This window comes from Onychostoma macrolepis, chromosome 05 (assembly GCF_012432095.1).
Source record: "Onychostoma macrolepis isolate SWU-2019 chromosome 05, ASM1243209v1, whole genome shotgun sequence".
NCBI classification, from domain to species: domain Eukaryota; kingdom Metazoa; phylum Chordata; class Actinopteri; order Cypriniformes; family Cyprinidae; genus Onychostoma; species Onychostoma macrolepis.
This window is the reverse complement of record NC_081159.1, coordinates 43168075-43240163: the sequence shown is the minus strand read 5'-3', so window position 1 is coordinate 43240163 and position 72089 is coordinate 43168075. Positions and strand designations below refer to the sequence as shown.

Below are 72089 nucleotides of genomic sequence, written 5' to 3'. Positions count from 1 at the left end.
TCAATTATTCTTTCATTAGGGACCAGGTATCGCACAGGAATTACATTTCGGCCGATTATGAATCCACGGACACAAACTCGTCAGTTCTGAGCTTACTCAGAGGGTGCAGAGTGGCTATAATACTTTTAAGTGAGCTGCGCCTGCATACTCATAACCAAAAGTGTATTTTCTCCTATAACCATGAGAGCTACACCGTGTTAAGTCAGTGACAGTCAGAAATCCAAAGTCTCCTTCATGGAGCTCCCCATGGTTCATCCATTAGTGCTTTGGTATGATCTGTCCTGAACACAGATTTGCGGAAATACCCCTACACATTAATCTACTTGAAGAAATGATTCCTAGAAAGTCCAGAATAAATCAAAATTAGTATTTTATTTTTGCCAGGCATAATCAAGTAATATAAAACAATAAAGAATAAATTCAATTAGTCCAAAAGAGAATACATCAATTACAGGAAATACATTAAAATTTAGTTACACAACTGACCAATATGAAACACAAAACCTCGAATATTAAAATAAAATAAATTCAAAGAGTCAGCATACCTGGCAGATAGAGAGACACACAGCAATCGTGTGGGAAGTTCTGATTACAGATGCTTCCCTGAATGTTTCGCCAATCCTCTTTAAATACTCAAATCAGAATAAAACAATAACATAATAAAAGTTTCATAGGACCTTTTGCTGGGACATGTAATGACCTGAGGACACCTGGGGTGTAAGAATAACAAAAGACCTTATCAGGGGCACAACCCATATCAGAGGAACAGAATTTCTCTCAGGTTTGAGATCTTTATTTTTGGTCTGTTCTATTGATATGGGACTGGGATCACATTTCCAATCGCACAGAGACTGTAAGATTGATACCAAACATGAAAAGTTTATGCTCATGAATTCTGAAATATTTTATGTAAGAGTAGCAACTTGAGTTCTTGGCATTTCTTTGTCACCTTTCAGTGACCAAGACCATGTGCCCAGGGGGAAGGATGGGTGAATGGACCGATGATCAAATGGTCTTTCTCTCAGATCTTCTTGTCTGATTAGAGAGTTTTATTGTCTTGTGGCATGACATCTGTATTGTGAGAGTTCCTGAGTGACTGGCTTCACGAGGAGATCAAAGCCTGATTGAAGAGTTTATTATCTTGTGACATGACATTTGCATTATTAGAGTTCCTGAGTGACTGGCTTCCTGAGGAGATCAAAGCTCCCTTACAGCGCCCCTCTTGGCCCTTTGGGGCAAACTTGGTATAGTCCCTAAAGGGTCATCATGAGATGATTTCTGCAAGGTGTCCCTTATCAGAGTCTTTGTAGGGCTGGCACCTGTAATGGACTAAGTGTGATGGCAGCGTAAGCTGAAGCACGCAGAGTGTGAAGCAGATACCTGAAGTAGCAACACTGAAACAGAGTAAACACGAAGATGAGAACACTGCCAATGACACATCCTCGGAACACCCAGTCCCACCATGTGTAGGCATATTGGGCTGAGCGGGTGGATGAGCTGGACAGGATGTTTGCAGTCTTCTTAGCCAGGTTGGCTTCTACCTGCGCTTGGACGAGGTGGTATTCAGTCTGTAAGATGGCGTTCTGCACCAAGTTCATTGTGTCAACCAGGGCTTGTGTGCCTTGTTCGTAGAAAGTGTCTTCCCACCATGGAGAGACACTTGTATCCAGTGGAACTCTCCCCAGGATGTTTATCTGACCCATTGAAAAGTCTTCCATCACCTCCAAGCAGAAGGTGTGATTCGCTGGGCAGGTCAGATCTCCATAGGTGAAGGAATTCATCTCGCTGACGATGCACCACTGCGTGTGAGACACTTGAACAGCATCAGAATGGCCATGCAATGATTGAATATTAATGAGCTTAGAGTTATTGTGAGAAAAAGGTTGTAATGTATTGCATGTACAGATAATGTAATTAGATGTTTCATGGCAACAGGTGCGAGTGGAAAATAAGGTCTCAGTGCCCTTCAAGGTCATATACCCAATAAGATTATCCCATTTTATGATCTGATCCTTCACTACTATACCAATGGAGCGTATTGTAGTGGAATTTAGGTAAACTTGATCTGGGTGAATTAAAGGAAAAGTGGCGAAAAATCCAATACAGCCAGTACATTCATTTCCTGTATACATCATTAATGTTGATAATAGTTAATGTCTTTCATTTTTTCTGACATAAGCCGTCTATGCAAATCTAAAATTTCAATAAGATCTTTTAAGACATGTCTAGGGGTCTTGTGGAGACGAAGATCTAAGATCTCTTGTCTTGCTGCTGTAAACAAATCTTGTGCATATGTTCTACAGGCTAAATCACGCTCGATGGTACGGGTCTGATTGAAAATTGTATGGCTGATCGTGAGAAGCGCCTGCGCTTCAGATCTGACCGCTTTGATAATATTTTCATTGCTATTAGTGATATGCTGGAAACCAGTGGCCATCTGATTTGCCAACCATGTTGAGAATTGAGATTGTCCAGTAATTTTATAAGTATTTGCTATGGAATTGGCTGAGCCAAAAAGACCTGCTATATTTCCAAATAAATCTCGTTTGGTGCGGGCAGACTGTACTTGGACTGCAAGTCTGGTCTTATAATCAGAAATTAAATCATCAATGCGTGACTGTAGCCATGTATAGGTGTTGTCATTAGAATTACAATGTTGTACATAAGCAGACACAATATTAGAGATATTATATGTCACATGTGTTATTACAAGATTAACATCATGAAGTAAGGTCTTGTTAATGTTTCCTTTGATTAAGCCACCAGGAGGATGCAATTTTGGACACACTGTGGGTTTACTGTATCCACAAGTAGTTAGGTTAAAACAATGATGTATAGTCCATGTACAGTTAAGAGGGCTTGTGAACTCGTTCATACTTGTTTCACATTTTCCCACACAATATGTACCTTCCTTTCGACTTGTCCAAACAAATGTTTTTAATTTATTCTCAATTAATGGTTGTGTTAAATTGAAAATGGTTTCTGTAAATTTTAGGTGTGTGTGGTTATGTGTTATTGAATGTCTGCACCAATATGTTGCTGGTTCTAGATCTTTTGTGGAGTAACATATTTTAGGATCTATACCATTGTTATTATTTTCATGCATGGTGTATATTTCTAGATCTGGATATTCCTTTTTTTGGAACCAACCAGTAATGTTATGGAGAAAATGTGGTGCACCTGTGTGTCCTGTAATGCTGCTGTCTGGGAGATGGGTAGACCCTGTTTTACAGCAAATTTTTGTTGCACAATTTGGTTCCGGTACTAATCCGGGAGGCCATGTGACTACGTCTTTGTATGTAATCGCTGTGTATGTTGTGGATGGCCCCTTAATGTACTTCCATACCCATCCCCGCATCCTAGGGTGTGTGTAAGGGTGATTCGTTGTCCCAGTTCGATGCAGGCGGGTCCAGACACTGTCCTGGCATCCGGCCTCCATGGAATTTCAGTGACTGTCCTGAAAAGGAAAAGATCATAGTTTAATTCAATGAACCTTTAAATAGTTTGCATTGGGACATGTGGTACCATCTTAATTTTCCTTTAATGGTCACAGCCACGCAACTGTTGCAAACAGCTTTGATTTCATAGGGTCCATGCCATCTAGGTGAAAACGCATTTTGTTTCACAAAACACGCACCATCACATTGTCTCCTTCTGAAAATTTTGTTTCAGAGATTGGGTTGAACTGTGCATCATTCATTGCATCAGACTGCTGTTGCTTTAGCGTAGCCTGTCTGTATAACACCTTCAATCTTTCTTGCAGCTGCATCAACACAGTCTGCTGAGTTGCGAGCATGAGAGGCCCCAAATCTGCAGGAGAGATTTCTGGATCAATGGGTAACTTCATCACCCTTCCAGTCATAAGTTCGTATGGGCTAATACCCGTGGCTTTTGATGGGGTTGCTCGTAATACAGTTAGGACTGTGGGCAGAGCATCAATCCACTTTTTCTGGTGTTGCGTTATTTGCTTGGTGATATTTTCTTTGATGGTGCGGTTAACACGTTCAACAATTCCTGAGCTCTGTGGCCTATATGAAATATGAAACCTTTGCTTGATGTTCAATATTTTGCACATGTTTTGCATGACTTGTCCGGTAAAATGAGTTCCTTGATCGGATTCGATCTGAATTGGTGCCCCCCAGAGAGGAATGATTTGATTCGCTAATATTCGTGCCACTGTGTTGGCCGTATTGTTACGAGTGGGAATTGCCTCGACCCATTTTGAGAATTTATCAATTATAACGAGGCAATAGCGATACCCGCCTTTTGCACTGGGTAGTGGGCCAATGAAATCCAACTGTAAGGACTCCCAGGGTCCTTTAGGTGGTTCTGGCCTGCGCAAATTTGTTCGGCCTAATTTTCCCTGGTTAACAGTGGCATACACTAGATAGGTACTGCACCATCTCTCTGTGTCTGCTGTCATTCCTGGCCACCAAAATAATCTCTGTATTAGTTGCAAAGTTTTTGCTGCAGACATGTGAGAGTAATCATGATATAATTTGATTATTGGTTTTTGGAGGGCCTCTGGTACAACAAATTTGTCATCTCTGAGTACTATGCCTTCAGCGACTTTGATCGTTTGATCCTGTTTTAAGTGCGGTGCAAGCTCCCCCTCAGAGATCCACAACTCTTTCTGGTATTGTTTTAGGTCAATGGGTGCAGCCTGGATCGCACTCACTGTAGCAGTCAGTGATTTATTGTCCTGCCAGTTATCGCCTTTCACCGCTGCTAATTTGGCTAACTGATCGACGAGATTGTTGTTTTGTTCATGCACATCAGGATTCTTGTGGATGTGTGCACGTATTTTGATAACGGAAATGGGGGTGTCTCGTGCTTGAATTGTTTTCCAAATTGCAATTATAGTGTTGTAATGTTTTACAGGTGTTCCAGCGGAGGTGAGAAACTTTCGCATTTGCCATTGAGCCATAAAGTCAGTCACTACCCCAAATGCATAGCTGCTATCTGTGTATACACAGAGCGGTTCAGGGTGTGCTTTAATGGCTTCTAATAATGCAACAAGTTCAGCTTCTTGCGGACATGTTTGGTGGTAATTTAAATAATAATTGTTGTCTGGCGTCTGAATCGGAAAGATGAGGGGCCCACACTGCACAACCAGTGAAGAAATTGCCATTTTGACAGAATCGGGAACCATCAATGTAAACAGGCACTTGGCCTGGCAATGGCTGATCACATACGAGGCTTTGTGCCTCCGGTTCAGGCTGGCAAGTGTGGGTGCCCTCAATATCCCCGAGCAGATGCGGCAAGATTCGAGTGTTTTTATTGTGATCTCGCGCTTGAATGTCTGTTAACCATCTCGCTAGTCTTTGGGAAGAAACTCCTTTTATTCGGCCCTGCAACAGCATTCGTACTGGCGTGTGCATTGTGTGGACAACAATAGATTGGAATCCAACAATGGGTTCTGTCACTGTTATCATCCAATGCACCGCCAGCATATGTTGTGTACAGGGTCGAAACCTTGTTCAACCAGAGATTTTTACGACTGTAATATGCAATTGGTGCAACTTCCCCATATTCCTGAGCTAAGACTCCACTTAGTGTAATTTCGTGAGGGTCAACCTGAATATGGAAAGGTTTTGACGGGTTGGGCAAGCCGAGGGCAGGCGCGGAGCAGAGGCATTGTTTCAAATTAGAAAAGGCCTTTTCGTGTTCATCGGCCCATTTAAGGATATCATTTGGCTTTGTTTTTCCTTTTAGAAGCGAGTACAAAGGTGCTGCTGTATTTGCAAAATCAGGGATAAAATCGCGCAGATAATTTGCTGTACCCAGTACTTTTTGCAACGCATTTAACGTGTGAGGTCGGGGCAGCTCGGAAATGCATTTTCTCCTATCATCTGTCAATGCTCGGTAACTTTGAGTGAGTGTATACCCTAAGTAGTGTACTTCGTTTTGCGCAATCTTGGCTTTTTCTTTGTTCATTTTAAAGCCTGCTTTACCTAGCGTCTGTAGCACTTTGTCAACCAGCTGCAAGTGGTTCTCAGGTAATCCTTCTGTGGCTACCAAAATATCATCTACGTAGTGAACTACTTCGCCGGTCCCTAATAAGGGACCGAGAACATCTGCCACGGCCCTATGAAAAATGGCTGGGCTATTATGAAGGCCCTGTGGCATTCGTTCCCACGTATACTGTAATTGATTAACAGTGAAGGCTAATTTCCATTGGTCCTCTCGTTTAACCTTAAGGGACCAAAATCCATTCTTAATGTCAAGAACTGTGAACCACGAAGCATTGGTTGAAACTTGTGACAGAATAGTTGCTGGGTTTGCCACTATAGGTGTTGCTTTAGGCAAAACTTTGTTTAGACGCTGGTAATCAATACATAAACGCCATTTACCATTCGGTTTTGGTACTGGTAAACACAGAGAATTGGTGGTTGAACAACATCGCCGAACTACGCCTCTTCTCAAGCTGTTGGACTATCTCATGAACAGCAGCCTCGGCCTCTGGCTTGATGCGGTACTGCCTTTGCGGGGAGGTGGCTCCCCATCAATGCAAACTTCAAAGTCAACAAGGCCACAGTCGTGTTCATGATCAGCCCAAACATCGCTATGTTTATTGATGAGAAGTTGAATCGGGTCTGTATTGGATATGGACATGATACTGGCAGTATTTTGTAATGTGCCTTTCTTTATTGTTTTGCTTGATTGTAATTCAATTTGTTTTTCAAAACAGTGAATTATGAAGCCATGCTTTTGCATGATGTCCATTCCCAATACAGTACCCTCACTGTTATCTGGTAAATACCAGAATGGCTCTTTTAGCACTACCACGCCTAAATCAAGCTGAACTGGTTTTGTTTGGGTTGCTGTCATTATTGAGTCGCCTATACCTTTGATCCTAATTGTTTTTGTGCTCAAGGGTAATGGAATGTTTGTACATGAGCATGCGGCACCAGTATCAATAAGGATGTTAACTAACCGGCCTCCAAGGTTAGCTCTTATTTTGATTCGATTGCCGCTTGTGATAATGCTTCCTATAGCAATGGAGGCCACGCACCCCTATTGAGGGTTACTGTATTTTGCTAATAGGTTAGCAAGGTCTGCTTGCAGGTTTTTGTATGGGCTATCTGGATTCTGAGTCTGTTCCTCAATTTGTTTAGCATTGTCTCCTGAATCATTACTCTTTATGACTAATTCTCCCAAACGTTTAAGGATCTCAGTGTCATTTGTAGAGTTAGATTTTGGGCTTTTAGTCTGAAACAATTTTGAATAATATGGCCAGCTTTTTGCAATAAAAGCATCGAAGTTGAGACTGTGGTTTTGGTTCAGGGTTTTTAACACCTTTCCCTTCTGCTAACCATTGTGTTGTTGCAACGGAGCGAGTTTTGGTTTGTTTAAGTCTTGCTTCTATTTTGGAAGCCCAATCCACCAGTGACCTGTAGGTATTTTCAGATGGATCGGCTCCATGTATTAGCGCCTGCTGTATATGGGGACCAGCATTATTTTTCAGGAGTTGCAGTAAAACTTCCTGATCGCGCTGTGCGTCTTCTAACCCTGAATGTTCCTTGTATGTCACCCATAATCGCTCTGCATAGACTTCAAATGGCTCTTTGTTAGCCTGTTTTATTTCTAGAATTCTGTTCCACTCAGCATGTGTTGGTCCCTTAATTCTAATAGAGTTTCTTTCAGTCTTTCATAGACATCAGTATCTCTTTCACCTTCCTACTTAGTTACAATTTCTCCAGATCTTAACTCGTTAGGCATTTTTGGTTTGAACTCATCTGGAATAGTGAGGAGAGCTATTTGCCAGACATCCCTAGCCTCTAAGTTGTATACTGATGCCTGTAACATTAAGTTATCCCAGTAGGGTTGGAAAGGGCCTTTCCTTGGCATCATGCCCACTACTTCTTTGTGTTTACTGCATTCTTCGCATAGTCCCTAAAGGGTCATCATGAGATGATTTCTGCAAGGTGTCCCTTATCAGAGTCTTTGTAGGGCTGGCACCTGTAATGGACTAAGTGTGATGGCAGCGTAAGCTGAAGCACGCAGAGTGTGAAGCAGATACCTGAAGTAGCAACACTGAAACAGAGTAAACACGAAGATGAGAACACTGCCAATGACACATCCTCGGAACACCCAGTCCCACCATGTGTAGGCATATTGGGCTGAGCGGGTGGATGAGCTGGACAGGATGTTTGCAGTCTTCTTAGCCAGGTTGGCTTCTACCTGCGCTTGGACGAGATGGTATTCAGTCTGTAAGATGGCGTTCTGCACCAAGTTCATCGTGTCAACCAGGGTTTGTGTGCCTTGTTCGTAGAAAGTGTCTTCCCACCATGGAGAGACACTTGTATCCAGTGGAACTCTCCCCAGGATGTTTATCTGACCCATTGAAAAGTCTTCCATCACCTCCAAGCAGAAGGTGTGATTCGCTGGGCAGGTCAGATCTCCATAGGTGAAGGAATTCATCTCGCTGACGATGCACCACTGCCTGTGAGACACTTGAACAGCATCAGAATGGCCATGCAATGATTGAATATTAATGAGCTTAGAGTTATTGTGAGAAAAAGGTTGTAATGTATTGCATGTACAGATAATGTAATTAGATGTTTCATGGCAACAGGTGCGAGTGGAAAATAAGGTCTCAGTGCCCTTCAAGGTCATATACCCAATAAGATTATCCCATTTTATGATCTGATCCTTCACTACTATACCAATGGAGCGTATTGTAGTGGAATTTAGGTAAACTTGATCTGGGTGAATTAAAGGAAAAGTGGCGAAAAATCCAATACAGCCAGTACATTCATTTCCTGTATACATCATTAATGTTGATAATAGTTCAGAATAGTTAATGTCTTTCATTTTTTCTGACATAAGCCATCTATGCAAATCTAAAATTTCAATAAGATCTTTTAAGACATGTCTAGGGGTCTTGTGGAGACGAAGATCTAAGATCTCTTGTCTTGCTGCTGTAAACAAATCTTGTGCATATGTTCTACAGGCTAAATCACGCTCGATGGTACGGGTCTGATTGAAAATTGTATGGCTGATCGTGAGAAGCGCCTGCGCTTCAGATCTGACCGCTTTGATAATATTTTCATTGCTATTAGTGATATGCTGGAAACCAGTGGCCATCTGATTTGCCAACCATGTTGAGAATTGAGATTGTCCAGTAATTTTATAAGTATTTGCTATGGAATTGGCTGAGCCAAAAAGACCTGCTATATTACCAAATAAATCTCGTTTGGTGCGGGCAGACTGTACTTGGACTGCAAGTCTGGTCTTATAATCAGAAATTAAATCATCGATGCGTGACTGTAGCCATGTATAGGTGTTGTCATTAGAATTACAATGTTGTACATAAGCAGACACTATATTAGAGATATTATATGTCACATGTGTTATTACAAGATTAACATCATGAAGTAAGGTCTTGTTAATGTTTCCTTTGATTAAGCCACCAGGAGGATGCAATTTTGACACACTGTGGGTTTACTGTATCCACAAGTAGTTAGGTTAAAACAATGATGTATAGTCCATGTACAGTTAAGAGGGCTTGTGAACTCGTTCATACTTGTTTCACATTTTCCCACACAATATGTACCTTCCTTTCGACTTGTCCAAACAAATGTTTTTAATTTATTCTCAATTAATGGTTGTGTTAAATTGAAAATGGTTTCTGTAAATTTTAGGTGTGTGTGGTTATGTGTTATTGAATGTCTGCACCAATATGTTGCTGGTTCTAGATCTTTTGTGGAGTAACATATTTTAGGATCTATACCATTGTTATTATTTTCATGCATGGTGTATATTTCTAGATCTGGATATTCCTTTTTTTGGAACCAACCAGTAATGTTATGGAGAAAATGTGGTGCACCTGTGTGTCCTGTAATGCTGCTGTCTGGGAGATGGGTAGACCCTGTTTTACAGCAAATTTTTGTTGCACAATTTGGTTCCGGTACTAATCCGGGAGGCCATGTGACTACGTCTTTGTATGTAATCGCTGTGTATGTTGTGGATGGCCCCTTAATGTACTTCCATACCCATCCCCCGCATCCTAGGGTGTGTGTAAGGGTGATTCGTTGTCCCAGTTCGATGCAGGCGGGTCCAGACACTGTCCTGGCATCCGGCCTCCATGGAATTTCAGTGACTGTCCTGAAAAGGAAAAGATCATAGTTTAATTCAATGAACCTTTAAATAGTTTGCATTGGGACATGTGGTACCATCTTAATTTTCCTTTAATGGTCACAGCCACGCAACTGTTGCAAACAGCTTTGATTTCATAGGGTCCATGCCATCTAGGTGAAAACGCATTTTGTTTCACAAAAACACGCACCATCACATTGTCTCCTTCTGAAAATTTTGTTTCAGAGATTGGGTTGAACTGTGCATCATTCATTGCATCAGACTGCTGTTGCTTTAGCGTAGCCTGTCTGTATAACACCTTCAATCTTTCTTGCAGCTGCATCAACACAGTCTGCTGAGTTGCGAGCATGAGAGGCCCCAAATCTGCAGGAGAGATTTCTGGATCAATGGGTAACTTCATCACCCTTCCAGTCATAAGTTCGTATGGGCTAATACCCGTGGCTTTTGATGGGGTTGCTCGTAATACAGTTAGGACTGTGGGCAGAGCATCAATCCACTTTTTCTGGTGTTGCGTTATTTGCTTGGTGATATTTTCTTTGATGGTGCGGTTAACACGTTCAACAATTCCTGAGCTCTGTGGCCTATATGAAATATGAAACCTTTGCTTGATGTTCAATATTTTGCACATGTTTTGCATGACTTGTCCGGTAAAATGAGTTCCTTGATCGGATTCGATCTGAATTGGTGCCCCAGAGAGGAATGATTTGATTCGCTAATATTCGTGCCACTGTGTTGGCCGTGTTATTCTGATGGGAATTGCCTCGACCCATTTTGAGAATTTATCAATTATAACGAGGCAATAGCGATACCCGCCTTTTGCACTGGGTAGTGGGCCAATGAAATCCAACTGTAAGGACTCCCAGGGTCCTTTAGGTGGTTCTGGCCTGCAAATTTGTTCGGCCTAATTTTCCCTGGTTAACAGTGGCATACACTAGATAGGTACTGCACCATCTCTCTGTGTCTGCTGTCATTCCTGGCCACCAAAATAATCTCTGTATTAGTTGCAAAGTTTTGCTGCAGACATGTGAGAGTAATCATGATATAATTTGATTATTGGTTTTGGAGGGCCTCTGGTACAACAAATTTGTCATCTCTGAGTACTATGCCTTCAGCGACTTTGATCGTTTGATCCTGTTTTAAGTGCGGTGCAAGCTCCCCTCAGAGATCCACAACTCTTTCTGGTATTGTTTTAGGTCAATGGGTGCAGCCTGGATCGCACTCACTGTAGCAGTCAGTGATTTATTGTCCTGCCAGTTATCGCCTTTCACCGCTGCTAATTTGGCTAACTGATCGACGAGATTGTTGTTTTGTTCATGCACATCAGGATTCTTGTGGATGTGTGCACGTATTTTGATAACGGAAATGGGGTGTCTCGTGCTTGAATTGCTTTCCAAATTGCAATTATAGTGTTGTAATGTTTTACAGGTGTTCCAGTGGAGGTGAGAAACTTTCGCATTTGCCATTGAGCCATAAAGTCAGTCACTACCCCAAATGCATAACGGCTATCTGTGTATACACAGAGCGGTTCAGGGTGTGCTTTAATGGCTTCTAATAATGCAACAAGTTCAGCTTCTTGCGCGGACATGTTTGGTGGTAATTTAAATAATAATTGTTGTCTGGCGTCTGAATCGGAAAGATGAGGGGCCCACACTGCACAACCAGTGAAGAAATTGCCATTTTGACAGAATCGGGAACCATCAATGTAAACAGGCACTTGGCCTGGCAATGGCTGATCACATACAAGGCTTTGTGCCTCCGGTTCAGGCTGGCAAGTGTGTGGGTGCCCCTCAATATCCCCGAGCAGATGCGGCAAGATTCGAGTGTTTTTTATTGTGATCTCGCGCACTTGAATGTCTGTTAACCATCTCGCTAGTCTTTGGGAAGAAACTCCTTTTATTCGGCCCTGCAACAGCATTCGTACTGGCGTGTGCATTGTGTGGACAACAATAGATTGGAATCCAACAATGGGTTCTGTCACTGTTATCATCCAATGCACCGCCAGCATATGCTGTGTACAGGGTCGAAACCTTGTTCAACCAGAGATTTTTACGACTGTAATATGCAATTGGTGCAACTTCCCCATATTCCTGAGCTAAGACTCCACTTAGTGTAATTTCGTGAGGGTCAACCTGAATATGGAAAGGTTTTGACGGGTTGGGCAAGCCGAGGGCAGGCGCGGAGCAGAGGCGTTGTTTCAAATTAGAAAAGGCCTTTTCGTGTTCATCTGCCCATTTAAGGATATCATTTGGCTTTGTTTTTCCTTTTAGAAGCGAGTACAAAGGTGCTGCTGTATTTGCAAAATCAGGGATAAAATCGCGCAGATAATTTGCTGTGCCCAGTACTTTTGCAACGCATTTAACGTGTGAGGTCGGGCAGCTCGAAATGCATTTTCTCCTATCATCTGTCAATGCTCGGTAACTTTGAGTGAGTGTATACCCTAAGTAGTGTACTTCGTTTTGTGCAATCTGGGCTTTTTCTTTGTTCATTTTAAAGTCTGCTTTACCTAGCGTCTGTAGCACTTTGTCAACCAGCTGCAAGTGGTTCTCAGGTAATCCTTCTGTGGCTACCAAAATATCATCTACGTAGTGAACTACTTAGCGGTCCCTAATAAGGGACTGAGAACATCTGCCACGGCCCTATGAAAAATGGCTGGGCTATTATGAAGGCCCTGTGGCATTCGTTCCCACGTATACTGTAATTGATTAACAGTGAAGGCTAATTTCCATTGGTCCTCTCGTTTAACCTTAAGGGACCAAAATCCATTCTTAATGTCAAGAACTGTGAACCACGAAGCATTGGTTGAAACTTGTGACAGAATAGTTGCTGGGTTTGCCACTATAGGTGTTGCTTTAGGCAAAACTTTGTTTAGACGCTGGTAATCAATACATAAACGCCATTTACCATTCGGTTTTGGTACTGGTAAACACGGAGAATTGGTGGTTGAACAACATCGCCGAACTACGCCCCTCTTCTCAAGCTGTTGGACTATCTCATGAACAGCAGCCTCGGCCTCTGGCTTGATGTGGTACTGCCTTTGCGGGGGAGGTGGCTCCCCATCAATGCAAACTTCAAAGTCAACAAGGCCACAGTCATGTTCATGATCAGCCCAAACATCGCTATGTTTATTGATGAGAAGTTGAATCGGGTCTGTATTGGATATGGACATGATACTGGCAGTATTTTGTAACGTGCCTTTCTTTATTGTTTTGCTTGATTGTAATTCAATTTGTTTTTCAAAACAGTGAATTATGAAGCCATGCTTTTGCATGATGTCCATTCCCAATACAGTACCCTCACTGTTATCTGGTAAATACCAGAATGGCTCTTTTAGCACTACCACGCCTAAATCAAGCTGAACTGGTTTTGTTTGGGTTGCTGTCATTATTGAGTCGCCTATACCTTTGATCCTAATTGTTTTTGTGCTCAAGGGTAATGGAATGTTTGTACATGAGCATGCGGCACCAGTATCAATAAGGATGTTAACTAACCGGCCTCCAAGGTTAGCTCTTATTTTGATTCGATTGCCGCTTGTGATAATGCTTCCTATAGCAATGGAGGCCACGCACCCCTATTGAGGGTTACTGTATTTTGCTAATAGGTTAGCAAGGTCTGCTTGCAGGTTTTTGTATGGGCTATCTGGATTCTGAGTCTGTTCCTCAATTTGTTTAGCATTGTCTCCTGAATCATTACTCTTTATGACTAATTCTCCCAAACGTTTAAGGATCTCAGTGTCATTTGTAGAGTTAGATTTTTGGGCTTTTAGTCTGAAACAATTTTGAATAATATGGCCAGCTTTTTTGCAATAAAAGCATCGAAGTTGAGACTGTGGTTTTGGTTCAGGGTTTTTAACACCTTTCCCTTCTGCTAACCATTGTGTTGTTGCAACGGAGCGAGTTTTGGTTTGTTTAAGTCTTGCTTCTATTTTGGAAGCCCAATCCACCAGTGACCTGTAGGTATTTTCAGATGGATCGGCTCCATGTATTAGCGCCTGCTGTATATGGGGACCAGCATTATTTTTCAGGAGTTGCAGTAAAACTTCCTGATCGCGCTGTGCGTCTTCTAACCCTGAATGTTCCTTGTATGTCACCCATAATCGCTCTGCATAGACTTCAAATGGCTCTTTGTTAGCCTGTTTTATTTCTAGAATTCTGTTCCACTCAGCATGTGTTGGTCCCCTTAATTCTAATAGAGTTTCTTTCAGTCTTTCATAGACATCAGTATCTCTTTCACCTTCCTGCTTAGTTACAATTTCTCCAGATCTTAACTCATTAGGCATTTTTGGTTTTAACTCATCTGGAATAGTGAGGAGAGCTATTTGCCAGACATCCCTAGCCTCTAAGTTGTATACTGATGCCTGTAACATTAAGTTATCCCAGTAGGGTTGGAAAGGGCCTTTCCTTGGCATCATGCCCACTACTTCTTTGTGTTTACTGCATTCTTCGCAAGTTAAAGGGCGGCTAATGGTAGTCACTTCATCATCCGCGCTAGTCATTGTTTTAAGTACAGCAATTCTTACAGGTTTATTGAGAACGACACCAGATTTAGTTCGAGTTCTTATTGGGCTACGTTGTCTCGACTCGTCGGGTCTATTAGGGCGATAATACATGTCGCTCACGGGTTCCGGAGAAGGCTCGCGCCTTACCGGACCCGGTCTTGCCTTTGGAGTTCGGTTACGAACTTCGCTCAAGGACATCCGATCATGAACATTACCAGTTAGGCCCGCAACCTCATCTTCGTCGCTATCACTAGTTATATTACTTCCAATTGTTGCATTTATTGCTGCTATTTTAATCGCAGCTACAGGAAATCCTGCAGAACCGCAACAATCTTCGAGCGCAGAGGTATATTGTTTATCTAATTGTAGCTTCTTTTCAAGGTTTTTAATCTGCATTTCCATCGCATCGCCCTGTCTTGCCCAAGTCTGTTTATCGTACACAGATGCTTCGATCTGTGCTCGCAGTTTTTTCAACTCATCTGATCGAGTAGTTTCTAATTCTTTTATGTTTGCTACTATGCGTTCGTTTTCTGCAATAGCTGCCAAATCATTTTGACTAAGCAAGTAAACGATCGCGACCAAAATCTTCCGAAATGGAGTTTTATTTCAAACTCTAGTCCTTTATTTCTGAGACGGAGAAGAAGCTCTTTAATTTGCAGCGCAAGGGACTCCATTACATCCTTATCTGCACTCAAACTGCTTTTTCCCTGATAAGCCATGTTGTTCACTAATATTCTCAAAACCCACCGGATTTCTACGGTCTCCGGTCTATCTTTGGGTATATCGACCCGTTCTACAAATGTGTCTAGATGGGGTGCGTCTATGCTTTCCCTAATACTTTCTAAAAGATAAACAAAACGGACTTACCGGAGCAGTTGAAGACAGAGAAGGAGAAGCTCAAACCTCATGCCTTTGTTTGGATCTGAATTGTCGCGCCGAAAGACGTCACTCGCCTGAGACTGGGAGATCACGTCGGGGTCACCAACTGTAAGGCTCCACCCGCTGGTCCAAAACGCGGAGTCCAGCGGCCTGATTGAAGGTTGTCTGCGTGTATGTCTTTTACGGCACTTCTGCAAGAAATTATCTTAAATCGTTAAAATTTCTGATTTCCAATCAAAATCTGACTCCATAAACAATTTAATCTGACTCCAATTGTTGACGATTCTTTAATCTTTAATTTGTGTTCCTTAATTTAAAATTGGCCACAGTTATCGATTGTGTAATAATTTAGATATTTGAATATTCTGGAAATCCCATACTTTCAATTATTCTTTCATTAGGGACCAGGTATCGCACAGGAATTACATTTCGGCCGATTATGAATCCACGGACACAAACTCGTCAGTTCTGAGCTTACTCAGAGGGTGCAGAGTGGCTATAATACTTTTAAGTGAGCTGCGCCTGCATACTCATAACCAAAAGTGTATTTTCTCCTATAACCATGAGAGCTACACCGTGTTAAGTCAGTGACAGTCAGAAATCCAAAGTCTCCTTCATGGAGCTCCCCATGGTTCATCCATTAGTGCTTTGGTATGATCTGTCCTGAACACAGATTTGCGGAAATACCCTACACATTAATCTACTTGAAGAAATGATTCCTAGAAAGTCCAGAATAAATCAAAATTAGTATTTTATTTTTGCCAGGCATAATCAAGTAATATAAAACAATAAAGAATAAATTCAATTAGTCCAAAAGAGAATACATCAATTACAGGAAATACATTAAAATTTAGTTACACAACTGACCAATATGAAACACAAAACCTAGAAAATTAAAATAAAATAAATTCAAAGAGTCATCATACCTGGCAGATAGAGAGACACACAGCAATCGTGTGGGAAGTTCTGATTACAGATGCTTCCCTGAATGTTTCGCCAATCCTCTTTAAATACTCAAATCAGAATAAAACAATAACATAATAAAAGTTTCATAGGACCTTTTGCTGGGACATGTAATGACCTGAGGACACCTGGGGTGTAAGAATAACAAAAGACCTTATCAGGGGCACAACCCATATCAGAGGAACAGAATTTCTCTCAGGTCTGAGATCTTTATTTTTGGTCTGTTCTATTGATATGGGACTGGGATCACATTTCCAATCGCACAGAGACTGTAAGATTGATACCAAACATGAAAAGTTTATGCTCATGAATTCTGAAATATTTTATGTAAGAGTAGCAACTTGAGTTCTTGGCATTTCTTTGTCACCTTTCAGTGACCAAGACCATGTGCCCAGGGGGAAGGATGGGTGAATGGACCGATGATCAAATGGTCTTTCTCTCAGATCTTCTTGTCTGATTAGAGAGTTTTATTGTCTTGTGGCATGACATCTGTATTGTGAGAGTTCCTGAGTGACTGGCTTCATGAGGAGATCAAAGCCCCCTTACAATATGCAGTAAAAGACAATGATATCCAAGCACTATAAAAGGTTTTGCCGCAAACTCAACTGACTGGCTTCTCACCTGTATGATTTCAGGCGTCTCGTCACACCTTTTGTACACTGAATTGTACATGAATTATGAGCTCCTAGAACTTATGATTGAAGCTGTGTGTGACCTCCTAACTGAACTACTTTCTACAAATTCAGCATAGAATTAAAAACAGTATACATTTCTTAGTCTTATTAAGTGCAAACACTAAGTGCAGCCATTAACAACAAGGGCGCAGTAATGGAGAGGAAGGTTGGGATGATTTCAAGGGCCCGACAAGGGTGAGGGAGCCCGGAACACGATTTCTATCAAGGTGGACCCCAGAAAGATTTTAAAAGTAGCAAAGTGTCATGAATCCTGTTCATGGACTTCCATCCGCTTGCCATCAGAGGTCGCTCTTCCATTACATTGACTCTCACATTACACAGACTGTTACATGTTACTCCGGACTACAGTTCCCATCATCCATTGCACTGATTACACACACACAGCTGCATCCAATTACACACACTTTATAAGCCCTGGACTTCCTCTATCAGATCACCAAGTATTGTTCTGTGCTGTTTTACGGAGCTAATCTGTGTTTCCCGTGTTAAAGTTTAGTTTAGTTTAGTTTAGTTTAGTTTAGTTTAGTCTTGTTCTTTCCCGAAGTTTATAGCCTGCCTTGTATTTCTCTCTCGCCTTGTCATTTGGACTCTGTTTGCCCCTGCCTGGACTATTACCATGTATTTGGATTATCTCTCTTTGTTTTGCCCCTGGATTATGTTCGCCGCCGATCAACCCCGTCTGTTCACTGGACTGATCTTGTGTTTTGCCTGTGCCATACCTGATTGCTGGCGTTTTGACCCTGCCTGTGTTTTTTGACCTCGTCTCTGTCTAATAAAGCTTGCAAAAGGATCCGCACGTCTCTCGTCTCGTTCACCCTGTTACACAAAGTAGAATAGTTTGATTAATTTGTACTGAAGTAAAAGTTAAATTACAGACTTAAAAATATACTCACGAGTCACGAAAGTACAAATACCTGAAACAACTACTTAATTACAGTAATGGAGTAGTTGTAATTCGTTACCTCCATCACTGCTGTTTTGGTTGGCTTCATTAATATGTAACATTTTTCCGTTGAATCGTTTAGTATGTCCATAAGAAAAAGCTTTGCCACCCCTGTGCATAAAACGTGTGTGTATAAATTTGCTTCAATGTGATGACATAAAAAGTACAGTGTAATGCAAAATAAAGACTGCACACATCACAATAGTGTGACCAGTGTAGTCAAATCAGGAAGAATGAATGAACTGGTTCTTTTTAGTGAGTCAATACCATAAAGTGCTACTTACAGTATGTAGGCTATTCATGAACATATGAATGCAGTTATTTTTTAGCCAGTCAAAAACACACAGTGCCACCTGTGTAGCCAATTCACAAACAAATGACTCTTATGAACTTATCTTTTTAGTCAAAAACACAGAATAGGATGTCTGATATTTGAAACATTTATAATATTTGACAATATTGGAAACATTATAATATGTCTGAAGTGGCAAAATCTAAAACTATTGTATGTGTTTTATTTTATCCATTTCACAAAATTATAGCTTAATGCAAATAATAAGTGCAACCACAATAAAAAATATTGTTCACAAGTTAGATTTACTTTTAATGTTTCTGTTTTCTTCACACATCACATTTTATTTATCTCACTGACGTCTCTTTGGCAAACAAGTAAGCTAATTCTTACATGTACTTTTTTTTTTTTTTTTTTGTTAAATGCTTTTATCCAAAATTACATTGCAGTCAAGGTTCACATTTTATCTCTTACGGCATTACCTGAAAATAAAGTTGAAATCTGTCGGTTGAAATTAAAACCAAACCCTGGCACACCATAAACGACAATGTATGCAATCATGGATAAAATCTTACATAATTTTTTGCATAAGCCTACTTTCTTATGCAACAATATACTACATGTTCTGCTGGTAACGAGCATGAAGGCTTTCCCCTGTTCTCACTGAAAAGGACAACAGAACAACCTGTTTCCTGCCACACAAACTAGGTGAGGTTCATGAGGTGAGGCTACATAATTAATATACAAGGAAATATCACACTTTTCCTGGTCTCAGTGAATGATTGAGTCATTCATCATTCACAACCTCACCCTCAGGGTGATGTCTAGACTTGAAGTGTAGTTTCAGAGCCCCATATAAGAGCATCTTCTGGCTGAAAGTCAGATAAGGACTGCTGTGTTGTTTTCAGTGTGGCATTGAAGACTCACGATTTACAGAAATAGTAAGTAAATGTTTTAAAGCTTTATATAAATCATGTCAGGGCAATTTAAAGGTTTCGTGTCCTTATAAATTGCATGTGACAACCTTATTAATGACCCGCACACTACCAAAAGTGCATAAAAATATACAATGATGGTGAAAAATTATTTAATTGATTCATATTTCAGTGTGACTAAGTTTTGTTCTTTTTTTTGCACCACAATCTTTACAACGTTATTGAAATATACTGATGTTTTGATCCAATAGTTTTTGATCCAGAACATATAGCAATCTGACTCTAAAACTATAAAGATGCAAGACTGCATGATGTCTGACGTAATCAGCTGTATTTTGGCTGTATTTCAGCGGTATTTAAAAAAAAAATGTTTTATTTAAAAATGAATTAAATAATTGTAAATAAATATTTCAGATCATGTTTTTTACATTATTTAAATTTTAAACAGTTCAAAAGTGTTTACATTTTAAGCTGGAAGACATTTTTCACACATAGTTTCTACTTTATTTACAATAGGTTTACTTTGATGCATGCATAACATTAATGTTTTTCACGTTTACTCTATTGTTTCTTTGGTTTATCATAATTCTCTAAAAACAGCCTATCAGAGTGTACTGATTTGCTATATCCTCAAAAATATTCATTTTATATTACAGAAATTTACTTGACTCACTCTCTTGTTTTACAGATGAGTGCATTTAAACCCAAGGAAAGGTATGTAATCCTGCCCAGGGCCCGTATTCACAAAACATTTTATCTTACCACTAAGAGTTCTCCTAAATAGCAGTAAAAGTTTTTAGCTAAGAGTTTTCTCTTAAAACCTATTCACAAAGCTGCTGAGACAAACTTTTACTAAGGAATAGAGAGAAGTCTTAAACTCAGAGTAAGGGGGCGGGGTTGACCTCGTTGCTATGGATGATGTCGGCATGCTTACTAACTATGCACACAGTGATTGGCTGATAGTGTAGGGGTCTCTGTCAGAGATGTATTCATAGAAATATTATATAGCACGACATTACATTTACATTTATTTATTTAGCAGATGCTTTTATCCAAAGCAACTTACAAATGAGGACAATGGAAGCAAACAAATCAACAAAAGAGCAATAATATGTAAGTGCTGACAAGTCTGTTAGCCTAACGCAGTACATGTAGCAAATTTATCATTATGTTTCCATATCCAAATAAAGGTTAAAAATAATGTTAATTGGCACATTCAAATGAAGATTTAAAAATGCAGGCTAAGTGTCACTAATTAAACAAGTAAATGTTCAGCTAATTGTCAGCCTCTTACATGTATGCTTCTCGTAGCGGTAAACAGTCTTTTAATTAACAGAGTAGAATAATCATGGCTGATAGTAAGGCATGCAAATATAAAATAAAACCAAACTGGATGCAAGAACAGATGTTACTTCTTGCCTAACTGGTTAATGAAAAGGATATAATCAAAGGAAAATCCAAAGGTGATACCTTTTTAAAAGCTCATTATTGTCAAATGTTTCTAAAATACTTATATTTCGAGGCAGATTGCTGGCGACAGCCATTTTAGGATAGTTTGTGGTTTGGTCTTATAGTGATTTAGGAGTCCTCTTCACTACTCCTAACGTTTCACAGATTTAGGAGCTAGTTTTAGTGCTAAAACACTTTGTGAAATACTCTTAGAGCAAAAAATTAGGACTGACACGTCCACTATTTTTAAAATTTTCTCCTAAATCATTAAGTTATGAGCTACTTTTAGCCTTAAGATGTTTTGTGAATACGGGCCCAGATTTCTAGAATCACGAAAGCAGTAAAATAACACAATTACACTACAACAAACTGCTATATTCTGAAAAAAAAAAAAAAAACCTGTGCAAAATAAAGTTCAGATTTAATTTAATTGAACTCTAGAATATTTGATATCTAAATATATCAAATAAGTCATGTTCAGGTGAGCACTGATCTGTCTGTCTGTCTCTGTGGCTTCCTCAGCGGTACGGTGAGATTCAAACCCCTACTGAATGGGAGCGAGCAGGAGTTTGTAGCCAGCAGGAGAAACACTGTTCTACAAACTCTGAAGAAGCTTCAGATTCAATGCAGTCGGGTAAAACATCCCATGTTATACTTCATATTTCCAACTGCTTATATTGAAATGGCATACAAATGATGTGTTGGGTGATGAATATCAGCTGTCAAGCAACAATTTCACTCTCTTCATTGTGAAAAAACGATGCCATTCCCAGGTAGCAAGCATTGGTGTGTTGTTAATAGCAATGAATAATGGTACAAGGCAATGTTGGTTCATCATCACTTTGAATTAATGTTGAAATTTCAACCAAAAATTTACTGTGTAAATTGATTCTACATTAAAACAACATTGAAAATAACTGAAATGTAATGTTAACAGTTAAATCAATATTGCAATCGGATGTAGCCAGAGTCGACAACTCAAATCAAATAGCTAGTCAATATCAAATAGCAATATCAAATAGCTCAGTACAATCAAAATTTGAATTGTGGTATCTTTACATTCTGTTATTTGATCTAAAATCTATTAATGCTTAAGTAGCTTTCACACTTTCTACAACAAACATTTGTAAATGGAAAGTGGCCATTCAGGAGCAAGATTGGACATGCCTGAGTTACTGTTATAGTTATGTTAGTCATCGAATGTAACTGGAATGGGAACAGAAGCTTATAAAGTATATCTCAACTCATTTTCCTTTAAACGACAATGATTAAATGCATCACATTTAATACGGACTCAGAATAATGAATCATTACCTGATGAAGCTGTAATCAGGAAACAGAATTGCATGAAACCCCATGTCAGGTGCTTATGCTGTCAACTATTGTGAAGAATGCAATGTCAAGTCAAGTCAAGACACCTTTATTTATATAGCGCTTTTAACAATACAGATTGTGTCAAAGCAACTTTCCAATATCAGAATAGGAAAACAGTGTCAATAATGTAAAATGACAAGATTAAACACTCAGTTTTCAGTTAAAGGCATTTCATTATTGAATTCAGTGATGTCATTGTCCAGCTCAGATCAGTTTAAATAGTATCTGTGCTATCAAGTTGACGATATCGCTAGAAATTAAGTGTCCCCAACTAAGCAAGCCAGAGGCGACAGCAGCAAGGAACCAAAACTCCATCGGTGACAGAATGGAGAAAAAAACCTTGGGAGAAACCAGGCTCAGTCGGGGGGCCAGTTCTCCTCTGACCAGACGAACCAGCAGTTTGTTCCAACTGCAGCAAAGTCAGATTATGTAAAGGACTCATTTGGTTCCCATGGTCTTGTCCCGATGGCTGTCTAGGTGACGAGGTCCTCACTGGGGATCTGTCTCTGGGGTTCATCTAAGTGTCCTGGCCTCCGCTGACGTTCAGGGCTGTAGAGGTCGTCTCTAGGTGCTGATCCACCATCTGATCTGGATACAGACTGGATCAGGTGGCAACGGTGTTCTCGGAATAAGAAAGAAACAGACTAACATTAGCGTAGATGCCATTCTTCTTACAATGTAACAAGTACATCGGGTGTTAAGGGAAGTGTTCCCGGTTCTGGTTGACCTAATTAATGCAGCCTAACAATCCGTTAATGGATTTGAATATTAGAAGCATATTACTATATTATGTGTAAACCAGGTTAAAGAGATGGGTCTTTAATCTAGATTTAAACTGACAGAGTGTGTCTGCCTCCAGAACAGTGTTAGGTAGATTGTTCCAGAGTTTTGGCGCTAAATAGGAAAAGGTTTTGCCGACCGCAGTTGATTTTGATATTCCAGGTATTATCAAAAACCAGAGTTTTGAGAGCATAGTGGACGTGGAGGACTGTAATGTGATAAGAGCTCGCTCAAGTACTGAGGAGCTAAACCATTCAGGGCTTTAAGTAATTAACAATATTTTAAAATCTATACAATGTTTAATAGGGAGCCAGTGCAGTGTTGACAGAACCGGGCTAATATGGTCATACTTCCTGGTTCTAGTAAGAACTCTAGCTGCTGCATTTTGGACCAACTGTAGTTTGTTTATTAAGCGTGCAAAACAGCCACCCAATAAAGCATTACAATAATCTAACCTTGAGGTCATAAACGCATGAATTAACATTTCTGCATTTGACTTTGAGAGCACAGGTCTCAATTTAGATATATTTTTAAGATGAAAAAATGCAGTTTTACAAATGCTAGAAACGTGGCTGTCAAAGGAGAGATTGTTATCAAACAGCACACCTAGGTTCCTAACTGATGACGAAGAATTGACAGAGCAGCCATCAGGTGTTAGACAGTGTTCTAAGTTATTACATGTGGGGGTTTTAGGTCCAATAATTAACACCTCTGTTTTTTCAGAATTTAGCAGTAAGAAATTACTCATCATCCAGTTTTTTATATCGACTATCCATTCCGTTAGTTTCTCAATTTTGTGTGTTTCACCAGGCCGCGAAGAAATATAGAGCTGAGTATCATCAGCATAACAGTGAAAGCTAACACCGTGTTTCCTGATGATATTTCCTAAGGGTAACATGTAAAGCGTGAAAAGTAACTGAGCCTTGAGGTACTCCATACTACACTTGTGATCGATATGATACCTCTTCATTCACTGCTACGAACTGATGGCGGTCAGATAAGTACGATTTGAACCATGCTAATGCACTTCCACTAATGCCAACAAAGTTTTGTAGTCTATTCAAAAGAATGTTGTGATCGATAGTGTCGAACGCAGCGCTAAGATCCAGTAGTACTAATAGAGAGATACAACCACGATCAGATGATAAGAGCAGGTCATTTGTAACTCTGATGAGAGCAGTCTCAGTGCTATGAAACGGTCTAAATCCTGACTGGAAATCCTCACAGATACCATTTGTCTCTAAGAAGGAATATAATTGTGAGGATACTACCTTTTCTAGTATCTTTGACAGAAAAGGGAGATTTCAGATCGGTCTGTAATTAACTAGATCTTTGGGGTCAAGTTGTGTTTTTTTAATGAGAGGCTTAATAACAGCCAATTTGAAAGTTTTGGGAACATATCCTAATGACAATGACAAATTAATAATAGCCAAAAGAGGATCTTTGACTTCTGGAAGCACCTCTTTTAGTAGTTTAGATGGGATAGGGTCTAACATACATGTTGTTGATTTAGATGATTTAACAAGTTTATACAATTCTTCCTCTCCTATAGCAGAGAATGAGTGTAATTGTTCCTCAGGGGATCTATAGTGCGCTATCTGATGCGATACTGTAGCTGACGGCTGCAAGGATAAAATTTTATCTCTGATAGTATCGATCTTGGAAGCAAAATAGTTCATAAAGTTATTACTGCTGTGCTGTTGGGAAATGTCAACACCTGCTGATACTTTATTTTTTGTTAATTTAGCCACTGTATTGAATAAATACCTGGGGTTATGTTTGTTTTCTTCTAAAAGAGACAAAAAGTAATCAGATCTAGCAGTTTTTAATGCTTTTCTGTAGGATAGGGTACTTTCCCGCCAAGCAATACTAAATACCTCTAGTTTAGTTTTCCTCCAGCTGCGTTGCATTTTCTGGGCTGCTCCCTTTAGGGCGCGAGTGTGCTCATTATACCACGGTGTTGGAGTCTTTTCCTTAATCTTCCTTATGCCGAGTTCACACTGCATGATTTTAGCCTGATTTTTCACTCGCCGACAGGTTTTGATAAATCGCTGACAAATGGCCAAAATTGGAGGCAAATCGGAGCTTGTTCACGCGAGTAACAATCGCGCAGTGTGAATTATCAAAGACACGATCTGAGAGAATCACCGATGCATCGCCGACGCAAGCGAAATATTTGACATATAATATCTGGAGATGTCGGCGATTCACAATCCTGCTGTGCGCAATGATTTCTGACTGAAAACTACATCCCGATGACCTGCAGCCAATGAGAGACGAACATACAGGGCAGAGGGAAGTTCAGTGAGGAGTTATAGACCATATCAGTATTTTAATATATACAATTATATCATACAGAAACAAGCACAAACGCTTGACCAGCCGCAACATCAGCATAACAGTTACTGCAAAATTATTATTTACACTCTTTGCAGAACACAATCCCTGTTCCCTGCATCTCCCTCCTGCATAATCTGTTTTTCTTTTTGTAGCTGGAAATCAGCGCACAGACAATTTGCGGGCTATATTTTTTTAATACTTCCAGTCTCGCTCGAGAACAACGGGCTGACGCACGCGGGTTCTCGCGTTATTTCCTTATCACTTCTCGCGTGTGTTTTGTTGTGAAATGTAGTTTGCGGATCAGACAGAGTTGTCGGCGATTCTGCCTATTGTGAAATCGTGCAATGTGAAAGCCCCTGTCACCGATCCATCGTGCAATGTGAACACAGCAGCAACTGAATACTACCCCAGATAGTCACGCAGTGTGAAAACAACAGCGATCCGACGAGTTTGAAAATCGTGCAGTGTGAACTCGGCATTAAGCGTAAAGGAGCAACCGTATCTAAAGTGCTATAAAAGAGAGAGTCCATAGTTTCTGTTACATCATCAAGTTTTTCTGTGCTGTTGGATATGCTGAGGAATTGAGATAAATCAGGAAGATTATTTACAAAGCAGTCTTTTGTGGTAGAAGTGATGGTTCTGCCATACTTGTAGCAAGGAGTAGAATTTACAGTTTTATGATATGGAGCTATATGGAGTTTACACAAGACTAGATAATGATCTGAGATATCATCACTTTGCTGCAGAATTTCAATATCATTAACATCAATTCCATGTGAAAATATTAAATCTAGAGTATGATTTCGACAATGAGTAGGTCCTGACACGTGTTGTCTAACCCCAATAGAGTTCAGAATGTCTATGAATGCTGATCCTAATGCATCCTAATGCAATGTGCTTATGCAAGCACTGAGTAATAGATACAAAACAGGAAGAAAGTGTAATATTCTTGCCAACGGAATAAATGGCAAGCACTATGTTGGCTGTATTCAGGAAAAAAAAAAATTAAACCTGCATACATTTTGCACTCAGAAGATGCACACGGATGCCCTCTGATGTTGTATTTATGATACATCTGATAGCATGTGGAAGCAGATGCTTTGAATGGTATGTGTGTTTCAGAGAGAGGTGCCAAACATTGCATTACTGGGTTCTGGAGGAGGACAAAGAGCCATGGTGGGTTTGCTGGGATCCCTGGTTCAGCTTGAGAAAGCAGGTCTTCTGGACTGCATCCTTTATCTGAGCGGAGTCTCTGGATCAACTTGGTATGAACCCTGAGAAACAACAAACACACAGAGATTGAATTGGGTTGAATGTCAAAAATGAGAGCAGTATGTTCTTCTCTGAAGGTGCATGGCCTCCTTATACAAAGAACCAGACTGGTCCACCAAACTAGAGACCGTGAAAGACAAAATCATCGAGAGAATCAGCGGACCAGGAGTCAGCTGGGAAGACGCATTGGCCAAACTGAAGAAATATTACTATGGGAAAGACTTCTTCAGCTTGACTGACGTCTGGGCAGTGATGACTGTCACATCACGTGTGAAAGAGGTCTGTAAATATTCATAAGCAGGGATGGATTTTACAGGTTTAATTTTTATTTATAATTTAGAAAATTATTGGGTGGTATGATTTACAGCCTGACATACACATTTGTATCATGAATATGCAAAAGAGTTGCAGAGTTTCATAAGATGACCACAAAGTAATCGTCTTACTGTTTAAAGACATGCACTCTATAGAAAAGACAAGTTGTATTAATACAGAATATGACACAAAAATACTATATTGAATTAAACTTGATTAAATTAAATATGAATCTGAGATTGAAGTCTTATTTCAAATAACAATCCACTAAAATATCACTTTAATGATTAATTAATAATATGTTTAAAATTAAGGAAAACAAACTTTTTTTTAATTGTGTTTTTCACAAAAAACAGCTACTTTCCCCATAGTTTTTTTTAAGGAGTTTATAAAAACACACGTTTGATAAACATGATTCCCTTGAGTTTCCCAAACCTCCTGAGAGAAAACATGCAGCTGAATCAATATATTGTTTGATTTTGATGTATAGAGAAGGTTAATTTATCATTTTTACCGATTGTATCTTGCAGCTCAGTGGTCAGATGATGTTGATTCAGTGTTCCTGAATTTGAGTACTATTTCTTTTTCTAATCTTTATTTTTTTTTTTTTACTCACTAAAAAGAACTGGTTCATAACAGCAGTCATTTTTTTCGTGAATTAGGCTACACAGGTTGGGCTTTGTGGTTGAATATTTTGTAATTTAACACGAGAGTAAACAAGTGTTAGAAATGTACAGTACATTACATTAAAAACTTTAAGTGGAAGAACTTTGATAGATTTACAATGTTATTTGTTATGGCAATGCAGCATTTCAGTCTGTAAAAGCGTCTTAAAGGACATATACCATAGGACAACATAACTTTAAATTGAGAAAGAATTGATCACAATTCTGAAATAATTAAAAGATGAGATCCTTATTAAGAGAACTTTGCTGAGAACATGTTGTTGGTGATTGAAAAAACAAAATGTCTTACAGTTGTCTCCTTACAATACAATAACATGATGCCGCAAAAATGTGTTTTCTATAGATCGATGAACACACACTCACAGAGCAGCGGAACAAGAACAATAAAGACCCATTTCCCATCTACACAGTGGTCGACAAGCAATGCAAACAGTGCAGTGATGGAGGTCTGCATGCAGGGGCGGACTTAACCAATAAGCGAGGTAAGCGGCCGCTTGGGGCCCCGGAGATTCAGGGGGCCCCATCTGATATTGGCGAAACATATTTGCAGCGTTGAGCAATGTAGCCGTTCACAGACATGTGCGCTGATTTCTTGAACGCAGTGACCAGAAGTGTTTAAGTTAGAATCCACTTACCGATCAAAATGCCGAGTTTTTGTCAAGTGCTGAGTTCTGCCAGGTCGGGGATCATCTCATTATAACAAAGTGTAGATACGATGTAAATAAGAGATTCATTGTGCAGTGTAGCTTATTAACGGAACGTCGTGAGATCGCAATGAATTGAAGTGAGAGACAGCTATAGTGATCATGAGAGAGCGCTCTTTGCGCGCATTCTAGGCTGTCTGACTGTCTCAGAACAGAGATATTCACCTCAGTAAAGAAACTATTGCGTTTCAAGTCAATTTTATTTATCTTGATGTTTCAAAATGACTCTTGTGAGCGTCTCCTAGGCGCACCAGCGCGAACTGCCGCATACTCGTATAAATGCACGAATGCAATGATTGGAGATTTTCCCTTAATAATAGGTTTCATTTTCGATTTGTTTCTCGGCAAAGCCTACAGTATGCCTTCAGAACACTTGGAATATATAATGAGTTGCCTGGGATAATTTTATTTTTGTAAAAAGATTGGAAAGGTTTACAATTTATTAAATGGACAAGTGCAAGTTTTTTTATTTTATTTATTTATTTTTTATTTTTTTGGATAATGTCTTCATTTGTAATCTCAAAAAATAAGGTAGCCAAATTTGGCTTTAAAACAGCATCAGGTTGACAAATTACTGGTTGTGACGGCACAGATAAACTATAAACTAGAGAGAGCAAGCAAAATAAGGGTTATAAACACTTGGAATATGGAATGAGTTACATGGGATAGTTTTATGTTTGTAAAAAGATTGAACATTTTTGCAATTTATTAAATTGACAAGTGCACGCATTTTTCTGTTCTTTTTTTATTTATTTATTGTTTTTGTGATAATGTCTTCCTTTTGTGATCTGAAAAAAAAAAAAGGTAGCCTAATTTGGCTTTAGAACAGCAGCAAGTTGACTAATTACTGGTTGTGAAGGGATAAATAAACTAAAAACTTGAGCGAGCGAGCAAAATAGGGGTTAAGCATAAAAGGACACATAGTTATTGTATGGGGGCCCCATACCTGGAATTTGCTTAGGGCCCCCAAATCGCTAAGTCCGCCCCTGTCTGCATGTGATGAATGAAAGAAAGAAATAAAGTGTTACTGTGCTTGTGTCAATAGTTACATGGACATGTTTTCTGTCTGCAGACCAGTGGTTTGAAATCAATCCATATGAAGCAGGTTATTCCCTCACTGGAGCGTTTGTGGACACCTCCAGCTTCGGCAGCCAGTTTCACAAGGGCTCAAAGAAAAAACATCAGGACGAATTTGACATGCTGTACCTGCAGGGTAAAAAAAACTAACTGTCACATAGGAGTTTAATATTTGTAACACTTTATTTGTAATATCAACTTACACATTGATTGCACACTGTACTTCACTGATCTCTGAGTTAGTCTAAATATCAAATGTTTCTGTGATTTCTCTATTAGACGCTATTTCATAAAAAAAAAATAATTAGCCTGGCTGTTTATGTTATAGGGTGTTATTTTTATGCTTATTTTATTCTTTATAATATATGTTTGATTTAGTCAAAACTGACTTCATTACAAATAAAAATGTTTTAAAAAACAATAGTTGCTGCTGAACATTTTAAACACACCAATGGCATGATATTATGTGATTGTGTTATTTTTACTCATTATAACACATGAATGATCAAATAGAAATGAAAGTCCTGTTCAACAATTGATGACTCGGTCCAGACAACCCGATCTAACTGGAAAATGTAGCGTAACCTTTTGTGGCGATTTCATATGAAATAAATGAAGGGTGGACCATCATGCTTATTTTTTTTTTCTGAAAATGTAGGCCTAAGTTTTCATATGATTTATACAAATTAGCTGCCAATTAATAAAATAGTTACGAATTGCCACGAGACACATCCTTTGCATATTTGCAATTCAAAAATTTGCAATTCAATCATTACAAAATGTCCACAGTTCAAGTGTGTTGATATTGTGTTTTTCTGCAGCTCTTTGCGGCAGCGCTTTAGGAGATGGAAAGCAGAATAAGGAAGAAATCTTGAAACAGATGCAAGGTGAAGATTTTATTTTTTTTTTTCCTGAGGGCTGAATTTTGCTTAAAGTCAACAGTTATTTATCATCCTTATATATATATATATATATATATATATATAATTTTTTTTTTTTTTTTCAGATTTTTTTAAAAGAAAAGACACAATACTTGAGGCCATGAGGAAAGGTAAAGCATTTCCTACTACTTTTATTTAAGGATTGATTTTAAATTGAGAACTGAAATATTTGAGTATTTTTATTTAAGTATACTTAATGTAGGCTCCCCTTTTTTTAAGTATACTTAAAGTGTACCCTTTTTCCCCCTTTAACTCCAAAGTGCCTTTTATTTATCTATTTATTTATTTATTTTTTGGTGGCGGTGGTTGTGGTTTTTTTTTTTTTCTTCTTCTTCAATACATCAATGCTATTGGTCACCCTTTGTGTTTGTCTGCCTGTTTCACAAATATTTAGCCAGTGAGAGGTATTAAAAAGAGTTTGTGATTAAATCTTGTTGGATCCGCTTCAACTCTCAGTAAAATCTCATAATTCACCCCCTCTATCTTGACTGAATGAACTGAGTTCCACAGCAGCTGAATGAAGTCTTGCAAGGGTAAATAAAGATCTTGTTGTTTGAATAAGTACAGCCAACATTTTGTTTACGTGAGAAACACTATGTCTATAAAGGCTCATATTTTATGTATTTGAGCAGTGCGGGGACAGTATCTCGAGTGAATATAGATTGGCACATTGGCACAGTTTTTTTTTTTTTTTTCAAACAGTAAAAAATATTGAGGCAGTTGCGACGAGCTCTTTTACAGATTAAAAGAAAGGAATAAAATGTACTGTAATAAGTGTAGAATTGCACTGTCTGTTTACTCATTTGCATCAATCGGAGTTAGAGAAGCAGTGAGGGATGTTGAGACAGGTGAAAAGCGTTTTGTTAATAGTGAATATTGACCTATTGTGCGTACCGTTGTTGCTCCCGCTGTTAGCAGGGTATAATCGCTGCATTTGGGGTAAAAAAAGACTTTATATAATTGTATTAATTAAAAAGAATTAATAATTGTGCCAAGAAGGTTGTCTGTTAGTTCACACAGGCACGAACTGATTGACAGCTGCCCTTAGCGGAGCCTTTAATCAAAGCGTTCAGCACAGTAGTCTGTGAGTGACGTCACCTCCCAATACAAACACGCCCCCTAGTATAGTCCCGCCCCCTCACAATGATTGACTGCTTTCTGTGTAGACATCGGAAATTCAAATGCAAAAGGAATTGCGATTTAATTTGAGTTTTGGCAGGTTACATGCACGACACAGAGAGAGTGAAAAAGCAAATGTGGTAATTAATATTGCTATTTAAATATGGCAGGCTCATAACTCGTAAGACATGGGAACGACAGTTTCATTTCAAAAACAAAATGTTCGTTTGCGAAAACGAAAATGCAAACGGTAATGCAAAATTACAATTGCATTTGGATTATGTCACAAAATGCGCCCACATGTGGAAAACGCAATTAAAAATACAATTTGCAATTGCTTTTGAAAATAGTCTGGAAAATCCTTCCATAGGTGATAGTGCACCACATTAAAATAAATGATCAGTCATGTTTTCATAACCACTGGCCAAATTCAAAAACAAAACTAAAATTAAAACATCTTTGAGAGCAAGGGGGCCCCTCAGTGTTTCGGGGGCCCTACGCAGCTTGCGTATTCTGTGTATAGGGAGGACCAGCTCTGTATTTGAGGTCTGAGACATGTGGGACCGGAGAGAGAGGGCTAGCATTTGCCATCTAGTCATAGCCAATACACTTAAAGGGTTAGTTCACCCAAAAATGAAAATTAGCCTGTGATGTATTCAACCTCGAGGCATCCTTGGTGTATCTGACTTTTTTCTTTCAGATGAATCCAACTGGAGTTATATTAAAAATTGTCCTGGCCCCTCCAAGCCTTACAATCTGGATAAGCGTGTGCTTTTTGTCAACAGTCCAGAAGATGTGAAATAAAGTGTGCGCATCCATAATAAAATGTGCCTCACACGGCTCCAGGGGGTGAATAAAGGCCTCCTGTAGTGAATCCATGTGTTTTTGTAAGACAAATATCCATATTTCAAACATAATAAACACTTTTTTCTCACTTCCGGTATCTGTCGTATGCGGAAGCTGTTCCGGCGGATGACGTACGACGTATGCGTCGTGCGTGCGCCTCTGAGATATTTACAGATACAAAGCATCTGAGATATAAAGTTTCCTTACTTTAGCAAAGGAAAACCAGTCTCCTCTTGGCTTATATAGAAATCCTTGGTTTATACTTCTAATTCTTGACCGGCATTTTGTTTTGTTCTCTCTCCGTGTTCGTCACTAATCACGCAACGCCGATGTCCTACGTCATGCCTGGATGCCTTTCACGTACGACAGTCAGCGGAAGTGAGAAAAAAGTGTTTATTACGTTTGGAATATGGATATTTATCTTACAAAAACGCATGGAACCCCTAACCCTTTAAATAGCCTGTGCATACAATAGCATTTCATCTCTTTTATAAAATGAGATTTTGGCTAAATAAACTAAATAAAACTTAAAAAAAAAAAAAAAAAAAAACCATTACAGAATCAGATCACTGTGAAATCTTTAGATTTTATCATGCAGAATGTAATACTCTGTATACATTCTGTGTATACACACACACACACACACACACACATACATATACATATATATATATATATATATATGGGGAGAGCTCTGGTACAATTCAAACCTTTCACAGCAGCTGTACTTTTCACAGTATTTTAGTATTTCTTCATTGCTGGCTTATTTTAGACCTTCATATGAGACCAACATCTCTGGTCCTCAACAGTATCAAGTTTTTGCCAGCTAGGCGGATACATGTTGGATATGCTATAGTGACAGTATGGCTATAGTTTCTTATAATCTCATATGGAACTGTTTTGGACATAATTATTTAAATTATATCTCAACATAGTTTGGCAAAAATACTTGACTCATTGCTTGACCTTCCCGTCTTCTCAGTGACATATATAAACAAGTTAACCAAATAATACAAATTAACTTATAAAACCAAACAGAATAGCTAAAAAAATATTTTTCCCTTCAAACTATATTATTATTATTATTATGGTTATTAATAGTGAATAAATCTAAAGCATTTGAGACTATTATTTTGTGTTATTTAATTTGCCATTAAGATGTGACCAAAAGAAAAAGGGTTTTAGCACATGCCCCTCAAAAGGTCTGTGAACGGTCATGAATGCTATTTTATAGCACCCACCCTCTGGCCTCTGTTACACTATGTCAGTTAGCACTGCATTATTGGGTGACTTTATTACCTGGAGATGATTTGAAAAACACACACATAGATTCATGCATTGTCTTCATGTTTTTTTATTCAGCAATCGCTGGATGCCTTTGGCCCAGTTCCAAATGGTACCCTAAACCCTCGCGTCTGAACTTTTGTGACGTAATACTGCTTTGACTGTGGGGTAGAAGTCTGCTGCAGAGCACACCTCAGTGCGGGCTCGGCAGAAGTGTGCATCGAGGGCAAATAGCAGCTGCAAAGGGGGCACTCGCGAGCACACTTCTGAATGCTAAAATGACAAATGGGACACCCTAAGGTCTCATGGACTTAACGGACATGCACATGTGACGCCCATTATAAGTCCGCAAGACCACAAGTGCACATGAAGTGTGCCATTTGGGACAGTCCTTTTGTCCATATTAGGATTTCCTGGCACATCATAAGTTATTACTTCTATGAGTCTGGTTTGAACTTTCTGCCCGAGAGCGCCCTCTGGCTTCAAGTATGAATGAAACATACACTGCACGAGAGTGTTTAGCGGTTTGTAATGTTCACATCGCCTCATTTTGGATACGAATAAAATGTCAGGTTATGCATAGACTATCTTTTTACTTTGAATTTAAATATAGATTTATTGACGCTGGTTGCTGAAAACCTCTAGGTGTGTTCACTCCAACACACTTACCCGAAAAAAGTGCGGGGGACAAATTTGACATTTTATTAAAAGTGTCCTGCGTATTGTACGCCCATGGACTAATTGCTTCTGGTTGCGGTAAAACTGATATCGAAACATCATAAATTTGACAGTGGAAAAAGTGCTTTTTTGTAGTGTGTTCATCTTTATTCAATATCTATTGGACAGAACAGCCTGAGAGGGAATATGAAGAGGTGAACAAAGAGATGGAATCAGACTCCTTCCATTGTGGGTTTGCTTCAGATGATGTTCCAATCTCCCCACCTGTAGATGAATGTTACCAGGTGCTCATGGATCTTGTGGACATGAATCTCACTGTTTTGAAAGGCAAAGATACTTCTCATCTTGATGAGTCCATCAGAAAAAATTTGAACGGTAAACCATTAGGCCTATACATCACAGTAAGAGCCTGCTGTTTAATGACACAGATTTGCGAAGAATACCTTTTATTTTCTGAAATTGTCAAAAAAAAAAAAAAAAAAATCACATTATATTTGCATTCAGATATTGTCATTTGTAAAATGCTTTGAATAAAAGCATCAGCTAAATATATACATATAAAATGTACAATTATGAAAATAAGAAATATGGATAAGGTAACATTAAAAAATAATGTGTAATAATAAGGCAATCATGTCTACCCACATTTGTCATGTCCCATTTTCTTACAGACCTCTCTGGAGGCACAAATCACAGTATTTGTTCAATGAAAAAAGAAGTGGAAACTACTGATAGAGTAGAAAAACCGGATATAATGAGTTTCACCATGGATGTGTGCAACAATTTGAAGGGTCGGATCAAATTTTGGCTATTTGGTAAGTTGAACCCCTAACCCCCGGATTACATACATACACACACAATAACCAGATTTATATATTTGTCATCATTTAAAACACAAACAAACAAAAACACTGGTCTGAAAATCCTGTAATGAAACTGTCAAGTCAAGAAGTCTACAGCCAAAATGGTTCTTGATAAGAAACTAAGAATCGTTTAAAGAATTGAGGAACTTTATAGTTTATATATTTTAAGTATAACTGTTTTACAGAAGCTTGGATTGCTATGCTTGAATGCGTGACTCAGTGGATCTGGGGCAGGAAATATAACTTCCTTCACAACATGACAGGTGAGAACAGACCGGCTAAAAACGTGCAATTCAATGAGAATAATAAATGGACTCATTTCACACCGTGATCGATTAGATGGAGCAGTGCCTCCTGCTCTTCTGGAAAGTGAGACGAGAGACTATATTGATGCTGGACTGTCGAACAACTCACCCTACTTCTCAGTGCTGAGAAAAGAAAGAGACATTGACCTCATCATTTCCCTGGATTTCAGTGCCGGCGATCCTTTCATGGTAGGCCTGGCTTTTATACACAGAGTTCTCGTCAAATTCGCAAAATGTTAATTTTATTGCTACAGTAACAAAATGTAAAGAATAATAGGCCCATCTTCCAAACTGTGTCTGTCTTACTCTGAATTACTATGAAAAACTACTAAGCCTGTAGTAACTGTTTATATTTTAGACCTGTTGGGACGGATTTTGTGGGTAATTTTCTATTCACCTGTGCGTGTCATGATGGGAGAAATTAACCCAAAGCTTTGAATCAATTGAACAATTTGCTTCACAAAATGATTCACTGTTTCAAAACACTCAAAACACTACATGCTGGTGAATAACAAATTATCTAATCAAATCATCAAATCATAATTTAATCAAGATGGCGCCGCGAATGGCAGCCATGGCGCTGAGCTCCACAGTTCTTCTGCTCTTTTTGTTTGTTTGGTCTGTGTTTAGTCATTTTTCTTCTATAAGTTTTACCAGAGACAAACTCCTTAACATTAAGCAACACATCTCAGACAATATTTTTGTGTTCAGATGTACATTACACACAAAACTGAACTATTTTAATAACAGTAGCTAGTCTGTTTTGGGAGAAGGGGAAGACGGGCTCGGGTAATTCTGATAAGTGCGGAAGAAATCCTCACTCGCTTCCCGCTTCGGCTCAGTCTTCACCGCGGCTCTCCCGGCCACAGCGCTGTATGCAGCCGGACCTCTAGCTTCTGTTTCCAGATGCTAGCGCAAGGCGGCTAGCAAAATTGTCAATGTATTATTTAATTTTATTATTGTTATTATTTAAACTGCTAAAGGCAGGTAATTTGTTGCTAAAAGTTGTTAAAGGATGTCGCGAAATCATTGGATGTTAATGTCATTATGTAAACATGACGCAAAGTGCCTAGAATGCACACTGGAATTACTCAAACTTTCTGTATTTTTCACCAGCATTTTTACCTGTATTTAATTTACACCTTGCATTTCGATAAACAAATAGATAAGATGGATAAGTTTAATTTTTGTTTTGTGGATAAAACCAACAGTGGAAGAAGAAAGTTCCACTGTTGATCACAGTGGACCAACAGTAAATAATTAACAATCATAGGTACAAATGAAAAATTAAGGTGCATCATTAATAAACAATTATTAAACAAGTGCAACCCGCAACTTAATTCATATGTGAAGTGCGTACTGCTAGGCACCTCTCCCAAAGTGTCTAACGTTACCAGCCAATATGCCGCTTGGCTGGCTAGCTGTTTCAATATTTTTTCTTCCTTGAGTGGTTAGAAGGAAGAAAGAAGAAGAAGAAGAAGAAAGAAAGAAAGAAAGAAAGAAAGAAAAAACAAAACAAAAAAAACGCATGCCTTTTATCACTTGGCCACTTTTTAAAGGTTGCCAAATAATTTTTTTTTTATATACAATAGCTACATTTGTTGCTAGTTGCTCGAAAAACAAGTTGCTAGGGTAGTGCAACAAAAATGGCTAAATCGGCAACACTGCAAGCTACCTGGACATTCCAGCATGTCCCGCTAAAATTCAAACCATATTTCTGTGGCCTACAGCTACAGCAGGTGAAGCAAGCGCGAGGCTGCTTCTGCTCGCAACACAGACCCACACATCTTTCTTTTACTCCTTTTTCTCTTACGCTTCTATCAGTTTCCCACCTCAAGCCCCAGAGGCTGATAGTAAGTGTGAGGCTGCCTCCGCTGGAAATTGCGGCCCCTGCTCCTCTCCCTCACAGCTCTCTAATCCATTTAACGTCACAATATCCTCTTTTACAGCAACATCACTGCCCGTCCCAGCAAATGCTGTTGCCTTGGAGCCACCGCTAGTGGCTTACAACATTCGAGCACAGATCCTGGCAGGTGCAGACATAGACCTCTCATCTAAGCCCGTCACTAATGAGTAATTGGGTAATAGATGCATTGTAGGCCACAATAGACCATAATAATCATTTTGAATAAAGTATCAAAAGTATGTATGGTTCTGTTGAAAACTTAAACAACAATATAATGTCCATACGCATTACATCAACAACCTACAGAGGGCTCCAGTGGCCCGACAATCGTCTACATGTCACCGTGCGATCTAATCCTTGTTCGGCTAAACACAATTTAATTCAAATGTCCACTTAATCTTTAATATTTGGCCATTTCTTTATGACAGAAATGCCACAACAATTGTAAATTATTAAATGGGGACATCAAAAGATGCCATTTTTCAGAGTTCTTCATTACGTTCAGCAGTTTCACTGAAATAATCTGTTCAGTTTACCCTAAAGGCGGCGCAAATTAAATGAGCATTCATGATCAGGCCTTTTGATGAGCGCCGTCTCAGCATTAGCCCATTGGAGCGGCTGCTAGGAAAATTCTGGGGTAAGAAACGCCTTCTAATCGATCTGTCATCTCTGCGTAACTCTCCGTTTCAGGCATAAACACCTCGATTCCCCTCGACGAATTCTCTCCCAATAGTAGGACATTCAGCATGCAATCCATATGATAAAATCATGGATCTTAGCACCTGGCTGGCAAAAGTCGACATCACCTTAGCTTCCAAAGCCATGTCTATCCATCCAGATTCATGGCACTCATTTGGGGTACACTAGCACAGGAAATTCTATTTTGTCATACACTTTCGGATGCAAGCAGCACCAAGATTTTTGGACACGTTATCAGAAACAGCTCATTGGATTTGTCTTACAATCATGCAAGTAATCATTATAGCATCCACCCCTTTTAGACGACTCAAAATCATCCTGAATATTGAACTCCCTGTCAGAAGCTGCAAGAGCGCTCCCGGTGGAGCAAATACGTCTCTCTGTCGACTACTGGCGAGGCTCATCCATCCGACGCCGTGAGTAGTGAACTCCCGTCAAATGCTACAACAGCCTCCGGCCAATCAAATCTTGACCTTTCAGTCCGTCTACCGGCGAGGCTTAACCATCCGATGCAGTGAGTATTGATCTCCCGTTGGATGCTGCGAGAGCCTCCCGGTTGAGCAAACCTTGCCTTTTTTTCCGTCCGACAACCAGCAAAGTTTATCCGTTCGATGCCACAAGTATTGAACTCCTGTCAAACGCGGCAAGAGCCTTCTGAATATGTTTTTCTTTCAGCTACCAGTAATGCTTACCCGCTCGTGCTGCGAGTAATGAACTCTCGTCGAACGCGGCAAGAGCTTTCTGGTCAAGCAACCTTGGCCTTTCAGTCCATCTACTGGCGAGGCTTAACCATCCGATGCCGTGAGTATTGATCTCCCGTTGGATGCTGCGAGAGCCTCCCGACCACACAAATTTACCTTTCTGCTGTCTTACGCTTGGCGAGGCTTAACCATCCGACACCGTAAGTCTTGATCTCCCATCGCATACTGGCGAGAGCCTCCCGGTCAAGCAAACCTAGCCTTTTCAGTCCGACTACCAGCAAAGCTTATCCATCCGATGCCGCGAGTATTGAACTTCCATCGAACGCGGCAAGAGCCTTCTTAATACGTTTTTTCAACTACCGGTGATGCTGACCCACTCATGCCTTGAGTATTGAACTCCTGTCAAAAGCTACAACAGCCTTCCGGTCGAGCAAACCTTGCCTTCCGTCTGACTACCAGCGAAGATTAAACGAGTGTTTTTTTTTAACTCTAAAACATGAAATGTAGAGTTATCTGCTTTTGCCAAAAAAAAAAAAAAAACGACTGTCAGAGTTATCTGCTTTTGCTATAAAACAAACTTTTAATATGTAAAAAACATACGTTCAATGAAGTTTAATTTTGTAAATTACCTGTATTTTTTATTATTACTTTAAAAAGAGTGTAACCCCGGCATCCTGGCCAAATTTGCCCATTGGCCTCTGACCATCATGGCCTCCTGATCATCCCCATACACAGATTGGCTTCATCACTGTCTCCTCTCCACCAGTAAGCTGGTGTGTGGTGGGCGTTCTGGCGCACTATGGCTGCCGTCGCATCATCCAGGTGGATGCTGCACATTGGTGGTGGTTGAGGAGATTCCCCCCCCTTTCATGTAAAGTGCTTTGAGTACCCAGAAAAGTGCTATATAAATGTAATTAATTAAATTAGTATTACTTAACCAAAACAAACCAACTGCAGTTTGATTGATGTTACTTGGAATGCGTAATAAAGAAAAAAAACGTAACTTCTGAAAAAATAAATAAAAAATGGAGTTATCGGTTTTTGCAAATGAACTCTTCATATGCTGTCCTAATTTAGAAGCATTCTTCATAAACTTCATAAACCTTTCTACTCGCCGTGGGAGTTTTCCTTTTTTTCCCTCCGTGCCCACCCCAATCTGTCAGTGGATCACCAGCTTTCTGAGCAACTGGACACACTGAGTTTATTTCTGAACCGCTAGAGGGACATAAGTGTAGCTTTAACAAATTATGAGGGATCATAAGACTTGCATGTTGTATTTATTTAGTACTGCCCTCAATGAGCTATTTCACATAACAGATGTTTACATATAGTTCATATATGGACAAATATAGACAAAACAATAAGTGAAATTTGCACAAATGAACCAGTTTAAAAAATTTACAAATGTTTAGTTCGTAAGACTGTGTGTTCTTTCCTGGTTGATCCATGAATATAATATTTGTTCATGAGGCTGCTGTTTGTCCCGAGCAGTGTTCTTCAGTTCATGTTCTGCACGTTTGAACCCTTTCCAAAAGTGACTGTGGTTTTGAGATCCATCTGTTCATAATGAGGATAATTGAGGAATTCACACAAACATTCACTGATGCTTATTAAGGAAGAATTATGATTGGGGGTGAAAACTTTTGAACAGGATGATTGTTTCTATTTTGTCTAGGAAACATGCAAATTTCTCATCTAGCTTCTGAAGGGCAGCACGTTAGATCTATAAACAAAATAAGAGCAATTTACACTGATCATCCTGTTCAAAAGCTTGCTGCTAATGAAGCCTGTGATGTTTTTTTCACTGCAGACAGTGAAGGACGCTGCTGATACATGCAAGAAACTAAACATCCCTTTCCCTAAAGTCGACACTTCCCATGAAAACGAGGACAAACCGAAGGACTTCTATGTGTTCAGAGGCAAAAATGCTCCAACGGTGATTCACATCCCTCTGTTTAATGTGGTCAACTGTGGAGGCAAGTTTAGATTTAAAAGTTTTCCTGATTGAATCGGAAATATCACTGAAATAAATTCTAATGTAAATATGTAACTGTTTCTTCAGATGAAGTTAAGACCTTGCGGGAGAAGTATCGCACCTTTAAACGTTCTTACAGCGCTGAGATGATCACTGATCTTATGGAAGTCGCTGGAAAAAACATCTCAAACAACAAAAAGAAACTGCTGGAGGAGATTCGGGTGGCCGTTGGAAAAAAAGGATCCAGTCGCTTTAATCCTCATTTGTCATTTTCCAATCCTAAATGACAAATGAGAATCTGAATATAGAATAAACTGATCTGCATATCAGTCATTTCACGTAAACAGTGTTTAATTTTTTGTCTTAATCATGTTTGCAGTTGATTTAATATTTTCAAAATGTTTTCTGAATGCTTCTTCATGCTTGACTTTCATTAAGCAATAAAGAGCTCAAATCAACCATAACTGCCGATTAAAAAATATAGTATTATTTTGCTTCTGTTCTATTGAATTTGTAAACTGTTCTCTAAAAGTCCTGGTCATTTGATAGCAAAAGGCACAAATGCTCATTATGGTCCTGAAAGCTGATTGATCAATTGTGCTAAAACACACAGCTGCCTTACACATTTTTCGAATTTTTACTTTAGTATTTTGGACACAGAGTATTTGAAATGGATGGTCGTTTTAATTTCAAAAGGGTTATGGTCAGTGTTGGGAAAGTTACGTTTAAAAGTAATGCATTACAATATTGCGTTACACCACATAATAGTAACTAATTGTGTTACTTTTTATAGAAAGCAATGCATTATGTTACTTTTGCATTACTTTTTGTCACCTGAGCTGGGCTTGCGTATTTAAAAAAAATAAATAAATAAAAAAAAAAAAAAATTGGCAACTGTAAAGGCCCTTTCACCCCAAAAGTGAAATGAATAAGACTCAAGCTGAAGAAAATGCCTCTGCACTTACTCCCGATTTTTCTCAACATGGGGACAGAAGAGGTGTCAGTGAATAAATAGGAAAACAAAGTAACTTGCATTACTTATTTTAAAAAGTAACTCAGATATTTTCTTGTAAATTTAAAACGAATGCGTTACTTTACTAGTTACTTGGAAAAAGTAATCTGATTATGTAACTCGCGTTATTTGTAATGTGTAACAGCACCATGCACCATTCAATGCAGCATTCATAAAATGAATCACTTTCTTCATTCCCGAATGAATCAGCAGTTTTGAACAAATCTGCTGAATTGAATTAAATTTAAATATAAATATATTCCAAATTATACCTTTAAATAATTAATATTATAACATTGTATTGCATTAATTTAGCAATCGGAAATGCTGTGTAAATGCATTTATGAGTATTTTACAGTCTGTTTAAATAGACTAAGGCTAAATGCCACTTCCAATGCAAAGATGGATTTTGTTGATACAGATTTAATTTGATTGGTAATGTCCCTATAGTGTCTTATTATTCTAAATTATTTCTTACCTTTAAGAATTTGACATAAAAAGATATGATTTTTTCATGTTTCATACGTTTCATCATGTTTTTATTTGAAGGGTTACAAGTCTATCACTCAGCTTTAGTTGGCGTCACCTTTCAGGCACGTGCCTAAATACACTAAATAGACAGAAAGAAAGAAAGGAAAAACACTAAATAGAAAGCCCAAGAATTCAACTTTGTAAGACAATTTTGTTTGATGATTTAATAATTAATTTAAATAATTTTGTGTTTTATTAACGATTATTTAAGTATTTAATGATTTATTTAATGATTTAATTTTGAATGATTTGGTCCTCCATAAAATATTGTCTCGTAATGGAAAAGATCATTTCTGACACTGTTTAGTGCTTAAAATAATGTGGATGTCTATACATCACAATAAGTCACATGGAATTGATGTTAATGGTGTTGAAATTCTGCAGCAAAGCAATGATATATCAGATCATTATCTAGTCTTGTGTAAACTCCATATAGCTAAAGCTGTAAATTCAACTCCTTCTTGCAATCAAGAAATTAACCGATATCCTCGAAAAATACATAATTTTCAATGTCAACAGTCAGAATTTAAATGCAAAAAAAGTGCCCAATATAAGTGATCAGAATAAGAAACGTAATTATAGGTATTTAACACTCGTTCATGCAGACACCATCACAGTCAAAACGGTGTCATTCTGTATGATAATCCGACAATAAAAAAAACAAAAACAATAATGCTCTTACTTTCGTGTCGCTCTATAATTTCACACAGGACAGTTAACAGCTTAACGGCTCCTACTTACTGTTTAGTCACACCTAGCCTAACTACATGAAATGAAAATGTAGTCAGTACTTTTTAAAATTGTGAGAAATAAAAATGAGAAACACTAGAAAATGTATTTTAGTGAAGTATTCAGTTTAAATTACACTTGAGTTAAGTACACACTCCCAAAAACCATATTTAATTTCAGTAACGTTAGTGAAATAAAATAACTCTTTACACCTATGCATAAAACGATTGCAAGACATTTCATGGTACATGACCTGTTTCTGCTCACCCGCTCCCTGGTTGGGTTTAATAGCATTGACCCTAAATAATATGTGAAAATAATGTTGGCTACTTCAGAAAACAGAAAATAAGCACATCTAAAAAACATCTCTTACCTTTATGACAATGTCGAGGGTAAACGAACATAAACGGAGATGTTGGCAAATATGATGATTTTGTGCATCACAGCTGCAACCCAGGCCATATCCGATGCGGCGACGCCTCTTGTTGTCTAGTCTTTTTTTCAAGTGTGAGACCTGAAATGTCTTTTTCATGGTGAGTTTGAGCTTTTCTATCATGTAATTCACTGTTGCAGACTTTAATACAACAAGAACGTACCATTTTAAATCAAATGAAAAAGACTCCAACTACAGAACACCTTGGCTTTGATTCCTTTTCAAACGCCACCTGACAAAGGCCGATTCGGATGGAGGTGATAAGCCACTGAAGACTCTCCCAGCTCTCTCATCCCTTGAATCTCCAACATGGAATGTCCCTTGGTAGTGAGCTTGCTCTTAAAGGGGCTAGACCAGTAATGGCACATTTCCTTCAGCAGCAGGTGTGACATTAGCAGGCCTCGAAGCAGCAGGTGTGATGTTAGCAGGCTTTGACTTGAAGGCAGCCATTTTGTGAACAGGCTCAGGTGTGACACAAACAATTCCCGACATGACAGTCCTCATGTGAGAAGACACTGACGTGGAGCTTACTGCATAATTGCGGGGTCCCTCATCCGCTACACCCACCGAAAAATCAGAGCCACTCAAACGCAATGCAAAGTCTATGTATTGTTCTAGTGTCCAATGAGGGGTATTGCGTGGCATTAAACATGATATCTCTTTGCTCAGTCCATAACGGAAAGTGTCTTTGAGGAAAGAATCATTAAAGTCAACTTGGTAGCAAAGATCACAAAATCTAGCCACATATTCCTCAATGGAGAGGTTACCTTGACGGAGGTGAACGAGGCATGATGCAGGATCCATGGTGATCTGGTGTTTGAAAAGCTGCTGGATCTGTAGGATGGTCGTGTATTCTGTAATGAGTCCACTGAAGGCGAGTGTAGTGAAGAACCCAAGTGCAGTTTATTTACAAATGTCAAATCCAAGATACAAATAAAATCCAAACAAAGACCGACTTGACTTGAAACAGACTTGACCAGAGAGAGACTTGGCATGGCATGAACGGACTAGACTCACCAACAGCCGGTTACAACATTAATACACAACAAGGAACAAAGGCGACGACATGGCTACTTATAACAAACAATGAGGGTCACATGACATGAACAAACCAATGAGAGACAAGACACATGACTAAAGCAACCAATGAGAACATGACACATACAAGGGAACCAATAGCATAAACACATAAGGGAAAGGGAAGCATGAAACAACCAGAAACCGTGTCTAAACTTCAAAATAAAAGACATGAAAACAAGAACATGAAACAGAACCCAAAACAGAACCCAAAACAGACCTTACAATTGTGCTGTGTCCTGGTTGGGAAATGTGTCATTTCATGCCCAGTCTAAAGGAAGGAGTTGCATGTTTTTTTGCGGAGATGTTACTTGTATGTATGAACTTTACATTGCTTTGTTTGCTTTCTTTTGTTTTTGTACTTTTGTGTATTTACATTTTTGGCTGTGTGTAGCTGTATTAACCTGAATTGAATGTTTTCTATTTTGTATTTAATAAATTGATTTGAAATCCTTTTGACTACTGTACATTTTTGACAATACAGACATTAGTTATGTGGTGACTGCATCCATTTCAGATATATAATAACTGTTTTCCCCGAAGTCTCAAGTTATAGTAGCTGGAAAGTATTGATAGTGAAACAGATCTATTGTAGATCAACCCTGATCAAACATAACTGGACCAACTAATTAGGATCTGAAGGAGCGCTTGGTAATTACAGACAAGTGTGTTTGCTCAGGGTTGGAACTGAACTCTGCAGGAAGGTAGATCTCCAGGACCAGGGTAGATTAATAGTGCGGGCCATGTGTGGGCCTAGTGAGGGCTTCCTGGGGGCTAAGTGAGGTTTGCCCGTGCAGGGCCAGCACTAAGGGGCCAATGTTTTGCCAATGAGCAAATTCTCAGAAGCCCTGCGCAGGCCTGTTTGCAGGGTAATATTAGTCTGTTTCTTTCTTATTCCGAGGTCACCGTAGCCACCCGGATCCAGTCCGTATCCAGATCAGATCGTGGGTCAGCACCTAGAGACGACCTCTACAGCCCTGAACATCAGCGGAGACCAGGACACCTAGATGAACCCCAGAGACAGATCCCCAGTGAAGACCTCGTCACCTAGACAGCCATCGGGACAAGACCATGGGAACCAGATGAGTCCTCTGCACAATCTGACTTTGCTGCAGTTGGGATTGAACTGCTGGTTCGTCTGGTCAGAGGAGAACTGGCCCCCGACTGAGCCTGGTTTCTCCCAAGGTTTTTTTCTCCATTCTGTCACCGATGGAGTTTTGGTTCCTTGCCGCTGTCGCCTCTGGCTTGCTCAGTTGGGGACACTTCATTTCCAGCGATATCGTCGGCTTGATTGCACAGATACTATTTAAACTGAACTGAGCTGGACAATGACATCACTGAATTCAATAATGAAATGCCTTTAACTGAAAATTGAGTGTTTAATCTTGTCATTTTACATTATTGACACACTATTTTCCAATTTTGATATTGTGAAGTTGCTTTGACACAATTTGTATTGTTAAAAGCGCTATATAAATAAAGGTGACTTGACTTGACTTGACTTTATTCATATAACAAGGTTTAAATGGGCCATACAAATTATGGGAGTTCCTCAGGAGAAACAATCAAATGGGAGGGGGGCGGGAGATGGGTGTGAAATACGGGAGACTCCCCGGAAAAACATTGTGTTGACAGGTATGACATGCTGTGAATGCAGCATTAGCTCACGAGACCTGACATGGCACCACACAAGATTTCAAAATGAGAACGAGATGAGATTTTTACAGTATTTTTCAAATATCCTCAATGACAAAGTACATTTACTTTCTGAGTATGGGTTATCATATGCAGTAAAAGACAATGATATCCAAGCACTATAAAAGGTTTTGCCGCAAACTCAACTGACTGGCTTCTCACCTGTATGATTTCAGGCGTCTCGTCACACCTTTTGTACACTGAATTGTACATGAATTATGAGCTCCTAGAACTTCTGATTGAAGCTGTGTTTGACCTCCTAACTGAACTACTTTCTACAAATTCAGCATAGAATTAAAAACAGTATAAATAAAAATAAATAACAGTTTTTTCTTAGTCTTATTAAGTGCAAACAATAAATGCAACCATTAACAACAAGGCCGCAGTAATGGAGAGGAAGGTTGGGATGATTTCAAGGGCCCGACAAGGGTGAGGGGGCTCGGAACGCGAATTCTATCAAGGTGGACCCCAGAAAGATTTTAAAAGTAGCAAAGTGTCATGAATCCTGTCCATGGACTTCCATCCGCTTGCCATCAGAGGTCGCTCTTCCATTACATTGACTCTCTCATTACACAGACTGTTACATGTTACTCCGGACTACAGTTCCCATCATCCATTGCACTGATTACACACACACAGCTGCATCCAATTAGACACACTTTATAAGCCCTGGACTTCCTCTATCAGATCACCAAGTATTGTTATGTGTTTATCACTTTCCTAGTGGTAGCTGCTTTACGGAGCTATTCTGTGTTTCCCGTGTTAAAGTTTAGTTTAGTTTAGTTTAGTTTAGTTTAGTTTAGTTTAGTTTAGTTTAGTTTAGTTTAGTTTAGTTTAGTTTAGTTTAGTTTAGTTTAGCTTAGTTTAGCTTAGTTTAGTCTTGTTCTTTCCCGAAGTTTATAGCCTGCCTTGTATTTTTCTCTCGCCTTGTCGTTTGGACTGTTTGCCCCTGCCTGGACTATTACCATGTATTTGGATTATCTCTCTTTGTTTTGCCCCTGGATTATGTTCGCCGCCGATCAACCCCGTCTGTTCACTGGACTGATCTTGTGTTTTGCCTGTGCCATACCTGATTGCTGCCGTTTTGACCCTGCCTGTGTTTTTTGACCTCGTCTCTGTCTAAAAAAGCTTGCAAAAGGATCCGCACGTCTCTCGTCTCGTTCACCCTGTTACACAAAGTAGAATAATTTGATTAATTTGTACTGAAGTAAAAGTTAAATTACAGACTTAAAAATATACTCATGAGTCACGAAAGTACAAGTACCTGAAACAACTACTTAATTACAGTAATGGAGTAGTTGTAATTCGTTACCTCCATCACTGCTGTTTTGGTTGGCTTCATTAATATGTAACATTTTTCAGTTGAATTGTTTAGTATGTCCATAAGAAAAAGCTTTGCCACCCCTGTGCATAAAACGTGTGTGTATAAATTTGCTTCAATGTGATGACATAAAAAGTACAGTGTAATGCAAAATAAAGGCTGCACACATCACAATAGTGTGACCAGTGTAGTCAAATCAGGAAGAATGAACTGGTTCTTTTTAGTGAGTCAATACCATAAAGTGCTACTTACAGTATGTAGACTATTCATGAACATATGACTCTTATGAACTTATGATTATTTTTAGTCAAAACACAGAATAGGATGTCTGATATTTGAAACATTCATAATATTTGACAATATTTGAAACATTATAATATGTCTGCAGTGGCAAAATCTAAAACTATTGTATGTGTTTTATTTTATCCATTTCACAAAATTATAGCTTAATGTACATTACACAATAAAAATATTGTTCACAAGTTAGATTTACCTTTAATGTTTCTGTTTTCTTCACACGTCACATTTTATGTATCTCACTGACGTCTCTTTGGCAAACAATGTACTTTTTTTTTTTTGTTAAATGCTTTTATCCAAAGCAACTTACATTGCAGTCAAGGTTCACATTTTATCTCTTACGGCATTACCTGAAAATAAAGTTGAAATCTGTCGGTTGAAATCAAAACCAAACCCTGGCACATCATAAACGACAATGTATGCAATCATGGATAAAATCTTACATAATTTTACGCATGAAAGCCTACTTTCTTATGCAACAATATACTACATGTTCTGCTGGTAATGAGCATGAAGGCTTTCCCCTGTTCATCAGAACAACCTGTTTCCCACCACGGGAAAGGTGATGTGAAGCTATATAAATAATATACAAAGAAATATCACACTTTTCTTGGAATGATTGAGTCATGCATCATCCTCAGGGTGATGTCTAGACTTGCAGTGTAGTTTCAGAGCCCTATATAAGAGCATCTTCTGGCTGAAAGTCAGATAAGGACTGCTGTGTTGTTTTCAGTGTGGCATTGAAGACCCACGATTTACAGAAATAGTAAGTAAATGTTTTAAAGCTTTATATAAATCAGGGTTATGATGTTTCGTGTCATTATACATTGCATGCAACAACCTTATTAATGACCCGCACACTACCAAAAGTGCATAAAAATATACAATGATGGTGAAAAATGATTTAATTGATTCATATTTCAGTGTGACAAAGTTTTGCTCTTTTTTTTACATCACAATCTTTACAACGTTATTGAAATATACTGATGTTTTGATCCAATAGTTTTTGATCCAGAACATTTAGCAATCTGACTCGAAAAACTATAAAGATGCAAGACTGAATGATATCTGACGTAATCAGCTGTTTTTTGGCTGTATTTCAGCTGTATTTTTAAAAAATATATTTTATTTAAAAATGAATGAAATAATTGTAAATAAATATTTCAGATCATGTTTTTTACATTATTTAAATGTTAAACAGTTCAAAAGTGCTTACATTTTAAGCTGGAAGACATTTTTCACACGTTTCTACTTTGTTTACAATAGGTTTACTTTGATGCATGCATAACATTAATGTTTTTCACGTTTACTCTGTTGTTTCTTTGGTTTATCATAATTCTCTAAAAACAGAGTTTCCTGATTTGCTATATCCTCAAAAATATTCATTTTATATTATAGAAATTTACTTGACTCACTCTCTTGTTTTACAGATGAGTGCATTTAAACCCAAGGAAAGGTATGTAATCCTGCCCAGGGCCCGTATTCACAAAACATTGTATATTACCACTAAGAGTTCTCCTAAATAGCAGTAAAAGTTTTTAGCTAAGAGTTTTCTCTTAAAACCTATTCACAAAGCTGCTAAAATGTTTATATTCCGTGGCAGATTGCTGGTAACAGCCATTTTGGGATAGTTTGTGGTTTGGTCTTATAGTGATTTAGGAGTCCTCTTCACTACTCCTAACGTTTCACAGATTTAGGAGCTAGTTTTAGTGCTAAAACACTTTGTGAAATACTCTTAGAGCAAAAAATTAGGACTGACACGTCCACTATTTTTAAGATTTTCTCCTAAATCATTAAGTTATGAGCTACTTTTAGCCTTAAGATGTTTTGTGAATACGGGCCCAGATTTCTAGAATCATGAAAGCAGTAAAATAACACAATTACACTACAACAAACTGCTATATTCTGAGAAAAACTGTGCAAAATAAAGTTCAGATTTAATTTAATTGAAATCTAGAATATTTGATATCTAAATATATAAAATAAGACATGTTCAGTTGAGCACTGATCTGTCTGTCTGTCTCTGTGGCTTCCTCAGCGGTACGGTGAGATTCAAACCCCTACTGAATGGGAGCGAGCAGGAGTTTGTAGCCAGCAGGAGAAACACTGTTCTACAAACTCTGAAGAAGCTTCAGATTCAATGCAGTCGGGTAAAACATCCTATGTTATACTTCATATTTCCAACTGCTTATATTGAAATGGCATACAAATGATGTGTTGGGTGATGAACATCAGCTGTCAAGCAACAATTTCACTCTCTTCATTGTGAAAAAACGATGCCATTCCCAGGTAGCAAGCATTGGTGTGTTGTTAATAGCAATGAATAATGGTACAAGGCAATGTTGGTTCATCATCACTTTGAATTAATGTTGAAATTTCAACCAAAAATTGACTGTGTAAATTGATTCTACATTAAAACAACATTTAAAATAACTGAAATGTAATGTTAACAGTTAAATCAATGTTGCAATCAAATAGCTCAGTACAATCAAAATTTGAATTGTGGTATCTTTACATTCTGTTATTTGATCTAAAATCTATAAATGCTTAAGTAGCTTTCACACTTTCTACAACAAACATTTGTAAATGGAAAGTGGCCATTCAGGAGCAAGATTGGACATGCCTGAGTTACTGTTATAGTTATGTTAGTCATCGAATGTAACTGGAATGGGAACAGAAGCTTAACCCCATGTCAGGTGCTTATGCTGTCAACTATTGTGAAGAACGCAATGTGCTTGCTTATGCAAGCACTGAGTAATAGATACAAAACAGGAAGAACGTGTAATATTCTTGCCAAAGTAATAAATGGCAAGCACTACGTTGGCTGTATTCAGGGAAAAAAAATTAAACCTGCATACATTTTGTACTCAGAAGATGCACACGGATGCCCTCTGATGTTGTATTTATGATACATCTGATAGCATGTGGAAGCAGATGCTTTGAATGGTGTGTGTATTTCAGGATGAGGTGCCAAACATTGCATTACTGGGTTCTGGAGGAGGACAAAGAGCCATGGTGGGTTTGCTGGGATCCCTGGTTCAGCTTGATAAAGCAGGTCTTCTGGACTGCATCCTTTATCTGAGCGGAGTCTCTGGATCCACCTGGTACGAACCCTGAGAAACAACAAACACACAGAGATTGAATTGGGTTGAATGTCAAAAATGAGAGCAGTATGTTCTTCTCTGAAGGTGCATGGCCTCCTTATACAAAGAACCAGACTGGTCCACCAAACTAGAGACCGTGAAAGACAAAATCATCGAGAGAATCAGCGGACCAGGAGTCAGCTGGGGAGACAAACTGGCCAAACTAAAGAAATATTACAATGGGAAAGACTTCTTCAGCTTGACTGACATCTGGGCAGTGATGATCGTCACATCATTTGTGAAAGAGGTCTGTAAATATTCATAACCAGGGATGGATTTTACAGGTTTAATTTTTATTTATAATTTAGAAAATTATTAGGTGGTATGATTTACAGCCTGACATACACATTTGTATCATGAATATGCAAAAGAGTTGCACAGTTTCATAGGAGGACCCCAAAGTAATCGTCTTAATGTTTGAAGACATGCACTCTATAGAAAAGACAAGTTGTATTAATACAGAATATGACACAAAAATACCATATTGAATTAAACTTGATTAAATTAAATATGAATCTGAGATTGAAGTCTTATATCCACTAAAATATCACTTTAATGATTAATTAATAATATGTTTAAAATTAAGGAAAACAAATTAAATCAAGTACTGGCAATTCACTTTTCTTTTTTTTTTAATTGCGGTTTTCACAACAAAGTTTTTTTTTTTAATGAAATATTCAGATATTTTTTGTCTCAAAAAATCTAATTTTAAGATTAGATTCTTACCTAAAGCTACTATCACAGATTACATGATTGGCATCGTATTCAAGATTTCGCGTCATGCTGGTCACTGTACTTGACAAAACTCAAAATAAACAAGAAGTGTTGTTGATAATATAATTATACCGCAATCGCAGACACATTATCCAAACGGGATTAGAGGATCGCTGAGTTCGCCAAAAAACAGCTACTTTCCCCATAGTTTTTTTTAGTCAGTCAGTCAGTCATATTTATTTATAAAGCACATTTAAAAACAACAGCTGTTGGCCAAAGTGCTGTACAAAATTGAAACATATACCAAAATACAAGAGTAAACAAAACACAGCAACAGATAATACACTACAGTTACACCACTGAGCTTACTTGAGATCATATGCAACAGTAAATAAGTACGTTTTAAGAAGAGACTTAAAATCAGCGTATGTTGGAGCAGATCTTATATAAAATGGCAAATTGTTCCAAAGCTGTGGGGCAGCCACTGAAAAGGCATGGTCACCTTTCAATTTCAGGCGTGTCCTTGGAACAGTCAACTGAAGACTACTGGTTGATTGAAGTTCCCTGGAAGTATTACAGTAAAACAGGAGATCGGAGATATATGACGGAGCCAGTCCATGCAAACCTTTGTATACAAACAGCAATGTTTTAAAATGGATACGATATTTAACTGGGAGCCAGTGAAGAGAGATCAGCACTGGTGAAATATGTTCCCTCTTTCTTGTTCCAGTTAACAATCTAGCGGCAGCATTTTGAACAAGTTGAAGACGTGACAGTAGGGACTGTGAAACACCCAAGTACAATCCATTACAATAATCTAATCTGGATGAGATAAAAGCATGTATTACAGACTCCATGTCTCTTAATGTTAAGAATGACTTCATCTTTGCGATATTCTTTAGCTGATAAAAACAACTTCTAACCACAGCATTGATCTGTTTATCAAAAATCAAAGCAGAGTCAAAAGTAATGCCTAAGTTTCTGACATGTGAATGAAGATTACCAGATAGAGGCCCCATTATACTGGCCACAACCTCTGTAGAAGCAGGGGAGCCAAAGAGTAGGACCTCAGTCTTAGACTCATTTAACTGGAGGAAGTTGGCAGACATCCACTGTTTAACATCTCTCAGACAATCAAATAAACACTGTAGACTGGAGACATCCTTTGGGTGCAAGGGAACATAACACTGAGTATCATCTGCGTAACAATGGAGTTTTAAGGAGTTTATAAAAACACACTTGTTTGATAAAAATGATTCCCTTGAGTTTCCCAAACCTCCTGAGAGAAAACATGCAGCTGAATCAACATATTGTTTGATTTTGATGTATAGAGAAGGTTAATTTATCATTTTTACCGACTGTATCTTGCAGCTCAGTGGTCAGATGATGTTGATTCAGTGTTCCTGAATTTGAGTACTATTTCTTTTTCTAATCTTTTTTATTTGACTCACTAAAAAGAACTGGTTCATAACAGTAGTCATTTGTTTTGTGAATTAGGCTACACAGGTTGGGCTTTGTGGTTGAATATTTTGAGAGTAAACAAGTGTTAGAAATGTGCAGTACTTAACATTAAAAACTTTAAGTGGAAGAACTTTGATAGATTTACAATGTTATTTGTTATGGCAATGCAGCATTTCAGTCTGTAAAAGCGTCTTAAAGGACATATACCATAGGACAACATAATTTTAAATTGAGAAAGAATTGATCACAATTCTGAAATAATTAAAAGATGAGATCCTTATTAAGAGAACTTTGCTGAGAACATGTTGTTGGTGATTGAAAAAACAAAATGTCTTACAGTTGTCTCCTTACAATACAATAACATGATGCCGCAAAAATGTGTTTTCTATAGATCGATGAACACACACTCACAGAGCAGCGGAACAAGAACAATAAAGACCCATTTCCCATCTACACAGTGGTCGACAAGCAAAGCAAAGAGAGCAACGATGGAGGTCTGCATGTGATGTATGAAAGAAAGAAATAAAGTGTTACTGTGCTTGTGTCAATAGTTACATGGACATGTTTTCTGTCTGCAGACCAGTGGTTTGAAATCAATCCATATGAAGCAGGTTATTCCCTCACTGGAGCGTTTGTGGACACCTCCAGCTTTAGCAGCCAGTTTCACAAGGGCTCAAAGAAAAAACATCAGGGTGAATTTGACATGCTGTACCTGCAAGGTAAAAAAAAACTAACTGTCACATAGGAGTTTAATATTTGTAACACTTTATTTGTAATATCAACTTACACATTGATTGCACACTGTACTTCACTGATCTCTGAGTTAGTCTAAATATCAAATGTTTCTGTGATTTCTCTATTAGACGCTATTTCATAAAAAAAATAATTAGCCTGGCTGTTTATGTTATAGGGTGTTATTTTTATGCTTATTTTATTCTTTATATTATATGTTTGATTTAGTCAAAACTGACTTCATTACAAATAAAAATGTTTTTAAAAAAACAATAGTTGCTGCTGAACATTTTAAACACACCAATGGCATGATATTATGTGATTGTGTTATTTTTACTCATTATGACACATGAATGATCAAATAGAAATGAAAGTCCTGTTCAACAATTGATGACTCGGTCCAGACAACCCGATCTAACTGGAAAATGTAGCGTAACCTTTTGTGGCGATTTCATATGAAATAAATGAAGGGTGGACCATCATGCTTATTTTTTTTTTCTGAAAATGTAGGCCTAAGTTTTCATATGATTTATACAAATTAGCTGCCAATTAATAAAATAGTTACGAATTGCCGCGAGACACATCCTTGTGACTTCTTAAAAACTTGCAATTCAGTCATTACAAAATGTCCACAGTTCAAGTGTGTTGATATTGTGTTGTTCTGCAGCTCTTTGCGGCAGCGCTTTAGGAGATGAACAGCAGATTAAGGAAGAAATCTTGGAAAAGATACAAGGTGATTTTTTTTATTTTTTTTCTGAGGACTGAATTTTGCTTAAAGTCAACAGTTATTTATCATCCTTTTTTAATATATATATATTTTATATATTATTTATATTTATTTTTATTATTATTATTTTTTTTTTTCAGAATTCTTTGAAAAAAAAGACACAATACTTGAGGCCATGAGGAAAGGTAAAGCATTTCTTACTGCTTTTATTTAAGTATTTTAAATTGAGAACTGAAATATACTTAATGTAGGCCCCCTTTTTTTAAAATAGTATACTTAAAATATACCCTTCTTTCCCCTTTCACTCCGAAGTGTCTTTTTTTCTTCTTCAATACATCAATGCTATTGGTCACCCTTTGTGTTTGTCTGCCTGTTTCACAAATATTTAGCCAGTGAGAGGTATTAAAAAGAGCTTGTGATTAAATCTTGTTGGATCCGCTTCAACTCTCAGTAAAATCTCATAATTCACCCCCTCTATCTTGACTGAATGAACTGAGTTCCACAGCAGCTGAATGAAGTCTTGCAAGGGTAAATAAAGATCTTGTTGTTTGAATAAGTACAGCCAACGTTTTCTTTACGTGAGAAACACTATGTCTATAAAGGCTCATATTTTATGTATTTGAGCAGTGCGGGGACAGTATCTCGACAAACAGTATCTCTTCAGCGATTTCAACTCGTTTTTTTTTTTTTGTCTCGAGCAAGAGACTGTACGACATTCACGATACATGATTTGACTGACTTTTACGTAGAGAGGGTGTTAGTGCACCACATTAAAATAAATGATCATTCATGTTTTCATAACCACTAACCAAATTCAAAAACGAAACTAAAATTAAAATATCTTTGAGAGCAAGGGGGCCCCCACGCAGCTTGCGTATTCTGTGTATAGGGAGGATCGGCTCTGTATTTGAGGTCTGAGACATGTGGGACTGGAGAGAGAGGGCTAGCATTTGCCATCTAGTCATAGCCAATACACTTAAAGGGTTAGTTCACCCAAAAATGAAAATTAGCCTGGGATGTATTCACCCTCGAGGCATCCTAAGTGTATATGACTTTCTTCTTTCAGATGAATCCAATTGGAGTTATATTAAAAATTGTCCTGGCCCCTCCAAGCTGTCACAAACAGAGCCAAGAACCAAGAGTGAGAGGTGAATGTGACTTATTAAATGACAGAAAACAGATAATACGTGCACGTGGTGGGGGGTCTTGAAATGGGGATTGTATCTGTGTCCTTGAGAGGCAGAGAGAGTTCGGGGAGCAATGGAAGTAGTCGTAGGAGTTCGCTGGAGTAACCGTGGAGTTTCGCTGGAATAGCGGTGGAGTTTCGCTGGGGAGATCTGAGGAGCAATGAGCAGAGCGATTAGTGTAGAGAGGAGCCAGGTTTCTGTTCAGTGTGTGAACCGTAGACCGGACGATGAATGCCAGAGAGCGTGGGTGCTTTATGGGAGTGCTGATGAGGGTGAGCAGGTGCAGGTGATCAGAACTCAGGTGATTGCGATCTCGTGATTGCTGGTGACGACGGTGACAGTGACTCTCTGACACAAGCCTTACAATCTGGATAAGCGTGTGCTTTTTGACAACAGTCCAGAAGATGTGAAATAAAGTGTGCGCATCCATAATAAAATGTGCCTCACACGGCTCCAGGGGGTGAATAAAGGCCTCCTGTAGTGAATCCATGCGTTTTTGTAAGATAAATATCCATATTTCAAACATAATAAACACTTTTTTCTCACTTCCGGTATCTGTCGTATGCGGAAGCTGTTCCGGCGGATGACGTAGGATGTATGCGTCATGCGTGCGCCTCTGAGATATAAAGTTTCCTTACTTTAGCAAAGGAAAACCAGTCTCCTCTTGGCTTATATTGAAATCCTCTGACATTTTTCTTTACAAATCCTTGGTTTGTACTTCTAATTCTTGACCAGCATTTTGTTTTGTTCTCTCTCCGTGTTCGTCACTAATCACGCAACGCCGACGTCCTACGTCATGCCTGGACGCCTTTCACGTACGACAGTCAGCGGAAGTGAGAAAAAAAGTGTTTATTACGTTTGAAATATGGATATTTATCTTACAAAAACGCATGGAACCCCTAACCCTTTAAACAGCCTGTGCATACAATAGCATTTCATCTCTTTTATAAAATGAGATTTTGGCTAAATGAACTAAATGAAACTTTAAAAAAAAAAACATTACAGAATCAGATCACTGTGAAATCTTTAGATGTTATCATGCATAATGTAATACTCTGTATACATTCTGTGTACACACACACACACACACACACATATATATATATATATATATATATAGGATTAGGAGAGGAGAGCTCTGGTACAATTCCTTTCACTGCAACTGTAATTTTCACAATATTTTAGTATTTTTTCATTGCTGGCTTATTTTAGACCTTCATGAGACCAACATCTCTAGTCCTCAACAGTATCAAGTTTTTGCCAGCTAGGCGGATACATGTTGGATATGCTATAGTGACAGTATGGCTATAGTTTCTTATAATCTCGAAATAATACAAATAAATAGCTTATAAAACCAAACAGAATAGCTAAAATAAATATATATATATATATATATATATATATATATATATATATATTTTTTTTTTTTTTTTTTATTCAAACTATATTATTATGGTTATTAATAGTGACTAATAGGCTATTATTTTGTGTTATTTAATTTGCCATTAAGATGTGACCAAAAAAAAGGATTTTAGCACATGCCCCTCAAAAGGTCTGTGAACGGTCATGAATGCTATTTTATAGCACCCACCCTCTGGCCTCCGTTACACTATGTCAGTTAACACTGCATTATTGGGTGACTTTATTACCTGGAGATGATTTGAAAAACACACATAGATTTATGCATGTTCACGTTTTTTTTATTGAGCTTAGCTACAGCAATCGCTGGATGCCTTTGGCCCTGTTCCAAATGGCACTCTAAACCCTCACGCTTTTCCTCTGAGTCTGAACTTTTGTGACCTAATACTGCTTTGACTGTGGGGTAGAAGTCTGCTGTGGAGCTCACCTCAGTGCGGGCTCGGCAGAAGTGCGCATCGAGGGCAAATAGCGGCTGCAAAGGGGGCACTAGCGAGCACACTTCTGAATGCTAAAATGACAAATGGGACACCCTAAAGTCTCGTGGACTTAACGGACATGCACATGAGACGGCCATTATAAGTCCGCAAGACCACAAGTGCACATGAAGTGTGCCATTTGGGACAGTCTCTTTGTCCATATTAGGATTTCCTGGCACGTCATAAGTTATTACTTCTATGAGTATGGTTTGATCTTTCTGCCCGAGAGCGCCCTCTGGCTTCGAGTATGAATGAAACATACACTGCACGAGAGTGTTTAACAGTTTGTAATGTTCACATCGCCTCATTTAGGATACAAACAAAATGTCATACAATGTCAAAACAAAGTATCTTTTCACTTTGAATTTAAATATAGATTTATTGACGCTGGTCGCTGAAAGCCTCTAGGTAAACACACTTGCCTGAAAAAAGTGCGGGGGACAAATTTTTACATTAATTTAAAAGTGGGGGGACACGTCCCCCATGTGTCCCGCGTATTGTACGCCCATGGCCTAATTGCTTCTGGTTGCGGTAAAACTGATATCGAAACATCATAAATTTGACAGTGGAAAAAGTGATTTTTTGCAGTGTGTTCATCTTTATTCAATATCTATTCAACAGAACAGCCTCAGAAGGAACATGAAGAGGTTAAAAAAGAGATGGAATCAGTCTCCGTCCATGGTGGGTTTGCTTCAGATGATGTTCCAATCTCCCCACCCGTAGATGGATGTTACCAGGTGCTCATGGATCTTGTGGACATGAATCTCACTGTTTTGAAAGGCGAAGATACTTCTCATCTTGATGAGTCCATCAGAAGAAATTTGAACGGTAAACCATTAGGCCTATACATCACAGTAAGAGCCTGCTGTTTAATGACACAGATTTGCGAAGAATACCTTTTATTTTCTGACATATGAAATTCTGTCTAAAACAAAATTTACATTATATTTTCATTTAAATATTGTAATTTTTAAATTGCTTTGAATAAAAAATATATCAGCTAAATATATACATATAAAATGTACAATTATGAAAAGTAATTTATGAAAATAAGAAATATGGATAAGGTAACATAAAAAAATTATTTGTAATAATAACGCAATCATGTCTACCCATATTTGTCATGTCGCATTTTCTTACAGACCTCTCTGGAGGCACAAATCACAGTATTGGTTCAACTGAAAAACTGGAAACTGCTGATATAATGAATTTAACCATGGATGTGTGCAACAATTTGAGGGGTCGGATCAAATTTTGGCTATTTGGTAAGTTGAACTGTCTCTAATTTCCAAAAAAAAGGCCTACATTTAAGATTTATGTATTTGAATTGCATAGAACATTTCCATCCATCTGGATTACATACATACACACACAATAACCAGATTTATATATTTGTCATCATTTAAAACACAAACAAACAAACAAACAAAAAAAAACACTGGTCTGAAAATCCTGTAATGAAACTGTCAGGTCAAGAAGTCTACAGCCAAAATGGTTCTTGATAAGAAACTAAGAATCGTTTAAAGAATTGAGGAACTTTAGAAAATGTAAGTATAACTGTTTTACAGATGCTTGGATTGGTATGTTTGAATGCGTGACTCAGTGGATCTGGGGCAGGAAATATAACTTCCTCCACAACATGACAGGTGAGAACAGACCAGCTAAAAATTTGCAATTCAATGAGAATAATAAACAGACTCATTTCACACTGTGATCGATTAGATGGAGCAGTGCCTCCTGCTCTTCTGGAAAGTGAGACGAGAGACTATATAGACGCCGGACTGTCGAACAACTCACCCTACTTCTCAGTGCTGAGAAAAGAAAGAGACATTGACCTCATCATTTCCCTGGATTTCAGTGCCGGCGATCCTTTCATGGTAGGCCTGGCTTTTATACACATAGAGTTCTCGTCAAATTCGCAAAATGCTAATTTTATTGCTACAGTAACAAAATGTAAAGAATAATAGACCCATCTTCCAAACTGTGTCAGACCACCAGTGTTGTCAAATCATTTTCAGGTAACATCTCTAGAGGCAGGTAATTTGTTGCTAAAAGTTGTTAAAGGATGTCGCGAAATCATTGGATGTTAATGTCATTATGTAAACATGACGCAAAGTGCCTAGAATGCACACTGGAATTACTCAAACTTTCTGTATTTTTCACCAGCATTTTTACCTGCATTTAATTTACAGCTTGCATTTTGATAAACGGATAGATAAGATGGATAAGTTTAATTTTTGTTTTGTGGATAAAACCAACAGTGGAAGAATAAAGTTTCACTGTTGATCACAGTGGACCAACAGTAAATAATTAACAATCATAGGTACAAACCAAAAATTAAGATGCATCATTAATAAACAATTATTAAACAAGTGCAACCCACAACTTAATTCATATGTGAAGTGCGTACTGCACCTCTCCCAACGTCCAACGTTACCAGCCAATATGCCGCTTGGCTGGCTAGTTGTTTCAATATTTTTTTCTTCCTTGCGTGGTTAGAAGGAAGAAAAAGAAGAAGAAGAAGAGAGAAAGAAAAAAAAACACATGCCTTTTATCACTTTGCCACTTTTTAAAGGTTGTCAAATATTTTATATATATATATATAATCTCTACATTTGCTGCTAGTTGCTCGAAAAACAAGTTGCTAGGGTAGTGCAACAAAAATGGCTAAATCGGCAACACTGCAAGCTACCTGGACATTCCAGCATGTCCCGCTAAAATTCAAACCATATTTCCGTGGCCTACAGCTACAGCGTAAATGCGTAAAACGTGCACAGATAAATTCAAATTAAACCTTGCAGCTTGTGACCATACATTGATGTCCTAACGGCTCTGGAACATATATATATATATATATATATATATATATATATATATATATATATACGTAGATCCTTACGTATCGCATCCCATAGAAACAGTCGTTAATGAGGCATCTATGTATATATATCTTTGTGCCAGAGCAGGTTGACGTGTCACGCGCCGGATGTTGTGACAGTCAGACATTGAGGTTTATCAGAGATAAAAAAAAGATATAAATACTGTTCAGTTTCCCCGCACAAACCGATCGTTTCGTGTCTTAGGACATCAATGTATTGTAACGAGCTGCAAGGTTTAATTTGAATTTGTCTGTGCATGTTTTTTTTTCTCTCAAAGATTCTGTGCCCATTGACTTGCATTATAGGACTGACAGACTGCAACGGTTTGAGTTAAAAATCTTCATTTGTGTTCTACTGAAGAAACAAAGTCACCTACATCTTGGATGCCCTGGAGGTAAGCAGATAAACATCAAATTTTAATTTTTGGGTGAATCATCCCTTTAAACAACAATATAATGTCCGTACACATTACATCAACAACCTACAGAGGGCTCCAGTGGCCCGACAATCGTCTACATGTCACCGTGCGATCTAATCCTCGTTCGGCTAAACAACATTTAATTCAAATGTCCACTTAATCTTTAATATTTGGCCATTTCTTTATGACAGAAATGCCACAACAATTGTAAATTATTAAATGGGGACATCAAAAGATGCCATTTTTCAGAGTTCTTCATTACGTTCAGCAGTTTCACTGAAATAATCTGTTCAGTTTACCCTAAAGGCGGCGCAAATTAAATGAGCATTCATGATCAGGCCTTTTGATGAGCGCCGTCTCATATTTTGATTTAGAAGCATTCTTCATAAACTTCATAAACCTTTCTACTCACCGCGGAAGTTTTCCTTTTTTTGTTCTCGCGAATGTGTACATCCTTCCAGATGTGTGTGAGCACAGCACTGTAACAGCTGAAATGGAGCAAAGATACCCAGAATCTCATTCTTAGCAATTTTAACAAAGTAAATCTTTCCCGTGAACTGCCAAAATACAGACAGCATGTTACATGTCCCAGCAGAGACAGTAATATATTGGATCACTGTTACACCACAATAAAGGATGCTTATCACTCTGTCCCACAGGCAGATTTGGGGCTCTCTGATCACTGTTTGGTTCATCTTATACCAACTTACAGGCAGAAACTGAAATCAGCTAAACCTGTTAAAAGATGGACTAATGAAGCAGAGCGGATTTACAAGCCTGCTTCGACTGCACTGATTGGAGTGTTATTGAAGCTGCAGCCACCGATCTGGACGAGCGCACAGAGACTGAAACTTCATATATTAGTTTCTTTGAGGATATGTGCATCAACCTCAGGACATTCTTATCATTCAATTATAATAAACCGTGGTTTACTAGGAAACCCAAACAGCTTTGTTATGCCAAAGAGGATGCTTACAGAAGTGTGGATAAATTCTTGTATAACCAGGCCAGGATCAGACTAACAAAGGAGATCGGTGTGGCTAAAAAAAAGCTACTCTGAAAAGCTGAAAAAAAACTGTTTTTAACCACGACCCGGCATCAGTATGGACTGGTCTGAGGAACATCACCATGTACAAGACACCACCCCCACATTCAACTGCTGATGTCACATGGACTGTTTTACCAATGTTATTACCAAGGTTATTATAGTTTTGAATTTTTAAATTCATTTTATTTTAATATCGTTTTAAAATTTGCTATAAAATTCAGTTTATTTTTTATTCGTTTCATGAATATTTTTGTTAGTTTTAGTTTAGTTTTTATTTTGTGAATACATTTTTATTTAGTTTCAGTTTTAGTTTCAGTTTTGATTAAAGTTTAGCAGAATTAACAGATCACTTCCAGAGCAAAGGCCAAAGAAAGACGCAGAATTTAACCTTATAGTGAGGCAAACGTTTAGCGACACAAAATTAATGCATGCTGAGATTGATTAGATGGTAAAAGTATACAAATATACACCAAAGGAAACAGTCAAGACTAATCTACACAAGTTGCACTTAATGTCATAACTAATGATGTGAGTTGAGATATTTAATATGAAAATAAATGTAGCCTAATTTGGTTGTATTTGATGTCTTTTTTCTTATTTAACCATAATCATGATATTGTAACTGTGGTGTCTTGCTCACTTTTCCGTGAACAGCCTCGCATAATTCATAACTGGAACTAATGAAATTCAATAATAACGGCGATCGCATTTAACAGTAAAGGCTCATATTTGAATATGATTTAATTTATGAAGAATTGTAAGCGTGTGTATGATGTGATTTAACCTATGCACATTTGTTCAAAAGCCAGAGTGATCACAAGATGCTAGGCAAAAGTTAGGCTATTGTTTACCAGAAAGGATGCACGTTATCATCATTTTTTTTTTTCTGTTAATTATCATGTTGCGCTGGCAGTCTGTTTTTCTTCAAAGCACCAACTTAGGGGTGAGAGATTACGAAAACGATTATTTATTTTTGATAATTATTATTTTATTTCAGTTAGTTCTTCAATAACTGTTGTTAGTTTCGTTTCATTTAAGTTTTTCAATTATTTTGACATTTTTATTTTATTTCAGTTTACGAAATAGTTTTTTCATCAATCATTTTCGTCTTAGTTTTAGTCTTCGTTTACGAAAATAACCTTGGTTCTTACTTTTCTTTGCTTTGATCGTGGTAGTACCCTTGCTGTCTATGGCAGGGTCAGAGAGCTATCAAATCTCATCAAAAATATCTTAATTTGTGTTCCGAAGATGAATGAAGGTCTTATGGGTTTAGAACAACATGAGGGTGAGTAATTAATGACAGAATTTTCATTTTTGGGTGAACTATCCCTTTAAGGTCTGTGTACAGGATGTGAACCGGGTCTTCAAAATACAGAAGACTAGGAAAGTTTCAGGCCCTGATGGTGCTTCACCTGCCAGTTTAAAAGTCTGTGCTGACCAACTGGCTCCCATCTTCACACAGATCTTCAACAGATCACTGGAGCTGTGTGAAGTTCCCTGCTGCTTCAAACGCTCCACTGTCATCCCGGTCCCCAAAAAAAACAAAATCTGTTTTTTGTCATGAAGTCATTTGAGAGACTGGTGTTGGCCTGTCTGAAAGACATCACTGGACCCTTGCTGAAACAATTTCAGTTTGCATACAGAACAAACAGGTCCGTGGATGGTGCAGTCAACATGGGACTCTCTCCACCCTCAATACAGGGCACCTCAGCAAAAGTGGCCGCAGCAAAAATGGCTGCCTACTGCTCTGGGTGTGTGTTCTCGGTGTGTGTGTGCACTTAGGATAGGATACATGCAGAGCACTAATTCAGAGTATGGGTTACCATACTTGGCCACATGTCACGTCACTTTAACTTGGACTTGCTTGTAAGGATCTTGTTTGTAAACTTCAGTTCGGACCTTCAAAACCATCATGCCTGACATTCTCTCAGACAAACTGACCCAGCTCTCTATGCCCACCCTAATCTTTGAGATCCATCTATTCATAATGAAGATAATTGAGGAATTCATACAACTATTACAAACATTCACTGATGCTTATTAAGAAAGAATTATGATTGGGGGTGAAAACTTTTGAACAGGATGATTGTTTCTATTTTGTCTAGGAAACATGCAAATTTCTCATCTAGCTTCTGAAGGGCAGTACGTTAGATCTATAAACAAAATAAGAGCAATTTACACCGATAATCCTGTTCAAAAGCTTGCTGGTAATGAAGCCTGTGATGTTTTTTTCACTGCAGACAGTGAAGGATGCTGCTGATACATGCAAGAAACTAAACATCCCTTTCCCTGAAGTCAACATTCCCAGTGAAGACAAGGACAAACCGAAGGACTTCTATGTGTTCAGAGGCAAAAATGCTCCAACTGTGATTCACATCCCTCTGTTTAATGTGGTCAACTGTGGAGGCAAGTTTAGATTTAAAAGTTTTCCTGATTCAATCGGAAATATCACTGAAATAAATTCTAATGTAAATCTGTAACTGTTTCTGCAGATAAAATTCAGACCTGGCAGGATAAGTATCGCACCTTTAACAGTTCTTACAGCGCTGAGATGATCACTGATCTTATGGAAGTCGCTGGAAAAAACATCTCAAACAACAAAAAGAAACTGCTGGAGGAGATTCGGGTGGCCGTTGGAAAAAAGGATCCAGGCGCTTTATAATTAACCTCAATGACAAATGAGAATCTGAATATAGAATAAACTGATCTGAATATCAGTCATTTCACAGTAAACAGTGTTTAATTTTTTGTCTTAATAATTGTTTAATCATTTGATAGCAAAAGGCACAAATGCTTATTATGGTCCTGAAAGCTGATTGATCAATTGTGCTAAAACACACAGCTGCCTTATATATTTTTACTTTAGTATTTTGGACACAGATTATTTGAAATGGATGGTCGTTTTAATTTCAAAAGGGTTATGGTCAGTGTTGGGAAAGTTACGTTTAAAAGTAATGCATTAGAATATTGCGTTACACCACATAATAGTAACTAATTGTGTTACTTTTTATAGAAAGCAATGCATTATGTTACTTTTGCATTACTTTTTGTCACCTGAGCTGGGCTTGCGTATTTAAAAAAAAAAAAAAAAATTGGCAACTGTAAAGGCCCTTTCACCCCAAAAGTGAAATGAATAAGACTCAAGCTGAAGAAAATGCCTCTGCCTCTGCACTTGCTCCCGATTTTTCTCAAAATGGGGACAGAAGAGGTGTCAGTGAATAAATAGGAAAACAAAGTAACTTTCATTACTTATTTTAAAAAGTAACTTGATATTTTCTTGTAAATTTAAAACGAATGCGTTACTTTACTAGTTACTTAGAAAAAAATAATCTGATTATGCAACTCGCGTTATTTGTAATGTGTAACAGCAGAGTGACGGTCTCTCTCTCTCTCTATTCAGTTTATTTGTACATAAATCTCATTCTTGTTTTTATTTTGTATGACAAATATGGATTCAAATGACAAGTCACTGCTGAACTGAATGTTTTTAGTTTTATTGATGTTATTCTTGTTAATAATGTTCTACGGCTCTAGTATATTCAACAAATAGTCATAAAATCACTGTGCATTCATAAATTAATTGTAATAAAAAAATTTTTAAAACTTGACAAAGTAATTTAGTGTTCAGTTCACTCATGAGACATGTCACCAAACTCCATAAAATGTTATTTAATAATATCATACATAATTGCAGCTTTTTTTATTAGTCAGAATTGTGGGATATAAATTTGAGAGAAAAAAGTATAATTGTGACGTTTTTTTATTTTTTATTCAGTGGCAAAAATAAGCTTCCATAATAGACTGAGCTATGAACATTGCCAGAGATTTGATAATAATAACAATAATTAAACATTCAATTCTCTGAACATTAAAAAAGCTTCCTCTTCTGCATTTCATTTTATAAAGCATGTATTGTACTATTGTTGGCCCTTGCAGACTTATTCCTCATTTGTAATTTGCTTTTGATAAAAGTGCTAAATGTTTTTGTTTTACTATATAAACATGGATGCCACTGATGACGGCGCCTCTCTAGAAAAATCAGCACGACTAGCTCAAGCTGTTTTTGTTAACTAGAAGATCTGGACAGAACACTCAAAACCCTATGACGCTTGGAGCTGGATTGATTTATTTTCTTTGGGTTTGAAGGTTCTTTTTTTTTTTTTGGTCATTTATTTTATCAGCTTGGTTTGGGAGCTGAATTCTTAACATATGTCAGCTAGTTACCATACCTGCCATTAACGTATTTCTGATAATTTAAAATAAAACCTGTATGAAAAGATAAATTATGCTGTAAAATTTCCCATCAGAACATAATGAGGTAACACTTTATTTTGATGGTCCCTTTTGAACATTTTGTTGACACTAAGTAATGTTGCATCTACATGTCAACAAACTCTCATGAGAGTATTAGTAGACTGTCTGCTTCATATCTACTAACTCCTTATTGTGTTGGTCTCCCAACAGATATTCTACTGACTATAAGTAACTTTGCAAGAATGTGTCAACTTAATCTAACCCTAACCCTACCAGTCAACTAATACACTACTAACACTCTAATGAGAGTCAGTACAAATGTAGGTGCAACATTACTTATAGTCAATAGAATGTGTTAAAGGGACCATCAAAATAAAGTGAAACCCATAATGATACATTGAAATGAATGATTCTCAGCAGAGCCAAATCTAAGTAAATCAGTATGCATATAAAATATCAATATGAATGTACCAGCAAGTAAAATATTATATAGAAAATATTTAATCTCAGAAGATGATTATATGATAGGCCTTAAGTTATGTGGATATGTGAATAAGTATACAGGTGTTTCTTATTATTGGCACATTTAGCCCTATGGACCTATTCCTTATTTTCATTTCTTACACTGCCACTGTTTTATTATTATTATTATTATTATTATTATTATTATTTGTTTAAACATATGTAAACATTTATCAGATTTCCTGAAAATCGCGAAGGTTTCCATATTACAGTAACTCATGTATTGTTTTGACAGCATTCTGTGGTGAAATGCATCCATTTCTCAAAATTACAGCTTGATTGAAAATACCCAATAAAAATATTGTTCACAAGTTTTACCTTGATTTTTCTGACTTCCTCACATCATCACTCTTCACTGACACTGATGTCTCCTTGGTAAACAAGTACTTTTACATTTTCACATATTCATAGCATTTTCACAAACAGATTTAGAATTAGGGGTGAATTAGGGGTGAGACACTCATTGAAACATGGGGAAAAAATGCCACCAAAATGAATAACTATGCCCCAAAATTCAAGATATACAGGCAAAAATTACTGAGCGAATCCTTGAATTGAATGAATCGGTTGAGCAAAATAATTCAATGCACCATTCATAAAGCGAATCACTTTCTTCATTCCCGAATGAATCAGCAGTTTTGAACAAATCTGCTGAATTGAATTAAATTTAAATATAAATATATTCCAAATTATATATTTAAATAATTAATATTATAAAATTGCATTGCATTAATTTTGCAATTGGAAATGCTGTGTAAATGCATTTATGAGTATTTTACAGTCTGTTTAAATAGACTAAGGCTAAATGCCACTTCCAATGCAAAGATGGATTTTGTTGATACAGATTTAATTTGATTGATCATGTCCCTATAGTGTCTTATTATTCTAATTTATTTCTTACCTTTAAGAATTTGACATAAAAAGATAACAGATTATGTTTCATACGTTTCATTATGTTTTTATTTGAAGGGTTACAAGTTTATCACTCAGCTTTAGTTGGCGTCACCTTTCAGGCACGTGCCTAAATACACTAAATAGACAGAAAGAAAGAAAGAAAGAAAGATAGAAAGGAAAAACACTAAATAGAAAGCCCAAGAATTCAACTTTGTAAAAGCCTGTTATTGTTGAGTGACATGCTGACATCTGTAACAATGAAAGTGAAATGACACGAGCTGTTTAAATAAAAAATCAATTCAAACATGATAAAAATGACAAATGAATAGCCTACAAATGAATGCTAAAATAAAATACAATGGTAATTTATTCATGTTGTTTGATTATTTAATAATTAATTTAAAGAATTTTGTTTTATTAACAATTATTTAAATATTTTAATATTTATTTAATGATTTAATTTTGGATGATTTGGTCCTCCATAAAATATTGCCCCATAATGGAAAAGATCATTTCTGACACTGTTTAGGGCTTAAAATAATGTTGATGTCAATACATCACAATAAGTCACATGGAATTGATGTTAAGCGTGAAGGAGAAACCGTATCTAAAGTGCTAGAAAAGAGAGAGTCCATAGTTTCTGTTACATCATCAAGTTTTCTGCGCTGTTGGATATGCTGAGGAATTGAGATAAATAGTAGGTTTGTGGTAGAAGTGTTGGTTCTGCCATATTTGTAAGAAGGAGTTGAATTTACAGCTTTAGCTATATGGAGTTTACACAAGACTAGATAATGATCTGATATATCATTGCTTTGCTGCAGAATTTCAACACCATTAATTAACATGGGACAGACAGATGGTTCAAAATTAGACTTGGCATTGACAGAACCCGGATCAGCAGACAGTTCAAAGTCAGATTTAAAAGCTACATCCGTACAGAAAGTGTTCATAACCAGGTGCATCGACTGAAACTGGATTGGTAGGTTTCTCAGTGAAGAAAACAATGGCAGATAATTCAAAATCATGAGCATTAGTGACAACTAAACAGGCAAACTCAGATTCATAGGTTGAAACCGGACAGACAGCTCAGGAGTAAACTCATTGACCGGAAGGGGACAGACAGACTGTTCACTAATGGTATCTTTGGCAATGACAGGGTTAACAGGACAGATATGGGGTGCATTTATAGTTTCTGAGCTCAAGACAGACAGTTCAGGTTTAGATTCCTTGACAGAGACAGGCAAGACAGACAGTTTCAAATCAGACACATTAGTTGAGACGAGACGGACGGAGAGTTCACAATCAGCCACCATGGCTGGTTCAGAATGGGGCGAGTGTTCAGAGATAGCCTCCTCGGCCGGTTCAAAGCAGGGCAAATGTTCAAAAGCGGCCTCCGTGGCCATGACAGAACAGGACAAAGATTCACAGACGGCCTCCATAGCCGTGACAGGACAGGACGAGGATTCACAGACGGCCTCCATAGCTATGAAAGGACAGGACGAGAGTTCATAAGTGGATACCACTGACACCTCCGAAGGTTCTGCAGCGGTTGCCGCCACCTCTGGAGGTTCTACAGTGGTAACAGTCTCTTTGACCGCGACACGACAGGCTGAGAGTACATTGCTGGGCGCCACCACCATACAAGGAGTTGAAGCAAGCACCGCCACTTCGGGAGGTTCTGCAGCATGTGCCGCCACCTCTGGAGAAGCTGCAGCGGGTGCCATCGCCTGGGGCAGTTCTGTGGTGGTGTACGCAGCATAAAGCGATCCCCATCACGGGAAGCGCTTCAGACAGAGGAATTAGTGCAGGAACAGGAGGGTTAAAGTGAGCTGGTTTGGGGATACCAGCAGTGTGTGCTGACACCAGCGGTGGATCCTCCACAATTTCCCTTGCTAAGACAGTGGAGGGTTGTAGTACAACAACCGCAACAGGATGTGGCTCTGGAGTGGCAGACATGGCGTGAAGCGGTTCTGGAAGGTCAGACGAGACATGACGTGGCTCTGGCAGATCAGCTGAGACGTGACTGGACTCATGACGATCGACTGTGACTAGACTTGATTCATGACAATCAACTGTGACTTGACTTAGCTCATGAAGATCAACTATGACTCATATGTATGCATGATTAATCTTTAAAAAATTACGATCTTGATTCAAACACATGCGATCTTATTCCTAAAGGACGATTCCGCTATGTCTATTAAACCTTTGAAATCACAGTCACATCAGATCGGAATATTTAAACCTGCCTTCGCGCAGCCGCTAATCCAGAGAGTGCAGCACTCATCATGTAAGCTTTTTGTTTGAAACAGGTTCATAAACAGTCTACTTACACAGTAGGCTACATTTATGTGTTGCAAACATTAAATAATAATGAAAGTATTGGGATAAAAGTTTATAATCTTGCAGCAGCCGCAATCAAAATTAATAATTGGCCTTTGGAACTGATGTTACGCTTCAAATATAGATTTTATATGTTACATTATGCCAGTAGGTGGTGACCAGAGATTGTTAAAATGTATTTGATGTCTGAATCATTCATTCAAGATGTAAATGACCATTAAATCCCCCAATCATTGAAGTGGGTCGACACCTTTACTTCCAGCCATAGAGGGCGGTGTTGCCATGGAATAGTCAAGAAAGGACTTTATTATTAAATCGAGCCAAATGTTACTAAATAACTATTTATTTGTTTATGTTTTGGTTGATTGGTGATTTTCGCAGAGTGCTTAGTGTGGACATTGTATTTCTATTTGTTTTACAAGAGTGTTTGCGTTTTTTGCCACACGCTTTTATTTGGAAATCTGGAAAAGGAAGTGCAGCGGCGCTGTGTGTATGTTGGTGCACTTTTTCATACGTGAAGCGTCATTCTGATTAACGTTACCAGAGAAGAAAGATTAACTTTTGGGTACACGCTGTACAATTATAAGTTTAAAAGGTTTTTCCCTATCTCTTAGCTCCTGACTGATGAAGGGCACAAGGTACCGTTTTAATTTCATGCTGTGTGGTAAACTTTGAAAGTCTTTGAAGTGTTTATTTTAGCATCTCCTCTGAAGCTATTAACTAACGCTTAGCAGGTCGTTAGCTTATATGAAAGTTTCGAATATCGGTGATGACCATTTCATTTGCTAATGTTGTTATTCAGAGAGTGTGTAATTCATTGTCACTGTCTTAAGCAGAACACAGTGTACTATTGCCTCGTCAATGTTATAGATTGTTGTAATTTATAAAATCATATAGGTCATACAAGCAGCACTTCGAAAGAAGTTTGTCAATTGTTAAAAAAGATGCTTTAGATGCTCTATCTGCATTAAATATTGTTACTGTAGGTGTTAAAATTCATATTATTCAGGCTTACAGTATAGTAAGGCAAGGTTATTAAATTAGCCTGTATACTAAAAATGTGATCTATTGTGTGGGCCAATTAGATTGCAAATGTGTATTCGATAATTTATAGGCTTGTTATGGCCATTAATATACAATTTGCAGGCAGATGTCTAATGTTTGTTTGTTTTTATTCAGCTCTTACAGTGTTTTTTTTTTTAGATTAAATCCTTTATAAACATCAGTTCTTGAGAGTAAAGTGCATCTATTCAGCTGGGAATGCTACAGTAAGAGTTTGTCCTTACTCTGGAGAGTAAGCGCTTTACCCAGAAAAACAACAGCTTCACCTCATCAGTCCTGCCACACATCTGAAAGCTGTCTAATGACAACTAAAGGACTTGATGTAATGATCTAAGTCTTTGGCACTCCTTTAAAAAAAATGGATGCTTCTGAAAATAAAGACCCCGACCAGCAGGTGGAGGCCCCTCATAATGGAACGGAAGAGGAGGAGCTTCACCGTTCTGATCGACAACGGAACCCTACGGAGAAGATGCGTGTATATAAAAAGGAGGAAAAGGAAGAAAAGATTGATTCAGCTGTATGAACAATGGAAGGACCTGGCTCGCGACGCAAAGGAAGAGCTAAAAACAGATGTTAGTGAGAGCCAACTGGTAGTGCTTATTAATACACTGGAGAAGGGAAGGGATGATGTCATGCACGTCTACCTGGAAATCAGAGATTACATTGCTCCATCCAGTGACACTAGACGGAGAATTGATGCTTGTGAAGCTGTGACAAAAGATTGTCAGATTGTCATTTTTGACAGAATGGCATGCCTTGATGCAAAATGCAAAAAACAGTCTTCGTGAGTTACTCCATCATGATTATGGTCGCACCGTCTATGGATCCACCGTCTCACGCCTCACATCATCAAGGTCTACAGTTATGTCCATTGCAGCCAAGCGGGCAGATGCAGTAGCTGAATTAGCAGCCAAAGAAACAGAATACCCGATGCAAGAGATCGAAGCTTGGAAGTGTGATCTGGAAAAAACTAAAGGCAGAGAAGGATCTAAAAGCAGCTAGGGCCAGACTGCAGGCCTATGATCAAGAAATGGCACAGGAAGTCAGCATTCATTCTTCAGACTCAAATAGAGGGGAACAGCAGGATCTAAGCATAAC

At 38.1% G+C, this 72089-nt stretch overlaps 3 protein-coding genes and 1 pseudogene across 3 annotated transcripts; 2 read left to right on the top strand and 2 right to left on the bottom strand.

Annotated features, from left to right (window-relative positions):
• Positions 1–1295: 1295 nt before the first annotated feature.
• LOC131540820 (uncharacterized) lies at positions 1296–2875 on the bottom strand (annotated as a pseudogene).
• Positions 2876–7938: 5063 nt separating this feature from the next.
• LOC131540819 (uncharacterized) lies at positions 7939–13483 on the bottom strand. Its single transcript, XM_058776078.1, has 3 exons — positions 13393–13483; positions 13003–13167; positions 7939–9401 (listed from the first exon to the last, which is right to left on the bottom strand). The coding sequence occupies exons 1-3, from the start codon at positions 13481–13483 to the stop codon at positions 7939–7941; spliced, it is 1719 nt and encodes a 572-aa protein (XP_058632061.1).
• Positions 13484–21225: 7742 nt separating this feature from the next.
• Positions 21226–40950, top strand: LOC131540818 (cytosolic phospholipase A2 gamma-like). The gene is made up of 14 exons (XM_058776077.1): positions 21226–21233; positions 21275–21386; positions 26369–26511; positions 26596–26797; positions 27863–28001; positions 29296–29436; positions 30122–30187; positions 30307–30351; positions 34337–34543; positions 34840–34983; positions 35217–35294; positions 35371–35525; positions 40453–40618; positions 40705–40950. Exons 1-14 carry the CDS (start codon positions 21226–21228, stop codon positions 40902–40904), a joined length of 1806 nt encoding a protein of 601 aa, XP_058632060.1. The 3' UTR covers positions 40905–40950.
• A 5532-nt stretch (positions 40951–46482) lies between these two features.
• Positions 46483–66986, top strand: LOC131540817 (cytosolic phospholipase A2 gamma-like). Its single transcript, XM_058776075.1, has 14 exons — positions 46483–46523; positions 49751–49862; positions 50674–50816; positions 50901–51102; positions 53422–53524; positions 53609–53749; positions 54430–54495; positions 54630–54674; positions 58193–58399; positions 58714–58836; positions 59140–59217; positions 59294–59448; positions 64157–64322; positions 64409–66986. The coding sequence occupies exons 1-14, from the start codon at positions 46483–46485 to the stop codon at positions 64576–64578; spliced, it is 1752 nt and encodes a 583-aa protein (XP_058632058.1). The 3' UTR covers positions 64579–66986.
• Positions 66987–72089: the final 5103 nt, after the last annotated feature.

Excerpts from the sequence above, each read along its gene's own strand:
- LOC131540818 (XM_058776077.1), top strand. Across the intron at positions 34,984-35,216 it reads GATCAAATTTTGGCTATTTG|AAGCTTGGATTGCTATGCTT; the intron begins GTAAGTTGAACC and ends ACTGTTTTACAG. Across the intron at positions 35,295-35,370 it reads CTTCCTTCACAACATGACAG|ATGGAGCAGTGCCTCCTGCT; the intron begins GTGAGAACAGAC and ends GTGATCGATTAG.
- LOC131540819 (XM_058776078.1), bottom strand. The coding sequence starts at position 13,483 with ATGACAGCAACCCAAACAAAACCAGTTCAGCTTGATTTAGGCGTGGTA. Across the intron at positions 13,168-13,392 it reads TTTACCAGATAACAGTGAGG|TTTGCATTGATGGGGAGCCA; the intron begins GTACTGTATTGG and ends TTGACTTTGAAG. Across the intron at positions 9,402-13,002 it reads ACCAGTACCAAAACCGAATG|GAAACATTAACAAGACCTTA; the intron begins GTAAATGGCGTT and ends GCTTAATCAAAG.
- LOC131540817 (XM_058776075.1), top strand. The coding sequence starts at position 46,483 with ATGGAGAGGAAGGTTGGGATGATTTCAAGGGCCCGACAAGG. Across the intron at positions 50,817-50,900 it reads GGAGTCTCTGGATCCACCTG|GTGCATGGCCTCCTTATACA; the intron begins GTACGAACCCTG and ends TCTTCTCTGAAG. Across the intron at positions 53,525-53,608 it reads CAAAGAGAGCAACGATGGAG|ACCAGTGGTTTGAAATCAAT; the intron begins GTCTGCATGTGA and ends TTCTGTCTGCAG.